Here is a 70,107-nt window from a genome sequence, read left to right as displayed (position 1 = left end):
CTGCAGACTTAGGGCAAAAGCTAGACCAGAGGATGATTGGGGAACCTTCAGAGCAGTACCTGTGACCCATCCCAAGGTCTGACAGGAGCGTTTCCCTCTTAGCTGCTCAGCTAGGCGGCCCCCATGACCTCTGAAGCACAATCCCCAAGTCGACGAGCCGAGAGTCCCTCCACGTAATCAAGTGCCCGTCCTATCTATAGCTCCAGAAAGCAAGATTGTGTTCGCCAGAATGGCAATGACCTGTCAGGTCTATTTTTTTATTATTATTTTCATCCCAGTGTGGTTAGCATACCGTGTTATATTAGTTTCAGGCACACACTGTAGTGAGTCAACACTTTTATACTCGGGGCTCCTCATGATGAGTGTATGCTCAATCCTCTTCACCTGTTTTACCTGAATCCCCGCGAGCCTCCCCTTTGGTGACCACCAGTTTGTTCTCAATAATTAAAAGTCTGTTTTTTGCTTTGTCTTTTCTTTTCTCCCCTTTGTTCATTTGTTTCGTTTATTAAATTCCACACCTGAGTGGGATCCTATGGTATTTGTGTCTCTCTGTCTGATATCACTTACCATTATATGCTCCAGCTGCAACCATGTCATTGCAAATGGCCAGATTTCATTCTTTCTGATGGCTGAAGGATATTTCATTGTATACACCCCACGTCTTTATCCGTTCATTGGTCGATGGACACTTGGGCTGCTTCTACGTGTTTGTAGATAATGCTGCGGTAAGCGTTCAGGGGTGCATGTATCCCTTTAAATTAGTATTTTTCTGTTCTTTGGGTATCTAGTAGTGTGATTGCTGGATCTTAGGGTAGCTCCGTATTTAACTTTTTGAGGACCCTCCATACTGTTTTGCAGAGTGGCTGCTCCAGTTTGCATTCCCACCCACAGTGCGTGAGGGTTCCCATTTCTCCACATCCCTGTTGTTTGTTGTTTTGTTGATTTTAGCCATTCTGACAGGAATGGGGTGGTATCTCATTGTAGTTTTGATTGGCATTTCCCTGATGGTGATATTGAGCATCTTTTCATGTGTCTGTTGGCCATTTCTATGTCTTCTTTGGGGGAAATGTCTGTTCACAACTTCCACCCATTTTTTAAAAATTGGATTATTTGTTTTTTGGGTGTTGAGTGGTATACGTTCTTTATATATCTTAGATACTAACCCTTGATCAGATACGTCATCTGCAAATATCTTCTCCCATTATGAAGGTTGCCTTTTGGTTTTGTTGGTTGCTTACAGTTCAATGAGTTTCTACCAAGTGAGTGCACCGGTGTAACCACTACCCAGTTCAAGATGTAGAAAACACCATCATCCAAGAAGCTGCACACACCCTCCATGTCAGCACGCCATCTGACACTCATCCCCATATGCTAGGCTGCTTCTCTGCTGTGTCTGGTTTCTTTCACACAATTGTGCATGTGGTGTTCACGGATACTCTTGCGTGTGGCGATAGGTTGATTTCAGTATTGCTCTGTGGTGTCCCATGTCATAAATATACCACGATGTTTATCTGTTCTACTCTTGATAAGCAGTTTCCAGCTTGGGTTATTATGAACAATGTGTGCACGTTTCTCTGGAATACACCCTCAGGAGCAGAATCACTAAAGGAAAGGTAATAATTCCTTTTCCCTACGTTACCTTCTTTTAGATTTAACTATTTTTTTTAAAGATTTATTTATTTATTTATGAAAGAGAGAGAGAGAGAGAGAGAGAGAGAGAGAGAGGCAGAGACACAGGAGGAAGGAGAAGCAGGCTCCACGCTGGGAGCCTGACATGGGACTCGATCCCGGGACTCCAGGATCATGCCCTAGGCCAAAGGCAGGTGTTAAACTGCTGAGCCACCCAGGAATCCCCAGATTTAACTAATTTTTTTAAAGAAATTTTACAGGGATCCCTGGGTGGCGCAGCGGTTTGGCGCCTGCCTTTGGCCCAGGACACGATCCTGGAGACCTGGGATCAAATCCCACATCGGGCTCCCAGTGCATGGAGCCTGCTTCTCCCTCTGCCTATGTCTCTGCCTCTCTCTCTCTCTATCATTAAAAAAAAAAAAAATTTACAGGTATCATCTTATACATTTTATAAATTTTCCTTTTTCTTTAAGAGACTAGAATTACACATTGAAGATTTTAATATGCATCTTTGATTAATAACAGTCTAATGGAAATTAATCCTACTACCATCACCCCTTAGCCAATGATACAACCTTGGGAGACAAATTCATTTATTTGTGTTATTATTGTTATGCATTTTTAGTTTCCACGTACTTCAGACCACATCAGATAGTATTATTATTGTCCAGTTAATATTTCTTTGTAATTACCTCCCTATTTCCCTTTCCTTTTTTCTCTTGCTTTTATTCCTCACTAGATTTCTGTGTTTGTCTTTGGTCTTATTTTCTTTCTTCCTAAAGAATTCTCCCTAAAAAATTCTTCTTAAATTTTTTTTTCTTTTTGTGTATATTTGCTGGCAACAAAATCTCTCAGCTTTTGCTTATGATGGAAATGTGTTTGTTTTGCTTTCACTTGTGAAGGACATTTTCTCTGGATATAGCTCAGGCTTCGGTTTCATCCTTCCAGCATCTTAAAGGCGTCATTCTGTTGTCTTCTAGCTCCCATTGCTTCTGTGCAAATGTCAACTTTCAAGATTTTTGTTCCTCCTTTGAAGGTCATGATTACTTTTTCTCTGACCATTTCTGTGATTTCCCTCTTTGTTTTCGGGTTTCAGCAGTTTCCCTAGGATGTGTCAGGCATGGTTCACTTCATGCCTGTGCTGCATGGGGTCCACGGAGCTTTTCTGTCTGTGGCAGGGGTTCCGTCGTCCCTTTTGGAAAATCCTCAGCAATGTCTCTTCAGAGGCTCCTGGGCCCCGTTCGCGCTCGCTTCTCCCGCGGACGCTGCGCTTGCATCACTACTTCCCCACCTTCCACGTCTCTCCTCCTGTTCTCTGCTTTCCTCCTCTGCTTGTGACTCTGGGTATTTTCTACTACCCACTGTCCGGTAATCTAATCCTGTCTTCCAGGTTTTAAACTCAACTTTACTTAATTGAATCTTAGTTTCAATTAATGAACATTTTAATGCTAAAATTATTAATTGGTTCTTTTTTGTGGATTTTCTGATTAAATTCCTCATCTTTGCTTCAAGTTGTTAATCGACGGTATTTTAAAGGCCATGTATTATGACTCCGATAAATGGACTGTCTGGGGTCTTTCCCCATGGTCCTTTTTTTCTTGGTTCCCCTTCTTGGTTACGTCTGGTAAACCTTCAGGAGATGCTGGCTATCTTGAACGAGAAGTCGCAGAGGCTCTGGATGAGGTTGTCTTCCTCCAGGGCTGTCCGGACGGGGCCCCTGACCACGGGCTGACGTCCTTCCTGAGTAGGATGCAGGGCGGCTTGCTCACGTGCTCACTTCTTTAGATGCGGCTTTGTAAGGATCCACAGTGCTCTTGTTCACCTTTCTTCTAGGAAGTCCCCCTCCCCAAGGTTTCCAACTGACCCTAAACTATCTGCTGAAGTCCATCCATCTCCTCAACTCCACGTAAGCCCCAAGACACCAAAACTTCCAGTGCTCCAAACCAACAACTGCAAGGTTTTGTGCTCAGCTTCTCAGCATCTTCCTGTTTGCTCTCAGGATGCAACCAACACCTCCGGGGAAGCTGCACATTTAGGACAGACCCCCAGCACCTGCCTTTCCTCCCGGCTCCTGGCTCCTGCTGTCCCTGCAAGCACCAGGAACTCATGGGATCAGCACTTTGCTGACTCCAGAGGGTCCTGGCTGGAGCCTAGCAGGTTTCTCGGACTCTCTCCCATCTCTCTGGAATCTTCCCGTCTCAAGTCTTGGCTCTATGTCGGCCCTCTGGTGTCTTCCAACTCATTTTAATCAAAAAGAAAAGAAAAGAAAAGAAAAGAAATCTGACTTTTCTACTTGTTGTAGATGAAGCATTGGTCTGTGGTAGCTTCTTCATCTCAGCTGCCGGCAGAAACCCTCAGTTGGGTTACGGTGACACAGCTTGGGGAAAGCCAGCCCCAGCTGCCACAGGTCACCCCATGTTGTTTCCAGTTGGGGTGGAAGCAGGGCGCTGAGGCTCCAGGCTCGTCCCTGCCAGCCCCCACCCCGTCCTCGGCACTTTCCGGGTGACATTGCTCCTTGAATCCCCAGCACATGGCCCAGGCCCAGGACTTCCTAAGGAACCAACACCCCCCCCCCAACTCCGGCCTAACCCGTGCTTATGTTTAGGAGGGATGATCCTTGGTCATTTTGGTGAAACATCTGCCAGCTTCACACAAAAAGTGGCACGGAGGTTGCCTGACTGGATTCAACCGCGCTTTTCCTGAAATCATGGCTTTCCTGGATAAAAGCAGACTGGCTCCATGTAGTGGAATAGTTTGTGTCTCCTCCCCCGGCCTCAGAAATGAAGAGAATAGTACTTGTGACTGAAAAAGAGGGTCATGGAGACTAAGCAAATATTTGTAAAGCAGCATAGTTTGAACACTTGAAAGAAAAGTGCAATATGAATGATTATTTTTTAAAGCACCATATGTAGGAAATGCAATCCAGCTTTTTGAAAGAAGCGTTTTGGCGTTTCATCCCAATTTACTGATGAATGGTGACTAATGAAATGTTTGTCTGGGATTCTGAAGAGCAATTCAACTGGCTGCATGTAGATAGATAACGTCAGTTGCTTTTGATCTTGCGGACCAAAGCATCTTATATAATGATAAATTATACCAGGTTTCAAAAATCCTCCAAATGATGTTATCTGCAACACCACTGCCTCTCCTTACTATCTCCCACTTTTTATTTTCTCCCCGTGAAAGAAATAGCAGTTTGTAAAGGCTTATAAATTCCAACTCTTATCTTTTAAAATGGTTGTTCTTTTCCCTCCTCTTAACATGCAAATAGACTCCCTTTCTTGAGCCTTTGATAAAGAGCCAGAAGGAAGTTCACAAGGTGGGGCTACTCCAGCCCCAGAAGCCCAGGAGGAGGAGAGTGGGGAGCTCATTACCAGCCCCTGCCTCCCACCGGCCAAGGGTGACACCCCCAGAGACGGGGAGCGCTGTCCTACCAGATGCTTCCAGGAGATGCTCGCAGGGAAAGAGGTAAATAAGCGGCCACCTGGGGAAGGATGCCGAGCCTCAGGCGTTTTCCTCACTGCCTTCAGGGTCCTTGACCAGGCATCAGGCAAGGAGGCCTCCAGGCCCCCGTCAGCCTTCAATCCTGGCCAGTGCCCCACCGGCCCGCGGTTCACTGAGTGACTTCGGGAAGGACCCAGCCGTCGGGCGGTCAGTGCCCGAGGGATGGTGGCCGAGCGTGGCCTCGGAGCCGTGCCACAAGGTTTGGGGTTTCAGTCCTGGCGGGAGCCACAGGGGCAGCCTGGCTCCCCCTCACCTCCCCCCTCACCTCCCCCTCCCCGGGCCACCCCACCGATTCATCACTTCTCTTCCCTCCTTCCCACTCTGCGGCCCGCCCCGTGGTTGAGAAGCCCCGGGCCTCCCAGGCACCTGCTCCTGGCCCACCGCACACCTGCAGCCTTAAACTGCTGCCTGCCGCCCCTCCTCCGCGTCCCTGTCCCCTCGGGGGTCTCTTCTGCAGCTGCCCCCCCCCCCCCCCCGCCCACCTGCCGCCCACCCCTTCTCGTCCCCTGCACCTCCCTCTGCTTCGCGGCTGCTGACTAGCACCTTGCTGAGTCTGGTGCGTTATCACCCGCTGCCCAAAGGGCCCACACTCTGGCTTTTAGAGAAGCCCTTCTCATCCCAAGAAAACATAGGAAACGGGACTCGACTCGCTGTATGTTGTACCATTTATTTTACAGTAAAAAGCGATATTTGGAACCTCCAGGAGGCCGTCCCCGCAGGTGGCGTTCACCTCTGCTTCACCTCCGCTGACACTGAAATCCTTCTGGGAGCCAGAGCTCCGTCTGCCTGGGTCCGGGCTGTGGTCTTCCTGGGGCTCATTGTCACAGGTGAGGTGAAGACAGGGAGGTGTTGGCCTCCAGCTTCTGACCGTTTCCATCTGAGAAGCGTACGGCGGAGGTGGTGGAGGCAGCCATTAGGACCCGTCTGTCGCCCTCGGCCGAGCAGCAAATCCACAGCTTGGCCCTGAACACAGCTTGCCTGTTACCTCCCACGGTCCAAGGCCACAGTCTGCTCCGGGTCCCCCAGGCCACCGCGGGTTTTCAGCCCAGCCTGCTCCTTTCTGGATTCAGGGACTCCTACGATGGCACACACTTGTCATCAGGGTTCAGCTCCCGGTGAAGGGTGACAGGAGACTGACGCCCCTCCTTGTGGCTGGTGCTCAGCTGGGGGCTGCCCTCAGGGTCTGCTCCGGGTCCCCCAGGCCAGTGGACAGCAGCTCACTTCGCCAAGACCAGCAGGTGCCTCCGCTGCTTCCGGTCTCTGAGCTCACAGAGGCCCACACCTCTTGGGAAGGCTCTTCTGATTAGGTCTGGCCCACCCAGGGCGCCGGTCATTTACCCGAAGTCAACCCCACTAGCGATCTTATTACACCTGAAAACATTTTGTCATCTTTGCCCTAAACCACAACGCGATCCCGTCGCCTTCACCACATCTGCTGGCTGGAAGGAGTCACGGTCCTGCCCACCCTCAAGGGGAGGGGCTATAAACAGGGGGCTCACTGCACCGCACCCTGGGGCGCAGCTGTGACAAGAACTGACTCAGGTCACTCGGTGTGGGCGGCACACGTCAGTGAACTCCTGGGGTCAGGAATGTGAAATTAGGAGAGAGGGGGGAACCAAGATATCTGGGGAGACTGCCAGGTCCTGCGCCGCCCTGACGAGCCTCCTCACACGGGTCACCGCCTCGCCACTCGGCCCGACCCTGGACCCGGCCCTGGCACAGGTCGCCTCCCCGAGGAAGCAGGTCATTTGGAAGCACACAGTGGAGCCCCTCCCTGCCTGCCCCCCCATCCGGCCGCCACCTCCTCCCCCACTGCCCCTTCCCCTCCCCTGCTGCACCTTCTCCCCGTCCCCTATGCCCTCTTCTCCCCTGCACCCTCTCCCATCCCTCCCCTTGAACCCTCCCCCTTGGCCCTCTCTCCCTCCCCCCTTACCCTCTCCCCTTCTCTTCCTGTCTTGCATCCCCTCCCCCTGCACCCTCCCCATCCCTCTCCCTTTCCCTTCACCCTGCCCCCTGCACCCTCTTCCCCCTCCCCATACCCTCCTCATCCCTTCCCCCTCCTTTTCGCTCCCCCTGCACCCTCCCCCTGCACCCTCCCCCTGCATCCTCCCCCCCTCCCATCACACCCCCTCCCGTTTCACCCTCTGTTCCCTCATGACCTCTTCTCCCCTGCACCCTCCCCAGTCCCTCCTCCTCCCTCTTCACCCTGTCTCGCCTCCACCATCCCTCTCTCTCCCCTGTACCCTCTCCCCTGCACCTTCCCCCCTGCACCCTCTCCCCACCTTCCACCGCCCCTTGAACCTGCTGCCCCAGGCTCCCAGCATGTCACCCCCCTGTCCTTGCCCTCTCCCTCACCGCCCCGTAGCCCCTTCCCTGCTTCTAGTCTTCCCACCACTCTCATCCTGTCTCCACGCTGGGGCAACGGAGGTCATCTCAAGGGCAGCCCTGACCACACTGCTCCCTGTGAAATCCCCCCGTGGCCCCGCTTCCCTCCTGGCGGCGTCTACTCCCTGTGGCCCTTTGTCTGCAGAGCCTTGGTCTCGGCTCCTGCCCGCCCGCATTGCCTTCCTCCCCTCCTTCCCTCTGCTGACACCTCCGTTTGTCCGCTGGCATCCTGTGCACAGCGGGGCCTCCCAAGGCGTCCTCAGGGGCCACGGCCCCGTCCGTCCTGGGGCGGGGGTGCTCACCCCTCAGCACGTGTCCCCGGACGGGGAGTGGAGGCCGCGCTGAGTGGCCTTCACTGGCTCTCGGTGGGAAGCGCTCCAAGCCTCCGCTCACCAGGCCCGGGCGGAGCCCCCGGGCGCAGGCAGTGCTGACCTGCGGCTCCTTTGGGAGTAGGCAAGTCGTCTTGCTGGGCCCCGGCGAGGAGCACCCTGGCAGGATTCGGGGGCCTCTGTCCTCCCGGAGCCCCTCCCTGCTGCCCCTGAGGGCGCCCTTCCCCAAGTGCAGGTGCAGAGCGTCAGGAGGCTCAGATGCACTCCCCTCCAGTCCCCGGACGCCCCCCACTCTGCTCCGAGGAGCCACAGGGCAGCTGCAGGACACGGAGCCCCAACCCTGGCTGAGGCTGCACAGGCAAAGAGGGAGACGTGTGTCCCAGGGCGGGGGTGCTCCCGTGGCAGCTGTCGTGTGGCAGCCACCCCGGGCCACCCTGGGCCACCCCAACCCGGACAATAAGCAAGGCATTAGAACAGGGCCAACCACCGTTCTCCTGGAAGCCCCAGCCCTCCTCTGCTGGGAGGTGTCAGCCTCTCCCAAACCCCAGCCTCTGCCCGAAGCAGCAGGGAAAGGCGGGAAGGGGAGGAGGCGGGTGGAGTCCCACCGTGCGCCTCTCCGGGGGGGCCGGGCTCCCTCCGTCACCTGCAGGGTGAGGCACTGCTGGATGCTGCCTCCGAGATGCCGCCGTGCAGAGCTTTGCAGGCCTGAAGATTCCAGAAGGCTGCTCCACACGACGGTTATTACTATTTTTATTGAGGTGAAATCCACACAACGTGAAACTAACCGTTTAGAGGAGAACAGTTTGGTGGCGGTTAGTAGCGCCACAGTGCTGTGCAGCAGATGGCTTACCTGTGCGGACACAGGCCCCTCAGCAGGGCCCCCGGGGCATGGTCCCTGTCCCCAGGGCAGGCTGTCAGCTGGGGGGACACTCACTCCCGACCACCCCTGGGGAGGCCTGGCGACAGCAGGGACCCGGGGCCTCCTGTGCCCGGGTGACACCGTGGACACCAGGAGAGGCTGGACGGGGGGCCCCTCCAGGCCAGGGGAGGAGCGGGGGCGCTGCAGGCTGGGCCCCGAGGGACGACGGGGAGTCCCTGGAGTCCCAGGCCGGGCGGCAGGAGGGCGCGGGGAGCCCTCATCCCGGGGCTGCTGGCGCGGCGGCCCAGCTGATGCACAGCACCGTCTGCTCCGTGCGGAATGATGCTATTCATTTTCTGGAGAGGAGCAGAGCTTTGGGGGGAATAGAAATGAGAATCTGGCGCTGTGGCGGGAGGGAGCGAGCGCAGCACACCAGATTTCTCACATAATCTCAGCAGCGTGGAGTCGGAGACCAGCACCGACCTGACCTCCCAAATCCTGTGCTTTTTCCTGATCTTGTTTCCAGTGGATGTTATTTCCTGTTTTCATCTTTATTTTCACCTCCACCCCCTTGGTACGAGGGGTAGATGTTAGTGCCTGTCAATTTGCCACCCCGGTGCTACGTGCTCCGGGAAAATCTGTGCTTCTGTATTTATTACATTCTCTGTGGATGTAGAATCTATGCCTTTTTTAAAATGAGGGCTCTGAGGATGGAAATAAATATACGCATAACATATATTCTTGGCTCAATATGCCAGGTGCTGCGCATTTGCCGTTTCTGAGTCCTGAAACACGGCAGGCGGCACCGTAGCCCTGCGGAGGCGGCGGTGGGGGCGCTGAGCCGCTCGCTGTGGGTCGCGCGGAGCCGGGGTGAGACGGAAAGGCTGACCCTGTGACCACCACCACCGGGCCTCGGGGCCAGAGTCTCATTTCGTAACGAGGAGCCCGTCGCCCCGAAGGTCGTCCCGGAGCAGCCCGGGTGGAGGCGCGGCCCCGCGTGGGGCCCGGAGGTTCCCTGCAGAGGCCCCGGCCTGCCTCCGGCCGCCGCCTGGCCCCTCCACTCCATCTGTGCGGATTCTCCCGCGTGACCCCTAGCTTAAGCAAGGGAAAGATAATTTTTCCCCGAAGCACATGGAACGTGGTTTATGGTTGCTGCAGAGAGTGCTCTCCGAGAGACTCTAAATTACTGCGCTCTCTGAAACACGCGTGCATGAATAATAGATCCGGCCCAGACGCAGAGCGCCGCGTGTGCAATTTCTCAAGGCGCCTCAAGAGCCTCTCGAGGGGCCTCGCCGAGGTCACAGCCTACTTGAGCTATTCCGGGCCGGGAGAAGCAGGACTCTGCAGGTGGGGATGAAATGCTGGCGAGGAAGCGCTATTCCTCACCCGTGTCAGCCCCACGCTGGAGCCGGCCGGGGCTGGAGAGCAGACGGGAGCTGGTGCTGGTTCTGCTTCCCCTCCCCGAGGGCAAAGGGTAGGGCTGGGCCTTTGCGTCCTTAATCCGAGCAGCTCAGTGGGTGGGCACGTCCCCCCCATGGCGGGTGACCCCACGGTCCCCCAGCCCCAGTGCCTGGGTTCTGGCGGACCATGGCAGCGCCCCGGAGGGGCGGGGGGGGGGGGGTGACCTCGACCCCGACCGCCTCCTGCACCGCTGGAGCCTCACTAGTGTCAGGCTGGGCTCATGGCTCAGTGGCCTTGAGGAGAGGTGACCGTCTCTGGAGCTCAGAGTCCTTGAAGCACAAGGGTGCTTGGACCAGCCACCCACGGTGCCTCACAAGCCATCCTGGCACAGGGGTGGCACGGAATAGCAGAAACACGAGGGCCCTTGGGGCGCTCAAGCCTCCAGTTCCCCGGGGCGGGCACCGGAAGCCCTTCCCTCACCCCCGTTCTTGTGGGCCAGTGGCCGGCCGGGTGCCCTGTCACGAGCCCACCACAGCCAGGATCCTTCCCAGTGGACTCGAGCTCTGCGACAGCTCCAGGGACAAATGGGGTTAGGGGTGTCTGTATGGCGCCTGTGCTCCTGCAGGTTCCCCGAAGTCTAGGGTCCCAGGGAGGGAGCGCCCCAAGGATGTCCGCATCCAGCCATGGAGCCCGCGGGCGTGCGACCTTGCATGCAAAGGGCCCGCAGACGTGATGAGATAAGGATCCTGAGATGGGGATGGCCCTGGACACTGACGGCCTGGCACAGCCACCGGGTCCCACTAGGGGGAGGTGGGGTGACAGAGGACACGCAGGGAGCAGAGGGACGTGGGCCCTGAGGCCAGGGCAGCGGGCACGACATGCCGTCCTCCGTTGCCCCAGCACACACACTCCCAGGAGCGACACGCCACTGCAGGGCGCCCCCAGGGCCGGCGCTGTCCGCTTGGGCTTCTCTGCAGTGAACCTCCGCCCGCGGCCCCAAGCCCCAACCCCGTCCCTGCCGCCCAGTGCCCGTGCCAGTGCCAGGCCGGCTGTGACCACACGTAGGGTCAGCACGGAGGCCACCCCGCCTGCCCCCTCGGCCCCCATCTCTCCGCATCTCAAAGCCTGGCAGGTCCCGGGAGGCAGGTGCTGTGCACGGGACAGAGAGCACCCAGGCACCCCCCAAGAACCTGCCAGGTGCGGGCAGGAGGACGTCCCCGCCCAGACAGTCGAGCTCCCAGGGACCGTCCTCCCTGCAGCAGGAGTTGAGGTCTGACCCTGCCCCGGCTCCTGGGGACCCGCGTAGGTCCCACCGCCCCGTCGCAGCCCTGGCTCTGCGCCACCTGGTGCAAAGCTTCCCCCACTACTCTACCCGTGTCCTCGGGGTCCAGTCCTTCCCCAAGCCACAGGCTCAAGAAGCTTCTAGAGCAGCAGCCACTGTCGCTGATGCCCCAGCCAGAGCCCCAGGTTGCCCCTAGGCGGACGGACCAGGTCGCTGGCTGGCCTGTGAAGAGACTCACCGGCCCGGGGAAGGGCAGGTGGCAGGTGTCTCCGAGAGCAGGGGCGAGGGTGGCAACCGTGGGGTGGCTTCCCTCCTTTGGGAGGGTCGGGCTTGCTTGGGGTCGTCCGCGAGAAGTGGGGCAATTGTCTCTTTGGGGATTTCACGGACCCTCAGCTAGGACGCAGGAGGAAGGGCCCGGATAAAGCCCGACCTTGCTGAGGAATCGTCGGTCACCCTAGATGCTGGGAGGCGGCGGTCATGGGCTCGCGGCGCGGGTGGGCTGGGACCTGACGGGTCCCAGTGACAGCAGCCTCTGGCGTGGAGGTTCCGTGCAATGTTTCTGCGCCACAGGAGGACGCGGCCGAGGTCGGGATGCCTCTGCTCCCAGGATTTAGAACCAACTCCCGCTCACCTTCCCGGGGACGCCCCGGCCCTCCGCTGGCTTCGCTGCAAAGCTCATTTTGCCGCACGCCGTCCGCACACTTGCTAATCACCCCAAAGGGGGGGGAAGCCTCTCCGAGCCTGCTAGAACCAGAACAAACTTCAAGTGGCTTTAGTTTTTAGAGCAAGTCAGTATCATGTCAGGGTTAAGTCACAGGCACGTGTCTCGCGGTTAAAGGACAGTGGCAGGAAAGCAGGCACCAGTCTCGGAAATTCAGAAAGGAGCACCAGGGAAGGCTCCTCTGTTAGAAAACCTGTTTCGGTGAGAAAGAACAAGGGGCAGCCCAGGGAGGCTCAGTGGTTAGGGCTGCCTTGGGCGCAGGGCGTGACCCCGGGGTCCCGGGATCGAGTCCCACATCCCTGCATGGAGCCTGCTTCTCCCTCTGCCTGTGTCTCTGCCTCTCTCTGGGTCTCTCATGAATAAATAAGTAAAATCTTTAGAAAAAGAGAGAAAGAGAAAGAAAAAAAAAACCCTACAGTGAAGTAACACCTTCAAAGCAAGGTTCAGCCGAGGAATGCTCAAATTAAAGCATTTCCTGTACGGTTAAGAGGACGAGTCTCACTCGTGATTACGTGGTATTTACCTGCATTTCGTGCAGCCCAAGCCCGGCCAGCAGTGGCGGGAAGACGCCACCCCTGAAGGCTCACGTACGTGCTGACTGCTCCATATGAGCCCGGGGAATAAGACGTTTCTGTGACAATTTTTCTTTGGCTTAAATTTGTAAGACTTAATGGGATGTAGGTAAAGCAGAGCGCACATTTTTAGAAAATCCCTGGGAAAAAGACTACGGGAGCCCGTGCGAACGCAGCCCCGTCCCGTGTGACGCAGAGTCACCCCCTCGCCACGGCTCGGCCCACACGGAGGCCCGGGCACCCAGCTCACCGCCTGTGCCTGCGGCCCCTACAGCCCGACCCGAGGGCGCAGTGTCCCGGAGGCGAACAGGATGTCCCCACGGACCGGGTGCCCGCCACCCACGCTGGTGGGCGAGTCTCCTCCCCTCAGCTCGCAGATTAAGATGAAATTAGCTTAAAATGCTAACCTGCCCTCCAGACACACCCCGACCACGTCCACCAGCCCCCGCCCGCCGGGGCGCCTTGGCCGGTCGGGTGGGCCTGGAGAGCCAGCCCGCTCGGGGACTGGGTCCTTGAAACGAAGGTAGAATTCACAGGCCGTGCTGGCGGCTCTGAAATCTAGAGGGGAGAAGAATTCTCCTTTTTTGGTGGTGAAGATGTGCACGTGGGAGCAGGACGTGGGCAGGGCCAGGGCGGCAGCCTGGAGGGAGGGCGGAGGAGCCACGCGGCCTGCAGGCCTCCCCAGGGCACCCCGGCCCGGCCCCCGGCCCCCGACCCCCCGGCCGCAGCCCCCTCTGCCCTCCGCCCTCCCTCCAGCCTGGAGCCGCGGAGGCCCAGGTCTCAGCTAGTCAAGCTTGTTGGGGATTTTTGTCACCTGCACAGGTTCTATAAATCCTCGGAGGGGCCCTTTATTCTATTTTATTAACAGAAATCCTGACAACCGGGATCCCCGCCGCGACTCCCGGGGCTGGTGTCAAACACAGCGGCCTCCTTCCTCTCCGGCTCGGCGCGCTCCACCCCCGCCTCTGCCGGGGACCCGGTACCCCCGTTCTCCTGCCCGTCATCTTCTTATCAGCGCGAGACGTTCCCTCACCCAGGTCACTTACTGCAACTTATGAGGACACGATCGGTCTGTGTGACAGTCGCCTGCCTCTCCTGGGGGGGGGGTCTCGGCTGTGGGAGAAGCTCGCGATAACTGGGCTTTGATAAAACAGACGTTCACCTTTCCCTCGAATCACGCGAGCTCGGAGGGAGCAGTCTAGGGCGGGTGCGGAAGCCCCACGTGCCCCCGGGACTCCGGGCCTGCACAGCACGTGTAAGCCACACGTCAGGAAGGCTGCTGGAGGCCTGCCCTCGTCCTCACATTCCAGCCAGCGGGGAGCAGGAAGGGGCTGGGGACATCCAGGCCCCCTGTGCATGGCCCTGCTGGGGCTTCATCGCACGGCCACTCTCGGGATCAAGCAAGCGGGGAAATCGGACCTTGATATCAGGGTGTGTCCAGCTACGAGTGTGCAGCTCGACCACTAGCAGGAAGGGGCAAAGGGCTACTGGGCAAGACAGACCAAAATCAAGGTCTCTGAGCTTGTCCCGGGGGGACAGTAAGAGCCCGGGGAGGCCGGAGGCGGGGAGGCGCGAGGGAGCCCCGAGCCCAGCGTCTTGGAGCGGCCGTGTGCTGTGCTGTGTTCAGCGTGGGGCTGACGCGCCGCCGGGCTGAGACCAGGACAAAACGGCGAGGACCCCAGTCCCGTATTTGGGATTTGCGAGCCACCCTGTGGGCAGCAACGGGTCCCCCTCCCTCCCCGGCCGTCTCCCCTCCTGTCAAACCCGCCCAGCAAGTCCCACAGCCCCAGCCCTGACCCCCAGCCTCCGCGTCCCTCCCCGACCCCGGTGCTCAGGGACACCAGACCGTGCGTCCAGGCCGGAAACGGAAACTGCTCTCGCCCCCGTCCCTCACCCCTGCGCCAGTTCCTGGGTGGGCAGCGCCGCTCCCGCTCGGGTGCTGTCCCTCGGCCATGGGGGCACCTGCAGCCCACGGCCGCTGAGACCTGAGGGCCTGTCAGGGGGCCGCGGCCCGACGCCGGAGACAGTCTGACCTGGACTCTTGCTGGACCCTCCCCAGCCCCAACGTACTGATCCCTGCTTCCCCCCGCCCCGCGCCCCTGGTTTCCGAGAAGCCGGCATTCTGAGTCCCTCCCGGCCAACCCATTACTTCTCCGCGTCCTCTGTGGGTCCCTCGGCAGTTCCCTCCGTGGGTCTGCCCGTGGTCTCCTTCTTGGGTCCCTCCCTGGGTCCCTCCGTGGGTCTCTCCTTGGGTCCCTCCGTGGGTCCCTCTGAGCTCCTGCCCCACATGTGCTGAGGTTCCCCGGGCTCCACCCTGGACTGTATGCTGGATCCCCACCAGGTCCCGGGAAGGTCTCCTCCAGGGCTGCGGCCCCTCAGCCCCCTCCCTGGGGCTCCTGCAGCGCGTGCTCCCCCGGGCCCTGAGGCTCTCCCTTCATCCCTCCACCCACCTGGCTGTCCCTGCTGGGCGGCCCGCACCCCACCCACACCCCTGACGCCGGCCCAGCTCCCCTCGCTCCTTCACTGTGTCACAGGCTGTCGGAGTAACTGGGTGCTCGTGTGATCGGGACCGTGTGCACCTCACCCGATACACGGCCCCCCTGGGAGGCCCCGGCCGCAGCAGACACCAGCCGGTGCTCCCTGCACCCCAACCTCCTCCTGGGTGTCCCTGGCGCTGCCCGCCTGACTGCCGGTCTCCTTGGGCCCCCACCTGCCCCTCGGCCACCCTCCATCAGCCCCTGACCCACTATGCCCGTAATGGGTGTTCTCCTGGTGTGGTGTGTGTGCATGTGCTTGTGTCTATGCGCCGTGTGTGTTGTGCGTGTGCACATACTCAGAGGTGGGACCAGGGAGTCCTTAGGGCCGACGCCTCAGAGATAAACGTGGTGACCCAGAGGGGGGTGGATGCGGAAGAAAGATGCTCCCTGGGAGGGTGCTAGAGGCCAGGGCCCTGAGAGCACCCGGAGGGCAGGGCCTGAGCAGGCAGAGCCTGGAGCCTGCAGGCCACAGGGGGCAGGAGAGAGGCCCTCAGCACCTGCCAGCTGGCTCCCCGAGGCCTGCAGGGCCCCCTGCTTCCTGCTTTGGCCCTGAGCCTCCTCCACCAAGAACAACCCGTTTTGGGGCTTTGGAGGCGGGAAGGGAGGCAGGGCTGGGCCGCCGTCCCGGGCCTGGACATTGACTGGGGGATGAGGCGAGGAGGGCCAGAGGGTCGGGAAGGAGGGTGGGGGCCAAGAGTCGCTAGGAGAGCACGAATGTGAGCTGCTGTGGCGTGTGCACGTGTGCTCACAGACACCCCCACGCCCCGTTCTGTAGAGACTGTTCCAGGAGGCCTACTTCCCTGGATGCCAGCCTGGAGAGTCGGTCTGGGCCCGGGCAGGGTCGCCTGCAGGAAGGCCCCGGCACCAGGGGCAGCGTGGCTCCTCCCAGCAGGGCTGCCAGCCCTCGTCTCTGGCAGGAAGCGTGTTCTGGAGGAGGAACGGTTGAGCCGTGAGTGAGCAAGCTGGCCAAGCCGACCTCCGCTGGCGTCCTGGAGGGCAGCAGGGCCAGCATTTGGCCCTACCTCTGCTGCAGAGGTGAGCGGACCAGGCCCTGCAGGGGAGCGCAGGAGAGGAATAGGGAACCGCCCCCCAGGTTTGCCAAGAACCACATCTCACTGGGGCTTCCCAGAGCTCGGGAGGTGGGCCCCACCACCCAGCTATGCAGAGGGAGCTGGGGTGCAGCTCGGGGCTCCCGGTGGGGGCCTCACAGCACAAGCAGCTCCTTAGCGTCCTGGCTGGAAGCTGAACCGAGTTCCTAGCTCCGGGGCCTGGGGCCTGTGCATCCCAGAACATGTGACACGTGTCCTCGGCGAGTCTGTGCATGTGGATCCAGTGGGGAGGCAGGATGTGTGTGGGGTGGGCAGCCATGCTCGGGGGGCGGCGCTGGGGCTCAGCAACTCTTGCCTGGGAGATGCACGGTCCCCTCCAGGGCCTCCCCCCCCAGGGCCTTCCCCCCAAGGGCCTTCCCTCCCAGGGCCTCCCCCCAGTGTCTCCCCACACAGGGCCTCCCCCCCAGGGTCTCCCCCTAGGGTATCCCCCCCAGGGCCTCCCCACCCCAGGACCTCCCCCACAGGGTCTCCCCACTAGGGCCTCCCCACCCCAGGACCTCCCCCACAGGGCCTCCCCTCCAGGGCCTCCCCACCCCAGGGTCTCCCCACCCAGGGCCTCCACCCCAGGGTCTCCCCCCAGGACCTCCCCCCAGGGTCTCCCCCCCTAGGGCCTCCCCACCCCAGGACCTCCCCCACAGGGTCTCCCCTCCAGGGCCTCCCCTCCAGGGCCTCCCCACCCCAGGGTCTCCCCCCCAGGGTCTCCCCCCCAGGGCCTCCCCCCCAGGGCCTCTCCCCCCAGGGCCTCCCCTCCAGGGCCTCCCCACCCCAGGGCCTTCCCCTGCAGGCCACGCAAGCCGAGGAGAGGCAGGCTAGTCTGCGTGCTTCTTTCCGAGCTGCTCAGGCCGCCCGGGTTTGTCTGCAAGCTGCAGCCGGCGGCCAGCCTCCACCGTCTGACCCGCAGCTTCCACTGCCAAGTCGCCTCTCAGACCGTCACACGTCACCCCAGCTACATCACACACCGTGTGTCAGACTCTAGTCAAATGCCCAGTCACCGTTAGACAAATACTGATGACATTGGTAAGTTAGGGCCTCTGCCAAACAGTGCTCATTGCCATGATTAACCAGCCGATTTGGCGCCTAAAACTCATCCCAAAAGCAGTTCAAGGAAGCTAAATGATGCACGAAAATTCAATGACACGTCTTCATAACTTAAATTTCAGGGAGTAAATTAGGTCGTGTGTTCCCTGATTGTTATCTGTTACCTCCCGTTCTGACGACGTGCGCTCCCTTCGGTACAAAACCAGAAAACTCAAGGCCACGTTTCTTGAAACAGAGGAGCCGTCAGCCGAACCTGGGGCCCAGATGCCTGTGCCCCCCCGACCGCTGCACGCCTGCCGCCTCGCCCACACTGCTCTCTCCTGATTGCTGCTCCAGGCTGCTGGGCTTCACTTTTATTTTTTTTTTTTAAGATTTTATTTATTTATTCATGAGAGGCACAGAGAGGCAGAGACACAGGCAGAGGGAGAAGCAGGCTCCATGCAGGGAGCCCGATGTGGGACTCGATCCCGGGGCCCAGGGGTCACATCCTGGGCTGAAGGTGGCACTAAACTGCTGAACCCCCCAGGCATCCTTTTATGTATGTATGTATGTATGTATGTATGTATTTATTTATTTATTTTTAAGCAGCTCCACCTCAGTGTGGAGCCCAGCGTGGGGCTCAGACTCAGGATGGTGAGATCACGACCTGAACGGAGATCAGGAGTCAGACACTCAACCGACTGAGCCACCCACCCGGGTGCCTCTAACTTGTTTTAAACGAGAGACATGGAGACGCCCGGGTGGCTCAGCCATTGAACGTCTGCCTTGGGCCCAGGGCAGTCCTGGGATCGAGTCCCACGTCGGGCTCCCTGCATGGAGCCTGCTTCTCTCTCTGCCCGTGTGTCTGCCTCTCTCTGTGTGTCTCTCATGAATAAATAAATAAAATCTTAAAAGAGAGAGAGAGAGAGAGAGAGAGAGAGAGATGTGAAGGTGCAGAGAGCAGGCCCAGCAGACTGTCCCCGGGGCTCAGATGGAGAGGACGGCCTGATGGAGGAGGAGGACACCTGCCTTTCCCTCCCTGGGGCAGAAAGTGCCAGAGTCCCACATAAGGGTCCCCCCCCCCCACTGCCATGCATCCACGCAGAACTTCCCGTGGAAATAGAGGAAGGATGCAGGCGCTCCTGGCTCCCAGGGGGAAGGAGCAGGGCCAGGGGCTGGGAGCTCAGCCACCAGTCCAGACCCGCAGACTGGTCTGCGGTGGCCCCGCATTCCCTCCAGTGAGTCCTTCCCCACTGAGGCGAGGTCCAAGGTCAGGCTTTCACGACATGCAAACCTTGTCCCGGGGAGACGTGGCTGTGGCGTGAGTTGGTGAGGACACGGTCCACTGGCAGATACCTCCTTTTATTTCACGGGTGTGAAAATAATAAGGCTTTTCAAAATTGCTCTAATTTCCTTGAAAAACCCTAGAGTTGGAGATGATATCAGTAGAGGGATTAATAAGGACAATAAAGCATATTTTGTAGACCAAGGTAAAGAAATAAAAACCGGGGCGTGCGAGGAAGGCGGAGAGACTCGGGCAGGAATGGCTGCGCACGGAAGGTAATGAACATATGGAATAAATGAAGAGACAAGGCAAATGTAGCAAAAAATTAATTCAAGCCCCTGACTTATTTCTAGGGAGGGGAGGCGTGGCGACAGATGGTAAAACATCAGGAACGGAGGATTAAGATAAATTTTAAGAGGACAGGTGTGCAGGACGGAGTGGCCTTTTCTGATTCTGAGATGCTCCCCTTACTCATATTTCACCGCCGGCTGCATCCCCAGGCACAGCCCCCGAAGGTCCCCGGTCCAACGCGCCCCGACGCACGTGCGATATGTCTTGTCTCTGCTACAGCCGTGAACTTTAATCCAATCTGAGGAAGATGTATGGCTCCCTCTCGTCTTTTCAGCGCGGATGTTCGGGGTTCTCAATTCACGGAGGAACTCCTCATTTACGGGCCCCCGCTAGCATGGCTGGGCTGTGATCAAGAATCCGAACGACGTGTCTGAGAAGTCCGTGGGGCAAGACCTGGACGCATCTGACTGTGTACAGAGGCAATAATAATCGTGCTGCACAGCCAAGAATATCACGGCGAAATTAAGGGACACATGGCGAATGACGAATCTTTGCTACACAAAACGGATCGACATCCCTAAAAAAAAAAAAAAAAAAAGAAGAAGAAGAAGAAGAAGAAATCCAACAAAGAAATAAGAAATAGCACAGATAAAGAACAGAACGTTAGCAGGGAATTTAAAATACAAATGGTCAATAAATACGTGAACGTTCCCCGTTTCATTAGAAATATAATTCACGTTAAAAGTTGTACAGTGTATCCATCCAATTGATAGAGATGCAAATAAATGCAAATGAGTATTTGGGAAGAAGTGAAAAATATAATTCTCTCCTGTACTAGTGGTAAGAGTGTAAGTGAGGATAGCCTGTCTGGATGCTAATTTGGCTTTTTTTTTTTTTTTTTTAAATCAAGAGTCATGTGAATACCAGTACTTTCTTGCCTAGAAACATCACCCGGAAGAATGTGCCCTAAGTTAACAGCGAACGCACCCCCAAAGATATACACGCGGGGTGGCTTACTGCACCACACTCCTAATGTCTGCCAGGTTGGTTAACCATTGATTCACCAATATTTGTTAAGCGCCTATTACGTGCTACAGAGTATTCCGTGCTCTGGAGATAGAGCGGCGAGACCCTGGCAAAGCCGAGTCCTGCTGGGGCTCCTGTTTTGGCCCAGGACACCGACGAGAAGCAATTAAGCCCATCATAAACCATCAGCTAGCCGACATGCCATGAAGGAAAATGCAAAAAGGACAAGACATTGAGAGTGTGGTTCTCAGCAGAAATACTGAGCAGCCACTGAAATAATGTCATAGGGAACATTTAATAACGACGTGGAAAATAGTCCAGGATATCTTAAAATATGAAAGGATACTGGAAAGAAAAAAAAAAAAAAAAAAAGGAGAAGATGAAAGAAAGAAAGAAAGAAAAAAATTATAGGTTTGCATTAAAACAGCCAGAGATGCTCAGTCCAGGCGCAGGGACAGGTGCGCTCGCCGCAGGGCTCACATAGGGTAGAGAGCTACGGATGATTTCTGTTTCTTTTTAAGCTACTGCTTGCGTTTTCCAAAATCTTTGCTTGGTCGCGGACTTTTCCAGCGGTACGTGCTCCTTTGGTGGTAGACGTGTTTCCCACGTCACATGGAATTTTACTAGGGGTGCAAAAGACAAGCACAAAGAAGCCCTGAGTTTTCTTCATGAATCCCAATAAGCTCCCTACTCGGTGGCGTCTGTGCACGCGACACCTGGAGGAGCGCCAGGGGCCGGGTGCCGGGGGCTGCAGGGAGGACCCCTAGCACCCCCTCTGTCTGTGGGGGGCTCAGCATTCCCTCCAGGTGTGGGGGAGCCCCCGGGAACTATAGGGTGCAGCTCGGCCCTGCACCTGTGCGTGTGGGTGGGGGCCCGGCCTCCAAGGTGACCACGACCTGGGTCCCGGGGACACCTCAACTGGGGACATCTAGAGAGCTCTGCCTTGAGGGTGGTGGAGAGTCTTCATCCAAACGGGCCGGCGGCTTTCAGGCCGTGGAGAAGTGCGACCCACCGAGGACGGTGTCGACGGAGACCGGAGGCGCTTTTCACGCGGCAAACAGGCAGCGGCCCCCGAGTCCTAAGAAGAGGACTAGAGACCCACTCCCGAAGCGAGAGGCAGCGACAATACCCTGAGGCCTCCGGTCGCCCCGAGGACAGGCTGTTGGCATCCACGACCCGGTTTACCTCCCAAACACCACCACGTTGTCTGCCCTGGACGGACGAAAGGGTCCAGAGAGCCCCCAGCCCGGGATCCTCTGCCCACACGCGTGGCCGGGTCGCTTGGAGCCCTGGAGAGGCTCTGGGGCTGGGCTCGCGGGAGAACGGGTCGGAGGGCGGCGGGGGGGGGGGGCTCCCCCCAGTTATAGGTAGGCCCCGGGACTGTTTATCTTGTACTTTTGGTTCCCATGGGTTGGATTTGGGGTTTAAACCTCGGTGACAGCCTGTCAGGGCTCAGGATGAGGCGATGGGAACCGGCTCTGAGGCCCAGCGACACTGGCCGTGTGCATAGAAGGAAGCATCCAGAAAACACTCCCCCGCCCCCGCCGTCCCCTGCTGATGCCTCTACCAGGATTGCCACTGTGTCCCCTGCAGGGCCCCCAGCGCCTTGGGAAACGGGGCCTCTGCAGCTACAGAGTGACCCCGTCAGCCCCACAGACCCTGGACGGAAAGACAGGACTGTAGGCTCCAAAGCCGGGGCTGAGGGGTGGGGGGAGCTCCCTGCAGGGGACATGGGTGCTGCAGACACGCACGGCCGTCCGTGGGCAGGAGCGGGGGTAGGGGCAGGACCAGGACAGGGTGTGGGCCCCTCCCCACAGAGCTGAGAGCCCCCACCCCTCCTCCCTGCGACCCTGGGGACTCAAGTGTGGGCTCTGCAGCTGGAGGGGCGCCCCGCTGTCCAGAAGCGCCCATGGGATTGGCTCCCCGCTCTGGGCACGGCCTGCTTCCCCCTCGGCCCTGACCGCTGCCCTAGAGAGCCCCCGCCTGGACTCTGCCCAAGCCCTCTCCCCAGCTGCCCCCCGAGCCCCGACCCTGCCCTTGCTGTACATGAGCCCGGGGCACTCACTGCTTGCAGGGAGCCCCCCTCACTCCTCAGAGCACCCCCTGAGGAGGAGGGGAGCGGGACCCAGAGTGGCCGCCCTGTCTGTCCGACACGGCAGAGCCAGAGGAGGCCGACCCCGGGTCTAGCATGGCCTGACTCTGTGCACTTGGCACGGTGCCCCCACCCCCACCCCGCCCCCTCCAGGGCGCCCCCCAGTCCCCCTGCAGCCGGGCTCGGCAGGAGTGAGCCCCACCTGCCCCCAGCACGGGGCGCCCGTCCCGGGTCACAGCCCCCCCCTCCAGGGTAACAACCGCCCTGAGCCTGCCGTCCTGCTGCCCGGGCCGTCCACAGCCCAGCGCCGTCGCGGGCAGGCACCCCCTAGGACGACTGCCCGGTCCCTGGGACCCTCCTAGGACACGGCGCCCAGCCAGCCCTGCCCCCCACCCCCGTGTGCGCCCGCAGCCCACACGCCCTGCACCACCGCGTCGTGCCAGCACCGTCCCTGCGCGCGGACCCTGGGACTGTGCGCCGTCGGAAGGTTCCCGATCCACCACGGGGAGCACGACGGTAACCGCTGCGTGGGCTGCTGCGACCTCTTGGGGGACAGCGGTGCTGAGCGCTGCAACGGACACCGACCTGCCAGCACCGTCAAGGTCAAACGGTCACTTCCAAATTGAGTCAACAACCTGACGCGGAACGAGCCTGCACGGAAAACAGAGATGCTGACGACGTTGGTTGGTTCCGACCCACAGAGACTATCTACGAACCATGGTGGGAAGTGGTCGGTCCCGTGGCTGGAATCATAGAAACACACTGAGGTTCCTCTGGATGCACCGTGGAGCCCAGCAGTGAGGCGGGTGCCCATCCTGGTGATCGCTGCCGGGGCACCGGCGCAGAGCAAGCCGCATCTGGGCACACGGCGGTCCACGTGGCGGTCCACGCGGCGGTCCACACGGGAGGTCCACACGGGGATCCACTGAGTGGTCCACACGGGGATCCACGGGGCAGTCCACATGGGGATCCACAGAGGGCGGTCCACAGGGAATCTACGTGGCAGTCCATGTGGGGATCCACACGGGGTGGTCCACATGGGGAGGATCCATGCTGTGGTCCACACGGGGCGGTCCATGCAGGGATCCACACGGTGGTCCACACGGGGATCCATGGGGTAGTCCACACGGGGATCCACATAGGGCGGTCCACATGGGGATCCACACCTGGTGGTCCATGCAGGGATCCACACGGGGTGATCCACACAGGGATCCATGAGGTGGTTCACGCGGGGATCCACGTGGCGGTTCACACAGTGATGCTCACAGCAGCCCACACAGGGATCCACGGGGCAGTCCACATGGGGATCCACACCTGGTGGTCCATGTGGGGATCCACGCAGGGATCCACACAAGGATCCACACAGGACGGTCCACACAGGGATCCACATGGTGGTCCACATGGGGCAGTCCACATGCACATGGTGGTCCACACGGGGTCTGTCTAGTGTGTTGCCACCGGCAGGCGCTTGTGTCGGAGCACGAACACACAGGCACAGAGTCCAGGACCAGAGCCGAGCCGGGTGGTCATCCCCACGCAGCGCGGGAGGACTGTGGCTGGTGGCCGTGACCAGGCCGGCCGGGGCTCCAGCCCAACTCTCAGGGCCACAGGACAGGACGTGTCGAGGGACAGGTGACCACATGGATGACAGCACCCAGTCTAGCGGGGAAGCCGCCACCACTGACATGTGTGCGCCTGTTTATGACGCTTCGGCCTTCCTGGTCTGCCGCGAGCCACGCCAACCCCCGTGGACCTGAGCGTCGCCCGTCTGAGGAGTTGACCCGCATCCACGGACACACCGAAGCCCCGACACCTGTGCGAGGGGCCCTCCCTGCTTGGAACCAGAGCCTTTGCAAATGTGGTCCAGACGCGGGGGCCCACGTCCAATGGGGACTCTTCAGAGGCAGTTGTGCAAGGCAGAGGCAGCTGGCAGGGAGGGGGGCACGGGACACACACGTGCCCACGCACACAGCTCACGCCCACGCTCACCCACAGGCCCTCACTCACATCTGCCCTCCCTGCCCCTCTGAAGCAGTCACAAGGGGCAGATCTGAAGGAGTCACCTGCCCCCGCTCCAGAGCCCACCCAGGCCCCTCAGCTCCCTCCCGGTGGTGATTTTGGGGGTTTCACCTCATTTCAGGTAGGAATGGCCACCCTGCCCTCGGGGCTCCGTGGGCTGCCCCCAGCCCCGCATCGCACAGGCCTCGGGATGCGCCCGGCCTGGGGCGTCGTGGGCAGCAGTGGGTACCCCAGAGCTGCGTCCTGGACCCTGTGCACCAGGGGCTGCAGGTTCCCACGCCCGCCCGCCACTGGGGAGGAGCCCCCGGCGGCCTCACGGCCGCGCCCCAGCGGGAGGACCAGCACCCTCCTGCCTCCTCGGGTGGAGGTCCCACCCGCTCCTCCCCGGCCGGGGCGGCTACAGTGGCCGCTGGACTTGGGCAGCAGCCGATAGGACTCTCGCTCACCGGGCTGGCGGGAAGCTGGATGTGCAGGTGGGAACCGGGCTCCAGGTCGCTTCCTATTCTGTGAAAGCTGCACGGAAACGGGTCTCCGTCTGTGAAGCCCCCACGTCTCCACGGGGCTGCTCGCGGTGAGCCACCGTGGGCTCCTGAGGCCCCAGCCGCGCAGGCCGGGAGATGGGGGCCGCAGCTCCCCAGGACGGTGGCTCGGACTTGGCCGCCTCACCCTGGGCCGGGCTATGGGGTGGCCTGCCCTGTGCCCTACTGGCCGGGTCGGCCCGGCTGTGCCCTGCCCCCTGGCTGCGGTCCGGGGACCACAGGGCCGTCGCTGTGATGGGCAGGACGGGGGCGTCCAGTGAGTCGAGGGAGTGTGCGGGCGACACCGGAGATCTCAGGAGCCTAAAAAACGGAGCCTTTACAGGAGCACGATCTGGGTCGCCCTGGATCGTTCATGACCCCGGCTGCGGCCATGGGCTGCAGACACTCATCCGTCCTCCAGGAGGGGGTAATCAGCCCTGAGGGCTGGGCTCACCATTCTCTCCCCTCTCTCGGGGCATCTGATTATTTGGACAAGTGCCCCCAAGTCCAGATCGTCTTCAAGTTGTAACTCGAGGACCCTCCGAGCAGCTTCCTAGGAGATCCTAGGAGGGGGTCGGCCCAGCACTGCCGGCCCCCACGTGAGGACCCGAGGTCACGCGGCTCCCCTCCACCTGCACCCACCCCACTTCCTGCCTCTGGGGCCTGGGCTCCTGCAGAAGGGAGCTGCCTCCGCACCTCGAGTCCGGCCCTGGGGCCCTGGGTCGCCGTTCCCGCCCTTGGACACCCTGTGCCACACGGTCCTTTGGGGGCGTCTGCCTGAGGCTCTGGGTTCATCCCAGCGGCCCACACCCCGAGGTTCCGGGCTCGTGTGAGCTCCCACCCCTCACTGGGTGCTCCGTGACCGGCCCCTCACTGGGTGCTCCGCCCTCCCGGCGCATCTGCAGCCTCATGCAAGGTTCATATGAAGCCTGGTATACGTTAGCGGCTGCGCAGATGGAAAAGTCGGAACACAGACTGCGGCAGGGCGGGGACGGAGGGGCGGTTTGCACGGGGCCGCAGTAGCCGTGGGGCAAGCAGGGGGAGGCCCAGCGCCCACAGGTCAGGCCCAGGGACGCGGACATCTCGGCCTCGTGAGCGTCTCCACGTCCGCGGCAGCCCTGCCACGTGGCCAGCGGCCCGGGTCCGAAGGCCTCTGCAGTCGGCGCCCCCGTCCCCCCGACGGCGGCCTGCGTCAGCGCTGCTCCCAGGACAACTTTCCCTCGGTGCCAGCCGGGTCCCCGCCCCCCAGCTGCGTGGGTTCCCCAGGGCACAGAATCAGCCCCGAGCTCCCGTCTATACTCCCGAGGCCGTTTATACCCGCCCCCCGCCTGCCGCGCTCACTGCCCCATGTCACCGCCCCCGACGTCGCCGGCCAGCCCGAGAGCCCAGGGTGCTCGCACGGTGTCCGAGGCGTCAGGGACCACATGGCAAGTCCCCGTCTCGTGGAGTCCGTGACGCACAACAGAAGCCAGAAGAAGAGGAGGCCTGCACTGCTTGTTCCAAGGTGATGCGTGCCGTGGAGACACAGAGGAGGTGAGGACGGGAGGTGCACAGGGTGGTGGGGGAAGAGAGCCAGGGTGTCAGGGGGTCCCCATCAGGGTGGACACCAGCCGTCTCCTGGGGGATGCTTGCAGAGGCGGGGGACAGGGCCACGGAGATGTCAGGGGCGGGGGCTCCGGCCAGGCAGCCAGGCACGCGGACGCCCCGAAGGTGGGCCACGCCCGACAAGGTGGGGGAGCAGCCAGGGAGTCAGGGCACCAGCCTGGAGGTGGGGTCAGGGGAGCGACCGGAGCCAGAGCACAGGGGTCCTGGCCACTCGTGAGTTTAGGTTGTTCAGAGTGAAATGAAGACCACGTAAGGACGTTGGGCAGAGGTGTGAATTGGACCTGGCTTATGTTTTAGGGAGAGCTCTCCGACGGCGGTGAGGAGGGGAGGGCGCGGCCGGAGGGGAGGTGGCACGGGCGGCGGTGGGGCCGGGCCATGCAGAGACGTGGGCCAGCAGGAGCCCCTCCTGCCCAGGTCAGAGAAGGGGCCGAGCCTCCTGAACGACGAAACAGCCACGTCCGAGGGAGGGGGCACGAGGGTGGAGGAGCGCTCAGGGAGGCAGGGGGACGGTCAGCCCAGATGCCCCACAGCGTCCAGCGCTCCGGGGGACGTGCTCAGTAGACTCAGAGAGCAGATGGGGTTCAGGACACGGGTGAGCCAGGGAAGGGCCCGTAGCCCCCGTCGGAGAAACACCGCAAGCAGGCAGACGGCAAGAGGCCAGGCGAGGCTGTGGGGAGCCAAGGAACGGGCAGCGAGGGGGGTAAACCAAGGCAGCCTGGGCCGGCTGTGCCCTGGGAGGCCGATGTGCACATGCGGATGGTCGTCCGGGTCACCATCATGTGCGTCGGCAGAGGGGAGGTGCCAGCGCCCAACGGCAGGTGTCCCGGGACCTGACATCACATCGGGCCGGGCCGGAGCTGGGAGCACAGATCGCGCTGTGACAGCCCGTGAGGACCCGGGGCAGCCGGCGCAGCACCTTCGTCGGGGGAGCGTGAGCACATCCAGCCTCAGGGGCGCTGGCCGGGCCACAGAGCAGAGCCTGAGCTCGGACGCAGGCCTCCAGCCACCACGGAAGCCGCGGCTCTGACCTCAGCCTGGCAGCCAGACCGGACGGGCTGTGCTCCCCCGGCATCCCGGTCGCCCGGGAGCCTGCGGCCCAAAGGAGAAACGCGCCCCGTGGGCTCCGGGGGGCCTGGGGACCCCCTGGGACTCAAAACTGCTGCCGGCCCACGTCCTTGGGGCCGTCTAGACCACCGCTGGCTCATCACGTTTCCTTCTGGGTCACATTGGACCTGACGGGACGCTGGCCGCTCACCAGCATCCGGGAGGACGCAGGCGACAAGGCGAGGCGGATACCTCTGCGTGATCGTAAGGTGCGGAGATTTTTGACCTCTCTCCCATCATCGTCCTTCGGCTTTGTCCGCACCCACCCCACCTTCTGCTGGGCAGGAAGCTGCAGCTCCCTCCCGACTCGCCGCCGTGGAGGTGATCATCCTCTGAGCAATCAATGCCGGGCAACGGCCCAGGTGCACGACCGCTCGGTCTAGGACCATTCCTCCGCGGAGAGCCCGGGACGCGATTTTAAATAAATGTGCAGATTTAGGGAAAGGACAAATATCAAGTAAATCTTGTCTATAATGGCCCATCAGGTAATGCTGGTGAAGATTAGCTGCTGGAGCCTGTGAATCTCAGAACATACAAATCACCTGCTTTTGACAGGCAACACATATACATTTTGTTTAAGAGCAAAATGTCAGGAAATTCATTTCTGGAGATCTACAAGGAGTCATGCACATCAACATGCTGCCACCGCCGTCATAAATTTGGGGACGTGAAATGCAGATCATGTCTTTGAATTTTTCACACCCTCATCAGCAGCCTCCAAGACTCACAACCGGGGAAGTCCTCCCCGTCGACTCCTGCAGCTTCCCCTGGAAGCGATTCCCACCGCGGGGCCCTCTGTGCCCGACCCCGGGCTCCGGGAACGGGATGGGAATAGGGAACACGGAGCTGCTGGTGTGAGAGGAGGGGGCAGGCCATGAACTGCAGCGCCCTCGCATGTGCCCATCACCTTCCGTGGGGCGGGAGCCACCCCGGAGCACGGTTACGCGAGTGCGTCTGCATCGGCCACCTTACCGCGTGCACAGGGGGGAGGCCTGGGAAAATGCGGGCAGGCATCATTTCATCAACCACCCAAGCTCACGCATCCAGATATTTGAACCTAAATCCATATGGATAATGTCCATCCTCCACTTAAAATTCGGGATAGTTGCTAATTCTTATGTTTAAGACTGAAATCCCTGACATCTGCCCCCCAACGCCTTGGGCTTCCCCCTCTTTCTTCGGGGAAGAGAAAAGATGAAGGATCTACAGAAAGGCTTGTGAGGGACCCTCTAATGGGTTAACAGGGGACGCGTTCACTTTTGAACAACAGACGTTTCTACGAGTTGCTAATGGAAGTTACATTAATTGGAGCACGGGCCGGCGCCCCGGGGGTTTGTTGACTCGCTCCTTTGGTTTGCGCTCGTCCGACCTTCAGGAAGCACAGACGCTCTTCATCCCCCGTCCTTCCATTTACTCGTTTAACGAACGTCTCTCGCTACTATTGCTAATGACGACGGTAGCGGTGGCTGTCATTAGGGAATTCTTGGAATGTGCCAGACACCGTGCTGGCAATTTCACGCAGGCCGTCTCCCGCCAGCCCGCCAGGCTGCAGACGGTGTCCGTCCCATGTTCCACATGAGGAAACCTGCGGTCAGACCTGCCAGCCGCAGCCGGCCAGCCGTGGGGAGGTCACCCCGCGAGAGGTCCGCCCGGCTGAGCCCTGTGGGGACGCAGAGACGACACGAGCTGGGGCAGATGGAGGCCACTGTCCTGCAAAGTCAAGGCGTCCGGGATGTGTCAGTGCCTGGCCCTGGCTGAGGCCGTGAGGGAGGGGTTGGACGTGAGACGGACGGAGCCTGCGGCCGAGGCGTGGAGGCCCAGGGAGAATGACCGAAACAGGCGAGCGCAGTACGCGTAGGACATTCAGGTCTACGAGTTCATCCCGACAACGTCCTCGGAGCACAAAGATGGGTCCGCACGGGGTGTTTTCACCAGCGAAGACGACCCCCGGCCGAACCGTCTGATCACAGGAGAAGATTCCCATAAATTACAGCAGATTCATGGAAGAGGCTGAGGTACAGCCCAGGGCCCCGGCGAGGAGGGTGCCCCGATGAAACAAGCCGGCAGCGGCCGGAGAGGTGGGAGGAGGCCCGGAAGAGCGGGAGATGAGGACATGCGGGGGTCACTGCGGGTGACGGGCAGGCCCGTCGGAGATGGGGTGCTGTCTTTAGGGTCATCCGGGACGTCCGTGGGCTCCGCAGCGTGCAGCAGCGAGCTGGGCAGGGAGGAGGGCCACGAGCCAGACTAGGTGGGAGGGGAGGAAGCAGGGGGAGAGCGCAGGGGCCTTTCGGGAAGAGAGGACGGCATCACCTGGGGCCCGGGAGCCAGGGCCAGTCCTGATTCTGAGATGCTGCTCCTGTGGGGACGCGAGCACATGGAGGCCGTCCTGGGAAGGGGCCCAGGGGAAAGGTGGTGAGATGTGAGGGGGCAGGGTGGCACCTGGGAGAGGGCAGCAGGGGGAGAGAGGGCCGGCCAGACAGGGGGCCCGCCCAGAGCAGAGAGGGACAACCCCCCCGCCTCGACCTCACAAACCCACACGCCCACTTCCTCCCGTATTTCTGATGAGGTCATTTGGTGTCGAGTCTGAACGATCCGCAGCTGACCGCCCCTGGCTGGTGTTCCTCTGACCGTGGAAGCCCCCAGGCTGGTCCCCACAGGATCCACCAGGGACAAGGCCCCTGCCCCCCACTCCCGACACAGAACCGTGATCCTCGGGTGAGCGTGCAGCACGCGGAGGCTCTGCGACAGGGAGAGCAGGAGCTCACGGGCAGCAGAGCCCACGGGGGATCGCAGGGAAAGTCCCTTCGCTGGGGGAGGACAAGAGCATGGGACCCACGTCAGTACATCAGCAGAGCAAACAGGGACAAACTGTTTACATCCAAGGAGATGATGTTCTTTAGGAGCCAAACTCCAGAGAAAATGGAAGTCTTAAAATACACTATTCCAACCTAAAACATAAGCCTGTGATTTAGGCGACCCAGGGTGAGCCTCAGAATCATTCTGGGATGCTCGTTTTGTGGGATTGGTGGACAGACACACCCCGTGAGAACCCCCCTTCTGGAGTGAGGATGGACCGTGCCCCGGTGGTGGTGCAGCTTCTGTGATCACAGCACCTGTGTGACACTCCTTCCTGCTGCAGACACTCTGCAGGTGACCCTGCCGGCTTCATAAAGTGTGGGGAGTGCCCGTGTCGCAAGGAGCCGCCAAGGACCTTTAGGAGCTGCGGATGACCTCTACAACCTACGCTGACCTCTGGGGACTGCAGACGACCTCCAGAAGCTGTGGATAATCCCCAGGAACTGTGGATGACCTCTAGAAGCTACGATGACCTCCAGTACCTGTGGATGACCCTTACAAGCTATGATGACCTCTAGGAGCAATGGATGACCTCTAGGAGCTGTGGATGACACGTAGAAGCTGTGGATGACCTCTGGGAGCTATGGATGACACCTAGGAGCTCTGGATGACCTCCAGGTGCTATGGATGACACCTAGGAACTATAGATAACCCCTAGAAGCTACGATGACCTCCAGCACCTGTGGAAGACCCTTACAAATTATGATGACTTCTAGGAGCCATATGGTGGTCTCTGGGAGCTGCAGACGACTTCTAGGAGCTATGGATGACCCCCAGGAGCTATGGATGTCCTCTAGGAGCTATGGATGACCCCTAGGATCTATGGATGACCCTCAGGAGCTATGGATGACCCCCAAGAGCTATGGATAACCTCTAAGAGCTATGGATGACCCCCAGGAGCTATGGATGACCCCCAGGAGCTATGGATGACCCCTAGGATCTATGGATGACCCCCTAGGAGCTTTGGATGACCTCTAGGAGCTATGGATGACCCCCAGGATCTATAGATGACCTCTAGGATCTATGGATGATGCCTAGGAGCTGTGGATAACCTCTAGGATCTGTGGATGATGCCTAGGAGCTGTGGATGACCTCCAGGAGCTGTGGATGATGCCTAGGAGCTGTGGATGACCTCCAGGAGCTATGGATGATGCCTAGGAGCTATGGATGACCTCCAGGAGCTATAGATAACCCCTAGAAGCTACGATGACCTCCAGCACCCGTTGAAGACCCTTACAAGCTATGATGACCTCTAGGAGCTATGGTGGTCTCTGGGAGCTGCAGACTACTTCTAGGAACTATGGATGATGCCTAGGAGCTATGGATGTCCTCTAGAAGCTATGGATGACCCTCAGGAGCTATGGATGACCTCTAGGATCTATGGATGACCTGTAGGAGCTATGGATGACCCCTAGGAGCTATGGATGACCCCCAGGAGCTATGGATGACCCCCAGGAGCTATGGATGATCTCCAGGAGCTATGGATGACCCCCAGGAGCTATGGATGACCCCCAGGAGCTATGGATGATCTCCAGGAGCTATGGATGACCCCCAGGAGCTATGGATGACCCCCAGGAGCTATGGATGATCTCCAGGAGCTATGGATGACCCTCAGGAGCTATGGATGACCCCCAGGAGCTATGGATGACTCCCAGGAGCTATGGATGACCTCCAGGAGCTATGGATGACCCCCAGGAGCTATGGATGACCCCCAGGAGCTATGGATGATCTCCAGGAGCTATGGATGACCCCCAGGAGCTATGGATGATCTCCAGGAGCTATGGATGACCCCCAGGAGCTATCATGACCCCCTAGGAGCTATCATGACCTCCAGGAGTGGATGACCCTTACAAGCTATGATGGCGTCTGGGAGCTGTGGATGACCTCTGGGAGCAGAGGGTGGCTTCTAGCTGAGAGGAAGAGGATGGCCTGCTGGTCCTACAAACACAAAGAAAGGAATTCTGCTGACACTGAGTGAGCTGGGAAGTAGACTCTCCCACGGTGGAACATCCAAGGGAAAGGCAGCCTGGCCAGATCTCCACTGCAGCTCGTGAGACCCTGAGCAGGAGACACGGCTAAGATCTATGGACACCGTGAGACAATAAATATGTGTTGTTTGAAGCCACTAACTGTGTGGTGATTTGTTAGACTGCAGTAGTGTGTGAAGGTTCTCCAGAGAAACAGACCCAGGAGGAGGTGTGTGCGTGTGTGTGTGTGTGTGTGTGTGTAGAGAAAGATTTGTTATCAGGAATCGACTCACAAGGTTTTGGAAGATGCGGCGTCCCAGACCTGCAGTCAGCAAGCTGGGGCCCCCAGAGAGCCCATCGTGTGGTTCTCGTCTGCACTCGTGTGAGCAGAAGACAGTGGCCCACCTTGAAGACAGGCGGGCAGAGACGCACCCCTTCCCCCCAGCGCTGGACCAGTGTTTCATCGTCTTGGGGTCGTCAGCAGGTCGGAGGAGGTCCGCCCACACCGGGGAGGGCCCCCCGCGTTACTAGTCTGGCCTCCGATGTTAATCTCCTCCAGAAACGCCCTCATAGATGCATCCAGGGAGATGTTTGGCCCGACACCCAGCACCTGGGCCCATGAGGCCGCACGGTCGGCCACCTCAGGCAGGTAAGTGGTACAGCTGAGAAGGGCCCTAGCAGGTGTCCTCACCCTCTGCCTCCCATCCGACCCCGCACCCCTGATGCACAGGGGGCTTACGCCCCTGCCAGGCTGCCTGGTCCAGTCCGGGGCCACCCCCTCGTCCTGCCCTGCTGTGCTGAGAAGGCCGTCCCGCTTTCTCCCTCTGTAGATGGGGACAGCCTGTCTGCAGGACTCACTGTTCCCTGTGGCCGTATAGCGACCGCACAGCACACGGGGTCCCTCGCGGCGTGAGGCTGGTTTGCGATTACAGCTCCTCCGGCCGCTGTTCCAGTCCAAATCCCAGGGGCTCCTGTCGGAGAGTAAAGAGAAGCCAATGAGCCCTTTAGACAAAGTCTGCATCTGCACCTGTGTCTGGTGGTCTTCCAGGCGGGCACAGCGCATGCCGACCCTGGAGATGGCACGCCGGGGTCTGGGGTCGCCTGAGCAAGGGGTCCCACTCCGGGCAGTGCAGGGACCGTCCAGGCTGCTTCCGGTGTATTCCACGATCACTGTCGGGATGCGTCCCCTCCCTCTCTGTGGCCTGGATCCCGCCGTACACCAGCGACAGGAAGGCGCTAGATCATCGGGACCATCACTCTGCAAGGGCGGATTTGACCCCGGAGCCTGGAGCTGACCCCGGAGCCTGTTAGGTCTTTACCTCTGGTCCCACCATCTCAGGAAACACCACTTCTCCCACGAGGCCTTCCTGCCCCACGGCAGGGCTTGCCTCCTGCTTCCCGACTACCAACTGTCGCACCGATGTCACACCTTCCACCGGGCCCCTTGCCTGCCAGCAGCACCCCTGGCTCAGGCATAAAGACCCCTCCCCCTCCCGTGTACGCGCCCTCCCAGGGCATGTCACCCCACTCTGTGGTCAACTGCATCATCATCCGTGTTATTTATGCCCACTGTTCCTCCTGGAAGCCGGGTCCGGTGGCGGTTAGCGGTTTGGGTAGGAGAGTGCCCCTAACCTGACGCAGGGCGTCTTAAGCGCCCCTTCTGAGGACGGCATAGGTCTGCTGTCTGTGTGGCAACAACACTTAAATTAACACGTCCACTGGGGTCGGAGCCTACGAGTGGGTGGGGGCACCGTCCAGGGCTGGTCAGGGCCCTACACAGGGCGGAGGCTTCACCAGAGCCCCAGAGCCCCGTGAGACCCATCTCCACAGAAGTGGGAGAAAGGAATTACCCCCTAAACACACGTCATGTAAAATTGATGTCACATGATTTCACAGGTGATGCCAGCCACGAGGGGCTGGGGCAGGCGTGGCTGGGGGGAGATGGGGCTGGGGTGTTGGGGGCTAGGGGCAGGGGCTGGGGCACTGGGGGCTGTGGCAGGTGGGGCTAGGGTGCTGGCCACTGGGGGCCAGGGGCTGGTGGCAGGGGGCTGGGGGCAGGTGAGGCTGGGGCAGGTGGGGCTGGGGGGCAGGTGGGGCTGGGGCAGGTGGGGCTGGGGCGGGTGGGCTGGGGCCGTGGAGCCCCTCGTGAGCTCTCCCGGAAGCACTGCCCCTTCCCGAGCTCTGACAGCTGCGCCGTTGCTCACCGCTCACATCTTTGCACTCGGATATGGTCCCTGGGGGCCAGACACAGGACGCCTGCGCCATCCAGACTGGCCCCAGGAGCCCAGGAGGCACGTCTCCAGGCCCGTGGTCCTTGGGCCCACCCATCACTGCCTCCGCTCCACCCGCTGTGGGCGCACCTTCCGTCTCCCCCCAGGCGGGGCGGGCAGGCATGAGCCGGGGCCACTGAGCAGCCGGCCGGCGTCCAGCGGAGGTCCGGCCCCGACGTGACGGCCAGGTCTGTCCGCCGGCAGGCCCCCTCCTCTGCGTGCTGTCCTCTGCGTTCCCACCTTTACCGCGAACGCTGCTTTCGCCTCGGGCAGCAAGTATTTAATTCAAGCCCCTTGGGATTAGCCCAGCGACTCTTTCTACCGTTAAAGCAAAGGCTTAAACTCCAGCGAAGGGGTCGCTGTGTGGCCGGGGCCGTGAGCGCAGCCCAAGGACCCTGAGTGCCTCCCCGGTGGCTCCGGTCGCGCAGAGCCACCTGCGGCAGTGGGCGCCGGAGGCGGCACCTTAGAGGCTGCTGGCGCGGGGCCGGCCAGCCTCCCGGGGGGACAGGGGCCAGGCGTCACCGGGTGCCTGTGCACAAGGCTTGGGCACCCCACCCGCGCGGTCCACCGGCCTCTGCTCAACTGGCTGTCACCCTCCTGGGTGCCTCTGTCCACGGGGACTCGCTCCTGGCACTCTGGTGACCTTTCCCCACCTTCACGACGAGCCCGATCCTCCTGGCCAGCCCTGCGGAGCCCGATGCCCAGACTGCCCGGCCTCCCCAGAACCGCAGCTCCTGCAGCTGCCAACCCAGCACGACTTGATGACGTCCACCGAGAGGCGACACAAGGGCCGTGCTGACAGCACCGGATGAACCTGTGGGTGTCTGTGCAGGACGACCGCGACGACTCACACCCCCTCACCTTTCACGCCGGCCCCCGCGTCACTCAGAGGCTCCACGCTCTCCGCAAGGCCACCCCCGGCTCCCCGATGCTAGAGACGCGCATTGCCCTGGGGGTGCAGCCTGTCCCACTCCCCAGACTTCACAGTCAAGGCCCGGCCCCCAGCACCTGCGCCTGTGACAGTGGGGTCGGGAGATTAAGGTTTGGGGGGTTCCTAGGGGGGCCCTGATCCTGTACCCTCCGTGTCCTTGTAAGAGGGATGGGCACACGGGCCTGCCAGAGGGACCGCGCGGGCTCGCAGGAGGGAGGCCTCAGCCCCCAGCCCATGCGGGACACCTGTCGACCGCCCACCTGCGGGAGTCGCTTGGTGGCCCCGGGAACCTGGAAGGCAGCCCGGCCGATCCTCATCGCGTCCCTTCCCGCAGTGTGTGGATGAGGCTGGACTCCCCCCCACCCCCGCAAGTCAATGCAGGAGGCGCCGCTTCCGCTTCACCGCTGCTGCATGAGGGTGGTGCACGATCCCCCGGCCTGCACATTCTCTTCCTTCTGCCTTCTAGAACTAATGAAATAGCCGCAGCTTTTCCTGCTGGTGCCCCGGGGGCCTGGGCAGGTCTGCGGGGCCCCCACCCCGTAGGGACTCGAGTGCCCGGCCGGCTCCTCTGCATACGTTGGGCTCCACCGCGCACAGAGCACCACAGGGCTGTGCCGAGGCCCCTCCCACGGGTCCTCAACCTGCCCCTCCTGCCCGTCCTCCCGCATCACTCTGGGGCCAGGGTGGCTCACTCTTCCTGACGTGGCTCACGGGCTGGCGCCTTGGAACCCATCCGCAGGCACCCACACCCCGGGGTGACCAGAGTGTCCTCTGGTGCCGCTGCTTCGGCGGCTGCCGTGTTCTGGGCGCTCGAATGTTTGTGGAGCACGTTGCCTTGACAACCACTGAGGACCGTGTGCTCCCTGGTCTGACCTCAGATGAGAGGATGGAGGAAGGGTTGCAGGTGCCAAGGGCTCCCCTGAAACACCTCCCACCGAAATCCTTTTTATTTTTAAGGTTTTTATTTATTCATGAGAGACACAGAGAGAGGCAGAGACACAGGCAGAGGGAGAAGCAGGCTCCATGCAGGGAGCCCCATGCAGGACTCGATCCCGGGACCCCAGGATCACGCCCTGAGCCCAAGGCAGGTGCCCAACCATGGAGCCACCCGGGCGTCCCTGAAATCCTTTCCAATACAGGTCGGAGCAGTTCTGCCCTTGAGAGGGGAGCAGCCTGGGCTCTCCCAGCGGGTAGCGCAGCCCCTTTCTCAGCCGACAGGAGCCACCTCCTGGGTCACCCATCCTTGTGGCTCCGAGCTCCTGCTGCCTGAGGTCACAGCGTCGACAGAAGGATGGACCTTGAAGCCCTGCTGGAGGCGGCCAGAGCTCTGGGGACTCGACCCCTGCGTGTTTGAACCCTCCTTCCCAGACCCAGGTCTGTCCACCAGGAGGAAAGTGACGTCCACCTGCGGGACCCACACTCCTCTTCCTACCGACAGACGCCGTGAGCTCCCCTCCCAGGCGGGACGAGCGTGAGCACCAGTGAGCGGCCTCGACCATGTCCCTTGGCCCACGGCTGCCGCTGGGGACACGGAGAGACAAGGCCGTCGGCGTGGGCAGGACACACAGCGGAGATGCTCTGTGGTCCAGACCTTCTGATTCGAGCAGGCGCACAGTCACCGCGTGGACGCGCAGCGCAGGCCCTTGAGACCCCGTCCTCCGGCCGGGCCCGCGGTGAAAGCAGGACTCCTTGGCTCACCTCCCGCACGTGGGTCCCATGGGACGGATTATGTAAGAGAAGCAGGGAAGAGGGGAGGACGGCCACAAAGTGAGGCGCTGCGGGGAAGTCCCACGGAGTCTGGTCACAGCTCGTCTCTGTGGCGACGGGGCTCCGAGGGCCGGGCCGGGGCCGCGGTGAGGGGGGGCGCCCAGAAATAGGCTCCGGGGCCCAGCTCCACCCGAGCCCGGCTTCATCCGCCTTCCACATTTCCTCCCTTCACGTACCGGAAGCAGAGCTGCTTTCTTGGGCTTTGGGGGAGCAGGGGTCCCTGTTCCAGCAGGTTCCCCTCCCCGTGGCGTGCCCCCTGCCCATCAGGACACTTGGCGGCCGCAGGGCATCCTCCGGGACAGCCGCTGCCCATTCCCCGGCTTCTGTGGAGCCTGGCGCAGCCTCGCCAACCCGCGTGGCACAAGTTCCTCCGAGTCCCTCCGAGTCCCCATGGCGAGCTGCCCCGAGTGACACCCTGCGGCGTCGTGCTCGGCCTGGAGAGCGGAACCTGGACCAACGGCGTTCTGAGAGCCAGGCCAGGCTCCCGGAGGCGCACCTGTTGGAAGCACAGAACAGGAGAAAGAACAAAACGAGGGGTCAGGGGTGACCTGGCCCCCACGGCGGCCCTTCCCCGTCCTGCTGCTTCTCCGGGGACCTGGGAGCCCTCGTGCCGGCCCCAAGGCGACGGGTCCGTGTGCGGGTATTGCAGAGGGACGGGGACCCATGTCAGGTTCGGTTGGGCTCGTGGCTCTCCGTGCTCCACGATGCCCAGGAAAGCAGGGACGGGGTGGAGGGGGGCCCTGGGGGGATCAGTGTGGTGGACACTGATTCTGGGGGCTTCCCAGGGCCTCTGGCAGCCTGGTCCGGCTCGGGGACACGCCCACTGGGGGGCAGAGGTCCTCGGAGAGGTGGGGCAGGGGACGTGGGGCGTCAGGGAAGCTGGGGCCTGGCCCCGGAGGCGATGCAGGAGGACGAGGAACAGTGGGTCTGTCCGGCCGCGGGCTGTTCCCGGGACCAGCGGGGAGAAAGTCCACGTGCAGGGCAGAGGTTCTCCTTCCACCGAGACTCCCAGGGCCCAGCCCGGCTGCGGCAGGCCCAAGCTCTGCTGTGCTCCTACGGTGCGCCGGGCCGGAGGGGTTCCGGCCTCTCCGGGACCTCAGCTCCCCTATGCGCGGGGCACCCACCGAGGGCTGGAGGTGCTGCTGCCCACGAGCCCCCAGGCCTCATGCTTGGTGCCTGGGCCCCCGGCCCCCACCCCCTGGTCCCCCACCCCTTGCCCCCAGGTGCTCATACCCCACCCCAGGCCCTCAGCCCCTGGCCCTCCTGCCCCTCACCCCTCGACCTTCACTACCCCCCTTCTGCCCCAGCCCCCTGTCCCCTGCCCCCCAGTCCTCCTGCTGGGTCCCTGGTTCCCCGACCCAGCCCTGCACCCCACGGACCGCGCCCCCATCCCCCGATCCTCATACCCAAGCCCCCGCATTGGGTCCCACCCCATGGCACCCAGAAGGGGCTCAGACCCCTGCAGGGACAGCTGGTGTCCCAAGTAGAGACAGTGCCTGGGCCCAGCTCACCCAGGAGCTAGAAGATGGTGAGTGTGGGGCACTCGTGGGCCCTGGGGGGACAGGGGGCAGGTGGGGGGGCTGGCCCAGGTGCTGCAGGCCCGGGGCTGCCACGTGGGAGGGCTGGCATTCACCGCGTGGGGACGTCCAGGAGAACACGCTTGGGGGCTCCTGCCCTGTAACCACCCCCTGCCCCAGGAGTGGATGCTTCCCCTCCAGGCCACCCCACAGCCTCCTCAAGGACACAGCATCCTCTCAGCATCCTCTCTGGAGCCTGCTTTGCTAGGAACTGACTTTCACCTCTGGACCCAGTCTTACTGCCCGGCACAGCCTGGGGCAGGGACGGGGAAGCAGCGCCCGCAGACAGCTCTCAGCTCCGTGGGCCCAGGCTCGCTGGCCGGTCTCATCGTCTGGGTGAGCGAGCGGGGAGTCAGGAGAGCCCTCCCCTGGGGGGCGGCCGCCCTGAGCCCGCCTCCTGCCTCCTGCATCCGCCTCCCGCATCCGCCACCCCCCTCCCACAGAGCTGCAGGGACACCCCCGCCCTCGTTTGGAAGAACACAATCAAAATACGTGCCACGGAAGCAAACACATTTCTCTTTTCTTTCCCTCTTTTCTCCTTTTATTATTATGTCTTTAATTCTACTTCCCAAGGCTGAGGGCCGCATTAGTAAGATAGTAGCAGGTGCACAAGGGCAGAAGGGATGCTGGTGCTGCGAGAGGAGACTCCCACCGGCCATAATTGCCTCCGCACGTCCGGCTGCAATGAGCTCCGGGGCTGTGGCTGCGGGACGGGGGCGGGGACGGGGACGGCTGGCAGGAGGGAGGGCCTCTCCGCGGCAGCCCCGTGTGCAGCCAGCCCCTGAGCCTGCGTGGCGGCCGAGGGCACGTGGCTTCAGCCCCTCCACGGGTGCAGGGAGCCCACCACGCGCCTTTCCTGCGGGACAACCCGAGTGCCTTGGGGACGTGGGGCTCCGAGCACACGCACCAACAGGGCCGCGGTCTGCGCCGGGCTCCTCGGAGGACAGGGCCAGATCGGGCCGAGAGGCCGCCCGCGGAGGGCCCCGGAGGAGGCCGCCTTCCTTCCTCGGCTTCCTCGCAGCTCCTCCCAGTTCCATTTGCTTCGCCTCAGAGCTCATCTCCTGCTGCCCTTAGAAATGCAAAAAGGGCGATTAATAATTAATAGGACAAGAGCCTCTCGTCTGCATTATTAAATGCCCAAATGCTAGGACGGAGCAGCCCAGGGAGGATCTGGAGATGGAGAGACCCTGCCGCTGCACTTAGAGGCGCCTCCTGTCTCCGATCCTTCTCCCCTGAAAAGAAGGGGAGACCGAGATGTGGGGCGGGGACAGGGCAGGGGCCCTCCCAGGACAGCAAGCTCCGGCCAAGCCAGGCCCCGCAGGAGGACCTGCGCCCTCAGGGCGCTCCAGGCCGCCGGCCGGACAGGGTGCACTCGCAGACACCTGCCTCTTCGCGCCGCTGGGACCAGCCGTCACCCTGTGGGGCGCTCAGCGGGGAGGCACGTGGCTCCCTTGCCCTCGCGGAGGTCACCCCAAAGGGCACCGCTGTGCCCACGCTGCAGTCCACATGTTCCCTCAAGTCCAAGAGGCACGTTTTTTCATTTCTGCAGATACACGCGGGCGACAAATGAGCTTGGTGCCGTCTCGGGAGAGGAACAGAAGTCAGCGCTGAGGGTAGACCGAGGCCACGCGAAGCCGCCCTAGGGTCAGGACGCGTGCGCCCTCCCGCTGTGCCGGTCCTGGAGCTGCATCTCGGGGCAGCCTGTTCCTCTGCAAGGGGCACGGTCCCCGGCCGCGGAGGGCGTCTGCTGGGTCGGCCACCCCGACGTGAGCTCCCGGGAGGCGCTGGGGGGTGGGGGGGGGAGACCCGACCTCGCTCACCGAGCCCGGGCACACTGACCGCACGTCTTGCCCGGTCACTGGTGGGGTGGGGGCAGGGGAGCTCTCGCACACACTATTTTGCTTCGCCTCTGACCTTCCCAGAGCAGCCAGGCTGGCCTTAGCCTCCTCGGGGTCTGCTCCTCCGGACACGAGCAGCTTCAGCCAGGATTCCCAGCAGGACGCAGCGGTGGCCCCGGCCACACTGGTGTCCTCTCCACCTGCCTCCGCGCCCGGCGCTGGGCCAATCCCTCCTAAGTCTGTAGTTGCTTGAGTGGCAAAGCTGGCCCCGGAGGAAACTGGAAAGAACTGAGGTGCGCTGGCCCCGCTGGCCCCGGGCAGGAGCCTCGTGGACGGCAGGGTGGGCGACAGGGCTCGTGGGTCGTGAGCTCTCCCCGCCCGGGGGCCCCCAGCCCAGCTCTCCGGCTCCAAGCCCAGCTCAGGTGCGGACACGTAGCAGGTGCTGACTTGAGCCCCACACCCCTGAGCACGACCGACCCGGGGCCCTCCCCACCGAGGCCACCTCGGGAGAGGGCCCTCCGCCCGTGCTCAGGGCCGGGTCACGGCCAGCTCTGTCCCAGACGGGTGTCGCCCATGCCCCCACCCTCAGGACAGAGCCCGGCCTGCGGGAGAGAGGCCAGCGCGAGGCGACCCCAGGGCGTCTGCTCTTGCACCGTTTGCGTCCCGGGGCCCCGGGCCTTAGGGAGGAGGCCGGCCACACGCCGTGGGGTCCACCTCCCTGGCCGGGCCTCAGCCGAGCGCGCCAGACGCCATCCGCGCTGGCGGCTAACGCGGCTCCCACTGGCTCCTTGCAGAGCTTCTCAGACCCGCCTCGATCGATCCTGAGACACTGAACGATGCAGTTAAGACGGGAGGCAGGAGGACACAGCAGCCGTCCAGAAATAATTAGCTGGAAAAAATCCCCAACTCGGCTCCTCTCTGGGAAGCAGCATCATCTCCCTCCCTCCCTCTGCCTCCCTCCCTCCCTCTCTCTCTCACGCGCACACACGCGCACACACATGCACACAAGGCCAAACCACACGTGTGTGAGCATCCGGCAGGCAGGGCAGAGCGGCTCTGGACACGGGGACGGCCGTCCCGCTTCGCCCAGGCCTCCCTCCGCCCCTGGTGTCTTGCTCTCCTGGGTGTGGCCTTCTCCAGGGAACAAAAATGAGTGTGGATGTTCTACACGGAAGTGAAACGTGTCCTTTTGAGCGATTCCTGGGCATCAGGCGCGGCTCGGGCACCTTCCTACGAGAGCCCGGAGGCAGGGACGCCGACGGCCCCACCGCGCAGACCAGGAGGCCAGAGTGACCCGCCAAGGCCGTGCGCTGGTAGACGGGGCATGAGGCCAGCCTCGGTATCCCCAGGGGCCTGGCCCTCCCACCGCCCCGAGGCCCCGGCCTCTCGGTTTCCCTGGGAGCCAGGCACAGCGGGAGGCAGGTGGAGACACGGCTCAGGTGACGCCCGAGCAGCCCAAGGCCCGGACACAGGGAAGGGGGGGGACGGCCTCCACCCGGGAAGCAGAATCCTGTCCCTCGCACACATCATTCTCTCCGGCCCGAAATCCCTCCACTCACGACCTGGGTCTTCGCAAGGGCAAATCCCCCATCCCCGGCTGCACGACGACGCCTCGGCCGCCCACCCGGGCCTCTTGGAGCTGACGGGGCACCCACAACTGCCCTGGGGGGGGCAAGCAGCGGCCCACGAGGAGGAGCAGGAGGGAGGGTGGCTGTGCTGCGTCCAGCCGTCCCGCACCTGCTCCGTCCTCCCTCTCAGCGGGTGTGGGGGACGCGGGGCCCACCCCACGGGGTTCTGGCACCAGGGAGGGTAACCGGGTACCTGCCACCTGGAAAATGCCACAGCGGCAGATAAATAACTTGAGCAAAATCCTCTGAGAGCAGAAGGAGGAAGGAGGGAAAGACAGCTCTGTGTGAGCGTCGGCCCCACGCGTGGCCCTCGGCAAACAAGGATGGGCAAGTCCTGGCACCTGCTCCCAGAACCTCATGCTGTCGTGGAGGAGGCCGAGCAATGCACGATGATGCACCGGGCGCCGGTGGTCCAGGCACGGTCTCGTGGGGCCAGCGGGCCACGGGGGCAGCATGAGGTGGGCCCTGCCGCGGGACACGGGAGTGCCACCGTGTTCAGCCCCTACGCCGGGGCCCGTCGCTGCAGACCCTCCTAGCTCCTCATGACTGTGCCTTGGATGGAGGGGGGCGGCCACCCAGAGCCATCCCTGCAGGGGAATTCCGGGGACGCCTCTCCGGGCTCTGGCCGGACTCAGACAGGAGGACGCCGTCGGGAGGAGCCTTGAGGGCGGAAGCAGGAGGAGAGTCCCGTGTCCCGAGTCCCGTGTCCCAGCACACGCCGGCCATCCGAGAAGCTCCTGACAAAGGATCCATTCCACATGGAGGGCAGGGAGGGCGAGTCAAGTGCCTGGGCCGGGGGTGGCGGGGGAGCCACGCCGCAGCACGGAGCGGAGGGCAGGGCGTGGCACATCCTGCCCAGGCACGCGACCCCAGAGTCCACGTCTGAGTCCTGGGAACCTGAGCGTTTGGTACCTGGGGTGGCAGCAGGGGCTCCGCAGATGTGATTCGGTCAAGGATGTTGGGATGAGCGAAGGTCCAGGATTAGCCGGTGGCCCGACCCAACCACGAGGTCCGCGTGGGAGGGAGGCAGCAGGTGGACGAGGACGCAGAGGTGATGGGCAGCCAGGGACGGACAGACATTTGGGAGGGGGGACCGAGGCAGGGGCGGCCAGCGTGGAATGCAGGCGCCTCCACCACTGGGAGAGGCCAGGGAAGGGTTCTCCCCCGCGAGGCCCCGCAGGCACCCGGCCCTGCCCTGCTCTGCAAGGGGGACTGGGGCCCCAGACCTGCCAGCCGAGGGTGGGACGGCGGCTCAGGAACGACTGCAGCGGGGTAGTGGAACCCCCGGATGAAGGACGCCGTCATCATACCTAAAAGCCCCGTGAGAGGAGCAAACGCCCCCCGCTCCTGCTGTGAGCCCTCCTGGGGCAGCGGAGGGTGAGGGGCACAGGGCCCGGGCAGGCGGGGTGCTGGGAGCCAGTCAGCAATGCGGGGCAGGCCGCAGCTGCAGAGGAGAGAGCGTGCGCACAGGCCCAGGCTCTGCCCTCCACGCAGGCCCGCGATCGCAGCCGGGCAGCCACGCCTCGTCCCCATGGTGTGCAACCTCCGCAGGGGCCGAGTGGGCACCCAGGGGCTCCAGAGACCCCAGTGGGAGCCCTTGCACCTCTCCAGGCCTTTCTCGCTGCATTTTTCCCACCATCTAGACACCTGAGGCTGCTCCAGGGACCGATGGCTGCTTCTTACCAAGCCACTGGCTGTTACATTGGAGAGCCCGGGCCGCACAGGGGCGTGTCTGCACCACGGGCAGAGCCAATGGCACACTCTGCACCCCAGAGAGGACGGTGGCACGCGGGACGGGTGCCTCAGCCACACCCGGATCCTGGAGGGTTTGACCCTCTCATCGTCATCCCCAGGAGCAACGGCTGCGGGGGGCACGAGGGACGAAGGGCTTCTTCCAGCCACAGTTCCCTGAGAGCAGAGCACCTGCATCCCAAGCTCACCTGCCCTGTGTGACCCGCGGGCCCTCTCTGAGCCGCTCTCAGCTCGCCGTGCGGTACGCCGTCCCCAGGAGAGAACGCGGGAGCCCACGTGACAAGAGACAGGGCTCCTCGGTCTACGGAGCCACAGAGATGGGGAAGGATTGCATAGGAAATCACATGCACACACGGATATGCTTGCACACACACTCATGTGCTAGGGCATGCACACGCATACGCCTGCACCCACGCACACATGTCTGCACACATACACACGTGCACGTGCACGCACCCATGTGCTCCAGCATGCACACACATACGCCTGCACCCAAGCACACATGTCTGCACACATACACACGTGCACGTGCACACACCCATGTGCTCCAGCATGCACAAAGCATGCACACACATGCACCCATGTGCTATGCATATGCCTGCACCCACACACACATGTGTGCACACACATGCACACATGTGCACGTGCACACACCCATGTGCTACAGCATGCACACGCATACGCCTGCACCCATGCACAGATGCGCATGCACACACATACACACGTGTACACACATACACATGCAGCCCCCTCCCACCCTTCCTGCCCCAGGCATCCCTATCAATTGTTTACGGTCGCAGATGTGATCCCGGTAAACTCACCCTCTATTTGTCACATGGGGAGATGGTTACGTGACCCCAGGAAGCTCGGCAGGACATGGGGAGATGTGTTTAGAGCGACCTCATTTGCATCAAACAGAGCGCGTCCCTGGTCCATGTAGAAATGAAAGTCCGCCTCTCCCTTCCCCTGCTCCCTCTATTCAGACATCTGACCAGGCACCCTCTTTTATCAGAAAGGAAAAGCACTACATCAGCAAACTCTCCCTCCTTCTCTCTCTCTCTGGAAGATTCTTTGACTGCATAATTGAAACCAAGGGAACAAAAACCCACAAAAGCAAGTGGCACAGATGTTTTCATCACAGGTACCTCAAATAACTCCAAAGGGCCCTAACTGGGTAGCGCCTGTGAATATATTTCATGCGTGGCTCGCTGAGAATTAGCATTGGAAGCCATCGCTGCGAGCGCGGGGAGCTGGACGGATTTCAATCCAGTACGGAAAGCAGCCACTTGTGCTGCTGGCTGTCAGCCGCGGTCACATCACTGCGGATCTGCTTTGCAAGACCAGCAGAAGCCGGCGTGTCATTTTTGACATAGCTGCTTGTCCCTTTTCACTGCTCAGCTGACAGCACTCCCGGAGCCTGCCTGTTGCTCTGTGTCGAACAGACCCAGGTGCCCAGGCTCAAAGCTCCGGGGCTTCCCTGGAAGATGTCAGCTCAGCTCTGTGTGTCCGACGGCAGAGCCGCTGGACCCACTGATTTGCCTGCCAGCCGCGCCAGGCGCCCGGGGGAGCCATCGGTGGGCACATCCTCGGCCTCTTTCAAAGGACAGCCACCCTGTTTCTGGGAAGAAGGCAGGTCATCGGGAGGCTTGGCTTTGCCAGTGCCGAGATGACGTCCTGGGGGGCAGCTCTTGGCCCTCCTTAGCCCCGGAATAGCAGGTGCACCGGGACCTGAAAAGGGGGTGCCCGCGACTGTTGCTTCCGGCCGCACTGCCGTTCAGTGCTCTACACCTTCAGGTGCTCGCTTGGTTACCATTTTAATCACGTGGAGAAAGCATCAGCATGGAGGGAGGGAAAATATTCACAGACAAGGCCACGACTGTCTGTTCTCCTTCCGTAAGTCCCAACCATCGGAGGAGAAAAATCCCTCCTTTTCCTAGAGCAGATTCTGGACAAAATTCTGAGCCAGCCGAAATGTGGATGGAGCATCTGCAAGGCACTGGGTACCTGGGGACAGGGGTGGGTGAGGCCTGACGCCAGCCGGGGGCAGCCGCTCGCCTGGGGGATGAGCCCACGGGCGCGTCCCTGCAGGCTCTCACCGGTGCACGCATACCTCATACACGCCCAAGACTGTACCCGTGCAAGTGCACACGTGATGCTCACGTGGAGTCCAATCAAGGACCGAGTCCCCGTCCGCAAGCCGTGTGGCCTTAGGCGCATCCTCTGTCCTTCCGAGCCTCGTGGTTAAGAAAATCACCTCCTTTACCTGCAGCAGCAGCACAGGCGACACTGGAAGCGCTCGGAACTGGGAAGAGCCGCCACGTTTCAAGGAGCAGGACGCTGCTGCCGTCCCCTCCAGCCCCCTTTGCTCTGCCCCTTGAACCCCACCCATCCACAGGGCCCGGCTCGGGGAAGGGGGCTCGGGGTGTGCATGCAGCTGTGCTGTCCCCACTCACAGGTGCAGCGTGTGAAGCTCAGAGAAAGGCGGAGATTTGCTCAGACTCCCACAGCGAGCTCACTGGTCACTGACGGCAGAGCAAGGGCACGCGTGGGTCTGAGCCCGGGTCTTCCCCCACCCACTGCGCCACGATGTCCCCACTAGCTCTCAGCCTGTGAAGCCCGCTTCGTGAGCCGCGTGGACGGCCTCTCCTGTTCCCCATCTTCTTGGGCTTGGCCAGTGTGGAGCCCTGGCGGGACACGCAAGGAAGAAGAGGTGTGAGGACAGAGAACTTGTCCCCTGGCCGCAGGGCCTCTCCGGTCGCCGCCCCTGGCCGCAGGTAGGCTTCCCTGCGGGACATCTCACGGGCCAGGCCTGGCAGCGGTAACCGTCCGCCTAGACCAGCCCGGTGGTCAGCAAACCACTATCCCCTGCACCCCCACCACCTTTCTAAATGCGCGTTCAATTAAACGTTCCTTAAAATGTGTGCTGTGGGCCCTGGCAGTCGAGAGCGGGGAGCCCGGCGCCTGGCGGGCAGGGGACACCGACGCCCTGCAAGTCGTGAGCAAGTCCCAGCCCTCCGGGGACCTCTGCGCCACGGGGAGGGAGTGAAGGAGGCCACGGGACCACAGACGAGAGAGCCGGGTGCGGCGTGGACGCCTCAGCAAACCTGCAAGCTCCCGGCCTTCTCCGGGCCCCCAGAGGCGCTGCCCCCCTCCCCGCGCCTCCCCATTTCCTCCCCTGCCACGCCTCATGCTCAGGCTTGCACAGTGGCCGCCACAGGCACCCGCACCACGACCGCCGGCCCGGCCTGCTTCTGCAGTGCCAGTCGGGGGTGGGTGGGCGCCCCGCAGGCTCTACAGCTGCCCCCACCCCCGACTGGCTGCGGCCGCTCAAGGGGTCTGGGCAGCTCCTCTCCGGAGCAGAAGCACCGAGACCCCCTCCCCGGGTTCCAGGCGGCTGCGTGTGCCGGGCAGGCCTCAGGCTCCCTCCACCTCCGCCGGGGACCTCACTCGCGAAGCTGCCGTGTCAAATCGGGCGTGAGGCATGGAGAACGGGATTTGCCGTGGATTTCCTCTGTTGGCTGGAAGCGGCTGAATGTGTCCCCAGAGTCGTGCCTCAGAAACTTAAATAGAACGTGGGAGCGAGAAGGGATGGTCCCGAAAGATGATTCCTGTCCTGTCATTCCAGCTCACGAATAGCGTTCTGACAGAGGTCACCAAGGGCCGCATCGGGGAGGGTCGGTCCCGCGGCAGCGAGCCGGGCTCCTCCAGGCGATGTCCCCTCCTCCTCGGGACACGCGGGAAGAACAGTCATGGTCCTCGAGGGAAGATTAAAACACGAAGTGCCGAGTGGCCTGTTGGCATCCTCAGGGGCCGGGGGTCAGACTGAGGGGGACACCGCCTGCAACGGGGCCCGAGACCCGCCCCTGCGACCTTGGAAGCCTCCCTGGGGACAAGAATCGTGTTCTTGACAGAAGGGGCCTGATGACGTGCGGAGCCACTGGACCTTCACTGTTGTCCTAAACCGGCCTCTCTCGTCGCCCAGAGCCCTGTCAGCGGAACATGTGTTGCCCCTAGCAGCCCCTCTACGTCCCTTTCCGTTCGGACTGAGCTGCCGAGCCCACCTGGTCGGTGCCATCCAGACACGGAGGAAGTCGCCCTGGCCCCACACGTCACACCCCGCGGACCACTGGCACCTGCTGACCCCGGGGGTGTGCAGCTGCGCAGGCTCCCGACCTCGAGTGTGAGCTCCCTGCTTACGTGGCGCCGGGTCCTCCGCAACAGGCGTCCCCCAGTCCCGCCCCCCGGGCACAGGAGACTCAGGGCCTCCCTTCCTCACGTCTCCAGACGCGGCCGTGTCCCCGCCCCGGGCTGGTGGCTCGTGGATCCCGCCGTCTGCCGCCCTGGGCCGTACTGGGTGGTGTGGCCGAGCAGGGCCCGCGGGCGCAGACACGGACCACAGCGGGCTCCGCTCAGATGCCCCCGCCGACGTCAGCACCAGGTCCTCCCGCCAGCGCCCTTCCAGCGTCTGACACACATGGGCCGCACACGGGCCGCACACCGACCGCACACCGACCGCACACCCACCGCACACCGACCGCACACCGACCGCACACGGGCCGCACACGGGCCGCACACCGACCGCACACGGACCGCGCACCGACCGCGCACCGACCGCACACCGACCGCACACCGACCGCACACGGACTGCACACCAACCGCGAACGCCGATCTCAGCCTCACGGATGGCTTCATTCGTTCCCCTGTGAACTCCCGGACAGAATCTCAACGCTGTAGGGACTGCACGCAGAGTCACGAGGGACAAGATCCCTCCTCTCGAGGTGTTCACAACCTAACGAGAAGGTGACAACCGTGATGTAGAGACGGTGAGGCGGCCACCGCGACTGAGGGAGGAGAGCAAAGTGGCAGGAAGCCTTCATCTCGGACAGAACGCTCCCGAGCCTTTCCGAGGTGAGCAGGAGGGCGAGATCCCCTCGGTCTCCCCAGCGAGTGGAAATCAAATAGTATCCTACCCAGGTGCACACGCACACACGCATGCATGCACACGCATGCACACACCCACGTGCACTCATGCACACACCCACATTATGCACACACACTCATACACCTGCACACGCCACGTGCACACATGCACACTCATATACATGTGCACACACTCATACATGCATATACAAATATTCAGGCACATGCACACACCCATGCATGGATGCAAACTGACCCATGCACACACCCACGTGCACACAGCACTCATACACGTGCACACACATGCATATACACATACTCGTACCCATGCACACGCCTGAGCGTGCACACTGATACACCTCCACATGCCTGCACACGTGCACGCTCATAGTCATGTGCACACACCTACACACACATGCACACATACTCACAGGTATCCACAAACACACACACGTGTCAGACCCACATGCACACACATATATACACACATACCCAGACACACGAATCCACTCTTCCCAGGGTCAGTTCCAAGGTCACTTGGCTCAAACGACGTCCTCACGGAGCTGCCCCCTCCGACGGGCCGATGTGACACTGAATCCCACCACCGCCCAGGACTTCCAAGCCTCGCCCCGTCCACCTTCTCCCTCTATTCCCCCGGTCGTCCCCTTCCCCGTGGCTTTGCGCCCCCCGCAGTTTCACCGCCCGTGGTCCCAGCTACATGTGGTCGGCCCCAGGCCTCCCTCTGATGCGTTGTCAGCAGGTCAGTAGAGCCTGATGCCCGTGTCACGTCCGTGTCACTCACCTCCTTTCATCTCACCACGTGGGCATTTTGCCATCTGACATCGTCACACGAAGAGCAAGGTGAGTGCGGCACAGTGAGATGTTTGGAGAAGGAGAGCACACTCACCTATCACAGTCTGTTGTTCCAAGTGTCTTATTTTATTATCAGTCGTTGTCAGTCTATTACCGCGTCTATTTTATAAGTTAAGCTCTGTCTCACGTACGCACGTACATGAAAAAACCAGTGTGTACAGGGCTCGGTGTCATCGCGGTCCCGGGCGCCCACAGGGCCTTGGCACGTCTCCCCGCGGGGCAGGGGGCGACAGCTGCATAACTCACTTAAGTCTTGTGTCTGCTGCTCATTATCTGCCTCCCCTCACAGCTTGGAGGGTGCAGCTCCTTCCGATGAAAACCCAGCACTTTGGAAACGACTATTTTTAACTCCTAATCTTTCCCTTCTGGTTTCGCCTTAGAATCTCGAAGGATGTTTAAAATGTCACCCTGTCACCTCTGTGATAAGAAGAACCAAGAGAATGGGACTTCAAGGGAGCAGCGGGGACCTCCCAGGACGTGCGCGAGGCCCGGCCTGGGGACAGGGCTGCCTTCGCCCGCTTCCGAACGCGTGTGGCGTCCGGCCGTCCCCTCTGTCCTGGCACGCTGACCCGCCCCGCGGGCTACTGGCCGCCTCCGGCCCCCACCTCCTCCCCGGGGAACAGGGAGCCACCACGACGCCAGCCCAGCCCCGTAACACCCGCGCGTCCCACATCACGCCTGGGATGCGACGAGGAGGGACCACACAGAAGCTTAGCCACGGGGGCTCGTGCCTCTGGCTGCCGTCGGTGGTCCGACCGGCACCTTCAGTCAAGGGCTCGGGCCCGGAGAACCAGCTCAGGCCCAGCAGCGGAGAGGGAGAAGCCCAAAGCCCTGGGCTCCCTGCGCTGCAGTCTCCTCTTCATTAGCTCGCCTGTGCACAGTTTGATGATAAAATGTTAAAAGAGAAAATACAAGTGTTAAGGAAAAGGAAAGAGAAGCCCCCGAAGAGAGACATGCCGCATGTCAAATCCGAAGTTCTATCCCAGGTCAGGGACAATTTTTGCATTTCTATCATGAATCTCCACAGATACTATAAATTAATGTATTTTTCCAGAGGGTCCCACGACTGTCATTTGAATTCATAAATGCAGCGGGCAGAGCAGAGACTATCAAACCCATTCCTCTTGGAGGAGACTGAGCACAGGGACCCCCCACCCCCCGGCCCAGGCAGCCTCGTGAGCAGCCCGACAGGTGTCTCAGCGTCCGGCCTCCTGGCTCTGGACCGCGGACGCCGTGTGGCCCTGATCGGCCAGGCCCCAGCTGGAGGAGAGAGCGGTGGTGGGGGCTGCGGGGCCTCAGGGAGGGGGTCCAGGGGTCATAATGAGGCATTTATACGCCTATCTCCCCAACGGGGGCATTTCTAGCAGTTAAAAGACATTATTAGGTACGCCTGGGGGGCTCAGCGGTTGAGCATCTGCCTTTGGCCCAGGGCGTGATCCCGGGTCCCGAGATCGAGTCCCACGTCGGGCTCCCTGCATGGAGCCTGCTTCTCCCTCTGCCTGTGTCTCTGCCTCTCTCTCTCTCTGTCATGAATAAATAAAGTCTTTGAAAAATAAAATTAAAATAAAAGACATTATTATTTTATCTTTAGTGATATGTGGTATCAATCGAATAGCAAATCTAACCGATGGCCAGTGAACAAAAAAACAAAACGAGGCGAACTGCCCGGGGTTGGGATGCAGCCTCCCTGTTTCCCAGCGGTCCGTGGGCTGGTGTGACGGTAGAGACCCCGGCGCAGGGCCCGGGACCTCAGAGGCAGTTTCAAGGTCGAGGCCACCCTGGGGCCCCGGGTGCCAGGGGTGAGCTCGGTTCCCGCTCGCGGTCCTCTCGCACGCACGCAGCTCTAGAGGACACAGCGTGGGTGGGATTCAGCAGTCTCGTGTGCAGACATGGGCCGTGCTTCCATATGGCTGCACGCCCTCCCCGATGGCACCGACGGGCTGCGGTAGGCGCGGCCGTGCGCCCCAGATGCTGGGGCTCAGTGCAGACGCAGGAGGACCGAGCGGCACACACAGGACCAACGGCAGGCCCGTGAGTGAGGCCACGGTGCTTCCGTCCAGCTCAAGTCCTCGCAGGTGACCCAACCGTGAGGAGTGATAAACGGCCGTGCGGAGCCACCCGAAGTGCGCAAGGGGGTGCTGGACGGCAGTAGCGGAGGGAAGTAGCACCTTGTTTGGAAGAAAACTCGCCCAGTGCTCTGAGACACGGCTTGGCAATGCAAGGGGGACCCGCGGTGTAGACGTGAGGCAGAAGCTGCTCCGGGTGCCGTGACCCGCCGTGGATGCAAAGGACGCGTCACACACAGCCTTCCTTCCCCGAGCCACGGAGCAGCGGGACCTGGCTTGGCCCGGCCGGTCCAGGGGCAGGGACGGACGTTGCCCACCGACCATCAGTGACTATTGTCTAAGAATCACGGCTTGTGGGAAAACACTAACCGGAAGTTCCTTTCTGATTATTTTAAATTGAAAAAAAATATATATATATATATACACTACTTATTGATCAAAAACCCCTGGGTTGATGTCCTAAAACTAACTGAAGCACAATAAAACCTTTATTCTGTAAGTAACGTGCTCACAGCGCGGCCCGGCCTCCCAGCTGATGGCGCGGCTGCCCGGGAGCAGGGGACCCGCTCGCGGCACCGACGGCTCTCGGGAGGCACACGTCCCACTGCGGACACTGCGGACACGTGGTGCAGCACGAGCATCTGTGTGCGAGCCTGAAAATTCTGCTGAATGTGTTTTGAACGTAACCGGAGCTGTTTCCCCCCCGAACGTTTTCTGCCGAAGGGTTGTGTCGAGCTCGGGGAACAGAAATATGAGCCCTTCCTCTACAAACAGCAGCAGCAAAGCACGTCAATTAGGTTTGAGTTTTAAAAATCAGGAGCGGAAAAAAAAAGACAAATAAAAACTAAAAAAAAAAAAAAAAATCCAAATAAATACAAATCAGGAGCTGATCCATCAGGAATAGGAACAAGGCTCCGGGAGGTGTCCCCGCGTCTGCGCGGGAGGTGTCAGACACCTTCCGAGCAAAACCAGAGGCACCAGGCCTGCCCAGCGCGCTCGGACGGGGAGCGGGCAGGGTCTAGAGGGAAGAAGGTGGATCAGGGCAGGAAAGGCGAGAAGCAGACTGCGGATGAAGTTTCTCTCGGCGACTAGCGACGTTTTTAAAGCAACGAAACCAGCCTTCGAATGATCAAGTATCCGATTATTGAGAGAGCCGCAAGCAATTTACCAAAAGCCAGAAGGCAGGAAAAACGGCGAGATTCTGAAATCTCAAGGGCCAAAGAAGAGCTAGAGAAGCTTCCTCGTCCCCACGCCGCGTGCGCCCGTTGCCTTCCTTTAGACGGTTGTTGGAGCTCACGGCTAAGGCGTGTCGAGCTGCCTCGAGGAGCGTTTGGGGGCTCCTCTCGCCCGTCGGGTGCAGGGGAGCCCGTCGGCACCGACTGCACTTTACAAGGTGACGCTGACCCGAGGTCAAACGGGCTAAGTTGCAGAGCCAGGACGGGAGATTTATCTTCCTGGCTCCCAAACCCACGGCGCACGTGACCCCGGGCCTTAGTGACCTCACCCTCTCTTGAAGGAATTCGCCCCCGGATGTGGCGTCTCAACATCTCTGTCATCCTCTGATGAGACTTCCCTGAAGCCTCTCCTGCTCCGGGGGCCCCCCTCCGCGGCTGGCAATTCCCCCGGGGCTGCTCCCTCTACCTTTATTGGCACGTACATGGTTTGACATAAATATTTTCCCAGTAAAGAGCGCTATGCTGCTATTTAACAAGAAAACAAATCGCCCATAAACTGACCACCCAAAACGGCCAACCGCTGGTCATGAGAGAACACAGATCCTAATGCTGACTTGGAGAGCATGAGCTTGTCTAGGCCATTGAGGGTAAGGGGGAAAATAGCCCACCCCGGTCCCATAGCTCCTAAAAGGATCCCTGTTTTTATAGGATGGAGTCGTTGATATTTATGACCCTCAAGGAACGGTTGGATCACATCTCTCACGGTCTGTAGATAAGGAAGGGTCTTCTCCGTTTTTGAGAGATTTCCGTTTAGAATTCAAAGTGGGGCATGTGTATGTGTGCATTTAAGTTTCTCCTCTCAAACTGGTAAACTTTAGTTATCTGCAAAACTCATTTCAGCGCAGCACCTTGCCACTCCGCAAGGCTGACAAGGGACGCGTTCCCCAAACGGCGCTAAGCAATGGGATAAACAGCAACAGATAAAACCTATCCAGGCTCTAAGAAAGTGTCTGTTATATAACAACCTTCCAGAAGGTCCCTGAAGCTGAGCGTAATTGTATTTCAAATAAATACGCGGTCACGAATTACGACCGGCCACAGCGCTCCAAGCCGCCGAGGTGCTCCCGGCAGGCACGGCAGCAGCGGCCCGAGTGCCGCGAGCGTCGGCAGGAAGGCCAGGCTCAGGCTGCACTCGCCACTTTTTACCAACGATCTAGAAGAGAGGACGGAGATGCTGCTGACGTAAAGCACAGCTCTCAAGGTCAACCAAGAGGCCGCAATGTTCAGGGGACGGCTGCGGACAGTCGCACAGCGGTTTTCTATGTCCCGCGGCCCAAGCCCCTCCTCTCTGTACCTTGCCTCTGCGAGAAGGAGGGACACGGACGGTCTTGGGCATAGAGACAATGCCCTTGGCTGAGGCCGACGGCGCGGCGAGAGCTCAGGCCTGGGACCGTTCACCGTGGACTCGGTCCACTGCACAGAGGCCACCCAGACGGGGGACGACGCTGGGGTCCTGTGGGCAGGGAGGCAGGTAACCAGCTCCGTGAGCCGTGAGCATGTGACCAGCCGGCAGGTGCCGGCCCGGGGGCTTCACAAACGTGATTTACATCTCGCAACCGCTCAGCGACGGGGGGTCGCTGTCTTGGGTTCAAGACGCAGAAGGAGGGGCACAGGGACGTCATATCATCAAGGGAACAGTGTCTCTGTTTAAAAACACAACCTCCACGTATTGAAATCGAGCAATGTATCCTGCCTTAACCCAGTTGACGCCTCCTCCTGTTTCACGGGGAGCGTGGACTACGGGGCGGGGGCACATCTGGTCACATCTGGTGCTCCCTCCCTCCCCGACGTGCAGGGTCTGGGGGCACTTGCAGCAGGCTGGGCGGGGGGCGTGCAGCAGAGCAGGGCCCAGAGCCGAGAGACAGGACCCACCAGGGACGAGTGGCTGTGACTCCCACAGAGCGTGGATGGGCGAGAGCTGCAGGCCGAGGGGTCACGCTGGGGAGACCAGCGAGCTTCCCGCCAACAAGGCATCGTCGGTCCTGCGGGAGGCAGATGACCTGACCCCGAGGGCCCTGGACGGTTGGCGAGGGACACACGGAGGGATCACCCCGGCGTCAGGGAGGGCGAAGGGTGAGACAGAGCAGCCCTCCTGGAGGCCACGCATGAGCCAGGGCAGCACGTGTCCTTGAAGTAGGACGCACTGGGGCGGACGACGGAAGGCATGAGGGGCGGCCTGGCACGGATGCAACCTGGGCTAGGACAGCGCCCGGTGCCCAGGGTGGGCTCAGGACATGCAGGCAGGAGAGAAGGGACACAGGGCTCGGACTGCAGGGTGCATGATGCCACCCTGCCCGTCTTCATGGCTGGAGGTGAGACAGGCCACCAGGGGTGATGGTGCCGGGGAGGCTGCCACCTCGGATCTGCGGTCATCCCACGGGGTCTCCTCAGCCGAGAAGGAGAGGGTGACAGGTGCGCAGCCTGAGACACGCACGTGAGCGGGACAGTCCTGTGCTGCAGGGACGGGGTCTGGGAGTGGCTCCCGACCAGGGCATGAGTGGGGAGGGCGGGGGGGCGGGGGGGGCCAGGACCAGCTCACCACCCTGTGTGCTCCACCCAGCTCCACCTCCACTCACCTCCCCTGCACCTCCCACGCCCCGACCTACACCTCCTCCCTCTGCTCGGCCTCCACCTGGACTCACACCTCCTCCCCTGCACCTCCCCACCTGGACCCACACCTCCCCACCCTGCACCTCCCCACTTCATCCCACACCTCCCCCTGCACCTCCCCACCTGGTCCCACACCTCCTCCCCTGCACCTCCCCACCTGGACCCACACCTCCTCCCCCTGCACCTCCCCATCATTAGTTCCAGCATGGGCTCACCTCAGGAATCCTAAAAAATACTGACATCTGGATGTTACTCCCAGAAACATTGGTTTCACTGTTCTTGGCTGCAGCGTGGACTTGGGATTTTGTTAGGACGCCCAGGGGATGCTCCCGGGGACGTGGGTTAAGAATCACTGCCCTGGGCCCCATAAAGCATCAGCTCATAGGCAGGGGCCTCCGCTGAGCTTCTCACCACGTGCCAGGCCATGTCTTGTTCCACTGGCCGGTCCCCGACTCCCTGCCCCCACTGCTGACCCGGATCTGTTGTCTCAGCTTCACAGAAACAGAGGTCAGTCCACCGTTCACCACCGAGGCCCTGCAGACGTGGGCTCCCTCCCCCGAGGCCCCGGGCCCAGGGGTCACCTGTGCTTTCAGACTCCCTGGACCCCCGGCACGTCTGCTCTCCTCACCCCCCTGGCACCCAGCAAGGTGCCCCACGGCGAGCACACAGCCCGGGGCAGGCAGCGGGTGAACATCCCATGGAGGAACAGACCCCTGGGGGTCCTGAGACAGAACACGCCCAGCCCCGGAGATTCTTAACTGTCCGCACTGTCGCCTGCAAGTTACTTTGTAAGCGTATGTTCATGAACGTACGGGGAAGAGCTAATAGATGTAAATCACATTATCGAAGAGACTTTGACCCAGTGGTACTGGAGGAAAAACATCCTGAAAAATAGGTCTTAACTTCAGCTAGATTGAACTGTGGCTTATAAAGGTGACCTTCGCAAGAGCACGCGGCTGCGCGTGGGGGAGGTTGGGTTCCCAGTGCAGAAAGTCTAACTCAGAGGTCCCCGGGGCTCCTGTGGGGCACGTGTCGCGGTGGGTCCATGCGCGGCGGGGAAGGGACACTTCTTGACGAGGAGGGAAGCCGAGCCCTGCGTCCACCCTGGACAGAGAAGTCCAGGAGGTCAGCAGGATGGGGGTAAGCTCTCCTGACACTTCACCCGCCACCCCCAAAGGGATGTCACCACCACAGAGCCCTTCCTGGGCCTGGACACCCGCCCCCGCCGCCCTGGGCTCCCCATGGGTCGGGCTTGTCCTGGAGGGACATGAAGCATGTTGCAGCCGTTGCTGTGGTTGGGATGGTTATTAGCCCAGTACTGAGAGGGAGAACGGGCAGGAGAGGGAGGGGAGGGGGGATGGGGAGGGGAGGGGGAGAGGGAAGGAGGGGGCAGGGGGTACAGGAAGGAAGGAAGGAGAGGCAGAGGGAGAGAGAGACGGGAGGTGGGCCCCGCTGGGGGCGGGGGGCTCAGGACGTCCCTCTCCATGGGAGGATCTGGCCCCGGGCCTGGGCGCGGCGATCGGTCCTGCTGTGCGCCCGCAGTGTGCCCGCCGCGGACGCCTGGCGAGGCCTCTCTAGCGCGTGGTGGCATTTCCACCCTGGATGAAGGCCTTTATGGCACATCTAGAGGAAAAGCAAAGAGCGGCCCTCAGATGAGGTTAGAGACCCGTGTCTGCACCAGGGAGCACCCACGAAGCCCCGCTTCCCTGCAGGAGGACGAACCCGGAGCCAGGTCTGTGCCTTCCGCTCCCCAGACCTGATCTGTCTCCATCCTCCCTCCAGGGCTGGTCTCTGCGGGGGGTCCAGGGTCTGTCCTTAGCGCGTCCCTTCGTGCCCGCGAACACGCTGTGCCGTCCGGGGAGCCGGGGTTGGACGGGCCGCCCACCTGCCTCCCTCTGCCTCCCTTGCCCGGCCTGTGTCTGAGCCCAGCTCCGCGCATCTGGCCGCGGCCGGTCTGTCGCTCCCCAGGAGGCTGGGCCCCTGGACGCCGCTCTCCCCTGGCCCCGTGCACACGGTGCCCCGCACGAGGCCGGGCCCTGGGCCCCGGTGAGCCTGTGCCCAGCTCCGGGCCCGACCGCAGGACGTGAGGAGGGGCAGTGGGAGCGGGAATTCTTTCTCAGGGAGGCGGCTTCCCCGGGCCGTGGAGGCCGGCGGCCCCGTGGCCAGCTGTCCCAGCCGCAGCCCCGTCAGGGCGAGGTGCCCCAGGCACCCGCTGCGGACGGCCCGCAAACAGGCGCCGCACACGCAGCACGTTCTCGCTCACGGACCCAGCACACAGCGGACACGCAGGCCCCGTCTGTGTTGTCCTCCCCAGCGGCCCCCTCCGCCCCCCATTTGATGGTGATTATGAAGCGGCGCCCAGCTCTGCTCGCCTGCCCAGCCGGGTCTCCGCAGGGCCTGCCGGGTTCTCGAAGCCCGTGTTGACTATAAACGTGCGGTTGTGGCAGCAGCTCTGAGCATGGAGTCGGCACAGAAGCGGGGTGCATGCTCCGCCTGCGAGCTCTCCTGGGTCCCGAGGTCCCCCTCACAGTCCCCCTGCTCCGACGCTCGGGCAGGTCGGGGCTGCCTCCCATCCTGGCCTCACCCGGCACCTCGCTGCTATGAGACACCCCCGGTTCTGGTCCTCGTGTCCCCGTGGCTGGAGACCCCGCCACACCTCCACGCCGTGGCGCCCCACCACCCCCGCTGGGCCTCAGGTCCCTGCCTGCAGAGAGGTCACCGTACAGCAGCTGGGCTCCCCGGCTTTGGCCTCCGAGGTCTACGGTTCCTGGGAGGACCGTGAAGGAAGGAGCTCCCCGGCACCACGCTCTCCTCAGCACCCTGCTCCAAGGAGGGTGGGGGAGCTCTGCTCTCCTCCCCCGTGTGCCACCCAGGGGCTGAGCCCTAGATGGGGAGGGCCCCCCCACCTGTCTCAGGAGCAGGGAACCTCAGGAGCTGGGCATCCCCGGGGCACGGAGCAGAGCCCCCTTACTGCCGAGAGCCCCAGGCTCCCTCTGCCGGGATGGCTCACAGGCCTGGGGACCCAGCAGCAAGGGCGCCAGCCGTGAGCACTTGGGAAGGAGCCCTTCCTTTTGGGTGGGCAGGGGGTGAGGCCCCCACCCCACCACTTTCCAGCAAGCAAACCCCCCTCCAGCCACCGCTGCAGACCCCCAGCCTGTCAGGGTCGAGGGTCACGCCGTGGGGCCCCCACCCTCCTGTGCGCAGTGGCCAGCACTGGTGGGCCGTGAAGCGTGGAGCCCTTCAGCCCGCGCTGGCCTCACCCCTGATGCCCACAGTTCAGAGCAGCCTGGGCTCTTCGTCCTCGGGGCGCTGCAGGCAGGGGGGCACGGGTGGTGGGGCTGGCGAGGCTGGCGGGGACCCCTGCCCCGGGGCCGGGAGCTGCTCCTGTCTTCAAGCCCCAGGAGGGGGAGGCAGGAACGGTAGCTCGTCCTTGGTGCTCAGAGCCGAGGACACGGGGTCCCCAGGAACTGCGTGAACCCTGGGGAGCCTCCTCCACAGCTTTGCCTCACACGGTCCTGGAGTTGCCGCTCCTTGTGGTCGACACCGTGGGACGTTCCTTCCTCTGCTGTCGCCGCCTCACTAGCAAGCAGCCTCTCCGGCGTGCTGGTCACGGCCCCTTAGCCACACGGCACGCAGCACCCGCCTTCCGTGACCTCAGCTGTGACCACCCCGCTGAGCCCCGAAGTGGGAGCCGAGGGGAACGAGAGCGGTCGGCAGAGGCCTGAGCTGTGCTGCCACCGCGCGAGGGCCCTTGGGCCACGCGAACTCCTCACTGACCCTCAGGGTCCACGCAGCGTCCACGCAGCATCCACACCTGCCCAGCCCGTGGCCCAGGCACTTCCACAGGCTCCTGTACGACGCCGGAAGGACGGACAGACCACAGCCTGGGGCCGGGGGGACGGCGCCCTGGAGCCCGAGGCTGAGAAACAAGTTCTCCTAACCCTGGGGCGAGTGCTGGGAGAGCGGCCGGGCCACACGGCAGGTGTTGGGCTCAGGGCATGATCCTGGGGTCCCGGGATCGAATCCCACGTCGGGGTCCCTGCCTGGAGCCTGCTTCTCCCTCTGCCCGTGTCTCTGCCTCTCTCTTTGTGCCTCTCATGAATAAATAAATAAAGTCTTCTTACAAAAATGGCCAGGTGTCTATACGCTACAAAAAGTCCAGGTGTGCGGGCCGGGTGGCCGACACGGGCTGGGGGACACACAAGCCGCGCCCCGATGCTTCCCCGGCATCAGAACCCTCATCGGGGCGACGGAAGAGCCCAGGACAAGGTCCGAGGATGGAGGCCGAGCCCTGGTTCCAGCAGATGACAGCGTCATGGTCCAGGGCAAGATTCCAGGTTTCGGAGCCCCAGGTCCCTCCTTCGCAAAAACACACGCTTGTTCCTGCGGCCACCGATTCCTCAGTGGGTGCGTGGAGCGGCTGAGATATATTCTCCGTGTAAATCGCTTTGCAAGGGCAAGGGCTGTAACTGGTGAGCGCGCGCAGCCGGCACGTCCACTCAGGCGGCAGACGACTGGGGGACGGGCCACTCCACTCATCTGTCCTCGTAGCCCCCCAGGGCCCCGCGCCACGGTCCTGTAGACACGTGCATAACCCACTTGGCGTCTCCACCGCCGCTCCCTGAGACGCACGGGCCCCATCCTCATATATTGTGAGGTTCTGCTGGTTCTCGGCCACGAAGAGCGTCTTAGCTTTGTCTCTCCGCCTCGTCACCCGGGGGCAGACGGCAGACCGTCACGGCGTACAACGACACACACACAAAAAAGATAAAAGAAGAACAAATGCCCAATTCTTTCATCATAGTGATAAGAAGCAGCAGGTTGTGGAATTCCATTTAATTCAGGGAGCTTGGTAAATAGATTTTTCATAAAATAAGCCCAAGCGCAAAGGTTAGAAGTGTCCTTACGGCCACCTCTCAGCCCAGGAGTCTGAGCAGTGGAAAACTGAGACCCCGAGGGGTCGGGCCCCCCTGTTGGGTCGGAAGGAGTCAAGACACGTGCGCGGAAGGGCGGCGACTGGAGGGTGACGGCGACCGAGGTTCATCGTCCACCCGCATGCCAGGTGCCGTGCCCAGGTGACTGTGCAGGATCACAGAGTGCTCGGGGGCCGCCTCGGGTCACTGCACATCGTGGGAGTCACAGCCAAGTCACCGGCCCGAGGTCACAACACTGGGTGATGTCAGCGCTGGGTAAGAATCAAAGGACCCCCCCACCAGGCTCTGTGCCTTTCCTAACACGTGCAAACCAAGGGCCAGCTGTGTCCCCAGATGCTCTCCACATGGGATCTCGTTTCGGACGCACCTTGGTCCCCGTCACTGTCCCCACATCACACAGGAGGGACCCCCGCCCCCGGGACAACTGTGGGCCTCACATGCCCAAGGCTCTCGTCAACTCATCACGGGGCCTCACGGGGCCTCCACCCCGGAGACGCCCTCCTCAGCCCGCCACCTGCCCCCGGGAGCTCTGGTGTCACTGGGTTCTCAGCGGCGCCACGCCAAGCCCACGGGGAGCGGGGCTGATGGCTTGGCTGCACCTGCAGACCGCCTCTCTGGTGTTTTATGTGTACCCACGGCGGGGTCATCATTCCAGAGCCTTCTGCAATCCGCACCCCAATGGAGAAGCAAGTCCCTTGATTCTGAAAGGCTACCCTCACGGAGGCACTGATTAAAGTATTTTCAAAACATACCGTATTTGCCTTAAAAAAAAAAAATCATACAGATGGCTCATGTGGTACTAGGGGGACGTCATAGGGAAATCAGCTTTAAATCCCAAGTACTCGTTAGTCATGTAAATGAGCGGAGCCGGTCAGACTTCTCTGGCCTCCCCTAGTCCCTCCCGTCAGCCTCCCAGGTGTGTCGTGGGACGAGAACTGAGCTTCCACACCCCGAGGCTCAGGTGCAGGGGGGCCCAGTATTCCGCCTACAAGTCTGCCCCCATCCTGGGCTGGTTCCTGCCTGGGGTGAGCTGGTCTCAACACGCCCACGTGGAAAGAGATCCTCGCATGTACTTTATATCCATTAAGGCTGCTACTGGAAAAAGAATCGATCAATCAGTCAAGATAACAAGGGTTGGTGACGATGTGACAGAATTGATGAAGGTTGTGCTCTGTTGGTAGAAATGCAAAATCGTCCAGCCACTTCGGAAACAGTATAGGAATTCATCAAAAACTTAAAAATAGGGGGATGTCTGTGTGCTCAGCGGTTGAGCATCTGCCTTGGGCTCAGTCCTGGGACTGAGTCCTGCATCGGGCTCCCTGCATGGAGCCTGCTTCTCCCCCTGCCTGTGTCTCTGCCTCTCTGTGTCTCTCAGGGATAAATAAATAAAATCTTAAAATAAAAAAACAACTTAAAAGTAGAATCACCGTATAATCCAGGAATTCCACTTCTGCATATATATCCCAAAATAACTGGAAAATAAGACCTCAAAGACATACTTGCAGGGCCATGTTCACAGCAGCATTATCACAGTAGCCAAGATATGGGATTACCCTGAGTTTCCACGAGCAGGTGATTGGAGAGACAAGATGTGGTGCACGTGTACAAAATGGAATAGTATTCAGCTGTAAAATGGAGGGAAATTCAAGCACATGTCACACTCTGGGAGCTTCTCGAGGACACTGTGCTAAGTGAGATAAATTACTCACAAAAAGGCAGAGCTGTCTGATTTCGTCATATGCGGCACCTATGAGCGGTCAGATTCATAAGAGCAGAACATAGACTCACGGTCACCAGGGCCTGGGGGTGGAGAATGGGAGGCTGACATCTGGCCAACCTGAACGTGCCCGTCACCAGGCATGGTTTTCCATTTGCATCCTGGAGCAACAACTAGGGGAGCAGAGAACGTGAGCAGGTGCCCGAAGGCCGCCCAGCCCGTGTGCAGCGATGGGGCGAGGCTTGGAGGGAGCGACGGCCAGGCGACGGTGCTCGGCAAGGGCCTCGAAGTCCATCGCCCTTGACCGTGGACGGCCGCCCCGCACCCTACACACAGAGCCCAGCTGTAGAATTAAAAGAGCAAAATGTCGTATCCTCAGGTGACAGGTACCAGATCCAGGCGGTGTTCTGGATCCCCGGGAGCTCCAAGGGACAGCTTCTAGGATAGTCACTTCCCACCCTAGAGGAAACGGAACTTGAGCCACAAGAAAGGCATTTAGAAGCAGCTCCAACATCACACTTTTTTTGTTTTTTTTTGTTTGTTTTGTTTTGCTTTTGTCCATGGAGGGGCTGTTGACCTCTTACAATGGCATTAACAGGAGGAGCCGCAGCTGCAGGTAACCCGCTGGGGGTCACAGTGCAGGCCTCAGCTCCCGGGGCCCCGGGATGCAGGCACCTGCATGGTCCTGGTGAGAGGCAGAGACCCAGGTGCAGACACGTGGGCGGGCCTGAGCCCCGTGTCATGTCCAGCCACAGCCCCCTGGGCCCCCCCCCACCCCGTATATCACATCAGTCTCAGACTAAGGAACTGACAGGTGGATTGAAATGAGAATGACCAAATAGGGGGTTTTAGACCAAAACTAAGAATAGCGGTGGGCAGGATCTCCGGGCTAAGAGACTCCCGGTGCTGGCACGTCCGTCTGCTCTTACTTACTTCCCCTCAGCTAACCCTCCTCCCGGTTTGGGTCCGGGGAGGCTCGCTGTCGGGGCTTGCTCTACCCGGAGCAGAACCAGAGCTGACGGAAGGTGCCCGGGAGAGTCTGTGCGTCGGTGAAGAGCATCGCACCCTGTTAACACCTGTGCTCTGTGCTCCTGCTATCGCATGAGATGCTCGCGTAGTGCTCCCCGATCATGCCCACGACGGCGCTGGAAATCCTGGAGATGGTCAGCCCAGCCCTGCTGGCTGAGCGCCGCCTAGGATGATTTTGACGAGCAGATTGACTCTAAACATCTCTGTGGGCATCTCACCACCGTGGGACCACAGACCATCTACGGGGTGTGGATTAATGGTTTGATTTTATGAATCAGCAGCCTCCGGTGAGATGGAGGTTCTCTCAGCCTCCCCCCCGCCCAGGTAACAGGTCACGTTGGCAAATTCCCCCCACACCTCTCCATCTCACTTTCTCATCTGGAAAATGATGCCTTGAGCCATAAAACCCTTCCACCTCAACAGTCCATTCACTATTAGCAAAGCCAACAGAACGAGGTGGACAAGGAGAGGGGACAAATCCTCAATCACAGGGAATTATGCCTCCTGCGCTCGATTCAGAGCAGCGTCCAGGTCCGCTGGCCTTTGGCCCATCCAAGGGGAAGTCAAGGACAACCGAGGGGGACCAGGACAAACACGCTCCGGCAGGGAGGCTACCTCTCAAAGGGCAGGGAGACACATCGGAGACAATTGTCAATAGCAGCTAATGGTGATTTGCTCCAATTCTCCCCAGTAATAGTTAGTCTGCAGTGCACTGCTTGCTCTGGTGATGAATATTTAACAAGAAAATATGTCATCAGAACAAGCCCCCACAGCAAACGGATTAATATTAATGGGACAAAAATTGAGCCTCCTTTTGAACCCTTGGAGAAGACTGTAAAGGCAGTGATTATTAAAGAACCCAGCAGTCCCCGAACTGACCTTGACCTGGACAGGGCTCAGCAGGAGCCACCCAGAGAAGCAATTAAATATTCAGCCTGCCTGGGTTGGGGGCTTGGAGCTCCTGACTACTTGCATTTTAAAACCGATCTGCATAGAGGCTGACAGGCCAGGGTGAGGTGCACGCAGGAACCTCAGAGAAGAACGGGAAGCTAAGAGGCCAGCGGGTGAAGGGATATTGTCCCTGGGCCCCAAGGGTCGGTTAGGGCCAGATGGAGCAGGAGGAGGCCTAGCCGAGCTCTCGGCCTGCAGGCGAGGGATCTGAGGATGGAGAAGGCACGGACCCCCTCATGCCCTGGTTAGGAGCACTGCCCGTCTTTCTTAACAAGCCTGGATCCTTCAAATGTCTAAACCAGTCCCTGGCACAAAGTGAGTGCCGAGTAAAGATGAGACCACTCCTCCCAGACCTCTTCATCTCCTCTGCAAAATGGAGAAAGGAGTGCGAGGACCCTGAGCTCACCTCCTGCTGTCACGTCCAGGCATGCCTTCCAGCACCTCGGGTGTGCGGGGCTCTCCATCCCACACACGGCCATGTGGACCCTGCCCTCCTCAAGCGTTGGTGGAAGTATTCTCAGGTAAGGGAAATCTGGTGAATTGGATTTCGTTACACAGTAAATGCTCGGCGATCTACATGCATCTGTTCACTTATTTATTCATTCAGTAAATATTTACTGAATAGTTAACATGTGTAACTACCAATCTAGGATTCAAGATAGACCCCCCCCCATCATTTTCCTCATGATGTGGGAGATGAGAGAAATGGGAGGTAGCAGATGTAAACTGCTCTTTGAAGGGAACCGCATAAATGGGGTGGTAGCTGGAAGACAAAGAAAAAAGTCAGGGATGTTCTTTAAAGGAAAAGAAACAAATAATGTTTCCCTTTTATTAATAATAAAACAAGAGAGCAGAAATGACCATGAAGGAGTTAGAAGAGTGTCCAAAAAATGTCTCTGAGACGGTGAGGGAGGTGAGGTCTGAAGAACAATGTAGAGATTGCACTTAGCTAGACACATAAAAGGATCCTCCTCAGTGGAAGGAGAAATGGGTGGATGAGTGAGTGGATGGGGGTATCTATGGAAGGAAGGATCAGAGGGAGGAAGGAAGGTGAATGGGAGATGGATGGATGGATGGATGGATGGATGGATGGATGAATAGATGGGAAAAAAGTAAAGAAAGAAGGAAGGAATGAAAGAAGAAAGGAAATATTTTTTAATGGGTGGATGGATGGATGGATGGATGGATGGATGGATGGATGGATGGAAAACTGGATGGATGGATGGATGGATGGATGGATGGATGGATGGATGGAAAACTGGATGGATGGATGGATGGATGGATGGATGGATGGATGGATGGAAAACTGGATGGATGGATGGATGGATGGATGGATGGATGGATGGATGGATGGATGGAAAACTGGATGGATGGATGGATGGATGGATGGATGGATGGATGGATGGATGGAAACTGGATGGATGGATGGATGGATGGATGGATGGATGGATGGATGGAAAACTGGATGGATGGATGGATGGATGGATGGATGGATGGATGGAAAACTGGATGGATGGATGGATGGATGGAAAGCTGGATGGACGGATGGATGGATAGATGGATGGATGGATGGATGGAAAACTGGATGGATGGATGGATGGATGGATGGATGGATGGATGGATGGATGGAAACTGGATGGATGGATGGATGGATGGATGGAAAACTGGATGGATGGATGGATGGATGGATGGATGAGAAAAAGTAAGGAAAGAAAGAAGGAGTGAAAGAAGAAAGGAAATATGCTTTGAGGGGTGAATAGAGGGATGGGTGGATAGATGGAAAGGTGGATGGACAGAGGGAAAAAAGGAAGGAAAGAAGAAAGGAAGGTTGACTACACGGGCAAATAGATGGACGGGTGGATGGATGGCGTTGCACATTGAACAGATTAGCGAATTAATTCACTTTATGGGTTCTCAGACCTCAGTTTTAGCCGCTGATACAGAGCGCCCTGAAAGCTCGAGGATCTAAACCCGGAGAGATCGATCAAATTTGGCTAATGAACACATTAGCAGCTGACAGGGACAAAAGGTCAGGCATTGCTTCCTGGAGACGTACTGGTGACGTTATTTGTAAAGAATGAGATGCTCTGCTCAGCTGCTGTTGTCCGACTGCTCGGAAAATTATCTTTCTAGAATGCCAATTTAATCATACCACTTCCTTGCATAAAATCCTTCACTGGCTTCCCTTTGCCCTTAGGGTCAAGTACGAAATTCTTGCTGTGACCTACAAGCTCAGAGGCCCAACTTCTCCGTGTGAACAAAACGGCTGTTGCAGCCTAACAAACCACTATCGAATTCAGTGGTTTAAGATCACAGCACTTCTTACCCCTTACGGAGGCTACGGGCAGACTGGGCTGGGCTGATCTCGGCCGGGCTCACGCACGAATCCGCATCGCCCGCGGGGTCAGGAGGGGGCCGGCTGGCCTGGGATGGCTCTGGCCTGTGTAACTGGGCCTCTGCGCGGGCTTGACGACAGGGCTGTGGTGGAATGGAGCAGGACAAGGAGACACCAGCGGAAGGAGAGAGACACACCGGAGGATGCCCGCGGGCCTCTTGGGGTGTGGGCTCCGAACGGCTTGCTGTCACGTTGGGCACGTTCTAAAGAGCAAGCGAGTCCAGTCGGGATTCAGGGGCACAAGGTGCATGGGGCAGGGGGAGAGGCTCGGGCTCCAGATTGGGGGGAAGGGGGGCCACAAAGTCAAAGTGAGGAGGCCGTGGCCACGGGGAAGGATGGGGAACTGGGGCCATGTCAACGCCGGCACCTGCCCCCCCTTCTCTGCCCTGCGCCACCTTCCTCCTGTCCCCTTCCCACTCGCAGCCTTGGCCCGAACCCCCAGCCCTTCTCACAGGTTCACTCCCATTAACTCACACTCAACTTTCAGGCCACAGAGGGCCTATCGCTTCCTCCAGGAGGCCCCATGGCTGCTCGGCCCCGGGTGAGCCGCTTCTCCCCCTTAGCGAGTGAGGAGGGCGTCTCTTTCCCAGACTTCGCCTCAATGCCATTCGAACGTGCACCGTAACTGCGTGTCGCGTGTCTGCCAGCCCAGGGAGGGGAGAGTCCCAGCACCTGCGACAACACCTGCCATCTAATAAGACCTCAGTGAATATCTCTACTGTAATCGTGTGAATTGAAAGGACAGGACGCCTCTGAGCACAGCAGACAATAGCTTTGTTGCTATTTCCATCTGCGGCCAACCCACGACTTTTTTCCTCCGCTCTCTTAGGTCCATTCTCCTTGGAGAAAGTGAGGCAGTGCAGCATGATCTCTCTCCTAAAGGGTTTTAGACGAAGGGACTCTAGTGGGTTGTGCATGATCCCATATCCCCTCTGCTCCGGAACCACTGGACGTAGAGCCGTGTAGATGATGGGGGGACCACGCAACGGAACCTGCATCCCTGGGCCACTCACCCGCTGTGTGAACATGACGGGGGGCTCATCCCCGAGAGCCTTGGTGTCTCCTCTCAGGGGGATGAACGTGGCTGTGCCTCAGGATCTGATGAGGATGATGAGCCAAGTCCGACACAGGCCGACACTCCCTTCTCCCCTGCTTCCCTGGCCTCCGGGAGGACAGCCAGGCCGCTGGAAGGTGCGGCTTGGGCCCGCAGTTACCTGAAGCCACTCGCCGTTGGTGGAGACAGACAAGCCGAGGGACGCCCGTTTGGACAGAACAGAGGTCGGCTGGGCCGCTGGGGCCTACGGGACAGGACAAAGAGGTGCAGAGAAGTGGGGAGCACAGGACGGCATGGGGAGCAGGCCGGGCCCGATGGAGAGGCCGAGGGGAGCGCACCCGGGGGTGACGGGCTCGGAACCAGCAGCAGAACGAAGGCTGGACTCCTCTCACCTCCAGCTCTTCTGGGCGAACAAAGGCAACAAAGCAGGAGGGGAAGCTCTCGTGGCCGGACCGTGTTTGTCCTCCTCGGGGGCCGCGTCTCTACAGAAGCCGTGGCGCATCAGGGGCTGACCTGGCCATTCCCTTAATGGGCTCACGACGCTGCTGCAGGGGTCAAGGAGACCCGGTTAGGGCCCTGGGGCCGTAGGGCGCGGTTCAGGATGGCGGCGTGTGGACGGGAAAGCAGCCGTCTGCAGGGGAGCTCTCGCCTGACATCTGGAAAGTTCCGGATGCGCGATTCCAGGGCCCAGAGCTGCGGGTCTCGTAGAAAGAACACACCTTCCGTCCCCGGCCTGTTCTGAAACGCTGTGGCTTCGTCCTTGGGTCTCACCCTCCCGTGTTCGAGTCTCCTCTGTCGCTCGGGCCGAGGCCGCTCCTGTGCCCTGAAAAGCTGGTGCATGGAGGCTCAGGGCTGCAGCGGTGGACCTCAGGTTCCTCGGTCTCAGAAGCCACCACGAGATGCTGACCCCGCGGGTGGAGTGAGCGGGGCTGGGGCCTCGCCCGGACCACCCGGACATGCCCTCTGGACCGCAGGATTGCTGTGTGTCCCCGTGTCTACAGTCCGCGGGGTGCCGGCGTTTCCCATGGGGAGGGACAGCTCCCGACGTCGTCCGCTTGCTCCCATGGCCCCGGGGCCAGCGTCCACACCGCCAGGCTCCCGGCTCGCGGACTGTCCTGTGCACCGTCTTACTGCACGTCTCGCACGTTTCCTACTCGAATGTATCCCGGTTCCCATTCCTCCTGCGGCCCCCAGATCGTAAGACTTCAGGAAAAGCAAAAGTAGATTCTATTAAGGAAAACGCTGAGGACTTGTGCTCGTGGACCCCGGTCGTGTGCCCACAGCTGGGCCCCGATGCGTTCAGTTATATAAATACATACGTGCGTGCGGGAGAGACCGGTTTTCTAAGCGGAAGCCAGGTTACTTTAAATTCCCAGGGCAGCCGTATTTATTTTTATTTTTATTTCAGTAAACGTCCTTATTTTGAGGTAGTTTCAGGTTTTCAGAACCGTGGTGAAGGTGGCACGGAGGCCCCTAGGGCCGGCCCCTCCCTGCGCCGTCCGCGCGGACCTCTCACGGTCCCCGGGACACCTGTCGCAGCGAGCGAACCAGTATTGATCCGCTTCACGACACAGTGTATCATTTATGTCTATTTCCTTGGTTTTTAATTAATGTCTCGCTCTAGGTCCCCACCCCGGATCCCACACCGCCACGCCCCCGGACGCGCCCCTGGACGCCCCGCGTCCGTCAGCCCCACGGCCTTGAGGAGCCCGGGCGGGGGCTTCCCTAGGATTTCCCTCGGGGCGATGCCCTCCGGCGCCTCTCTCACGACGCGATGGGGAAGGCGGCACTTCCGTGGCTCGGTGTCGGGGGCTCACGCCGTCAGCGCGACTCCACGCTGCTGGGCCCACGTGGCCACAGGGCTGACGTGCGTGTGCGTGTGCATGTGAGCCGTGTCCCCTGTGATCGCCCTGGCCCGCTCTGCACCCCGTCCTCCGCGGGGGACGGCTCGAGCCATGCCCAGGGCTCGCGGGCGGGGGCTGGCGTCGCGCCGCCCTCCTCGGGGCAGATGGCCCACGTCCCCGGGAATTTCTCACGAGGCACGCGTCTGTCCTCCGTCCCCCAATTGCCGCCCCACGTGCGTCTGCAGACACTAATGCTCTGGCTTGCAGTCCAACGCGGCCTTGTCCTCTCGCCGGCTCCGCTGTCCACGGGGCTCTCCGGCTTGGCTCCCGAGTCCCTGTCACGCACCTCGTAGCCGGCAGGCTTTGCGTCGGGGTTGTTTTGAGGGCCGCTTGGCTTTCTGGCTCGTCTGGGCTGCTTCCTGCCTCGGTCCTACAATCAGCCACTTCTCCGAGGACTGAGGACCGGATTCCCCGAGAGCGGGTGCATCCTGGGCCTTGCTAAGGGCGGTCTGTGACGGCGGGTGCGGGGGGTGGGGGGTCCTCCCGTTATCACCAGCAGGGCTCTGCATGGTGGTCCTCGAACCTAATTCCCTCCAGACTGGCCTGTT

General features: G+C 60.8%; 2 long non-coding RNA genes across 3 annotated transcripts; both read right to left on the bottom strand.

Moving 5' to 3' along the window:
• Positions 1 to 18,728: 18,728 nt before the first annotated feature.
• On the bottom strand, positions 18,729 to 36,096 carry LOC140600043 (uncharacterized). 2 transcript variants are annotated; one of them, XR_012003266.1, is made up of 3 exons: positions 36,002 to 36,090; positions 32,967 to 33,079; positions 18,729 to 19,498 (listed from the first exon to the last, which is right to left on the bottom strand). It is a non-coding gene; the product is annotated as an uncharacterized lncRNA (long non-coding RNA). The 2 variants fall into 2 exon arrangements; XR_012003265.1 differs by lacking the exon at positions 18,729 to 19,498 and having other exon boundaries at positions 27,742 to 33,079; positions 36,002 to 36,096.
• A 3,090-nt stretch (positions 36,097 to 39,186) lies between these two features.
• Positions 39,187 to 45,041, bottom strand: LOC140600042 (uncharacterized). Its single transcript, XR_012003264.1, has 3 exons — positions 44,693 to 45,041; positions 40,568 to 44,172; positions 39,187 to 40,196 (listed from the first exon to the last, which is right to left on the bottom strand). It is a non-coding gene; the product is annotated as an uncharacterized lncRNA (long non-coding RNA).
• Positions 45,042 to 70,107: the final 25,066 nt, after the last annotated feature.

The sequence above is a fragment of the Vulpes vulpes genome, chromosome 8, assembly GCF_048418805.1.
Source record: "Vulpes vulpes isolate BD-2025 chromosome 8, VulVul3, whole genome shotgun sequence".
Lineage (NCBI taxonomy): Eukaryota > Metazoa > Chordata > Mammalia > Carnivora > Canidae > Vulpes > Vulpes vulpes.
This window is presented reverse-complemented; position numbering and strand designations above follow the sequence as displayed.